This window comes from Melospiza melodia, chromosome 1, assembly GCF_035770615.1.
Source record: "Melospiza melodia melodia isolate bMelMel2 chromosome 1, bMelMel2.pri, whole genome shotgun sequence".
Taxonomy (NCBI): Eukaryota; Metazoa; Chordata; class Aves; order Passeriformes; family Passerellidae; genus Melospiza; species Melospiza melodia.
The window spans coordinates 42655252-42727340 of NC_086194.1; positions in this window are offsets into that span (position 1 = coordinate 42655252).

Here is a 72089-nt window from a genome sequence, read left to right on the forward strand (position 1 = left end):
CAAAAGAAAACCGGCAGATTTTAATGGGAGTAGAATTGAACTAGCAAGTACCAGGACTTGTTTGTTTTTGGATTACAAGTATGCTGATAATCCCATTACCATTCAACCTCTGCACCCCTCAAACAGGCTATTTGTTGCCCAGCTGGACACCAATCTCCTGGCACACAGACAGCAAGAAGATGCTCCCAGGTTCCCTGTACCTGGTGCACCCACAACTCCTGATGAGTCCCCTGCAGCACCTGGGTGACCCACCAGATCCCTTTTCTGACATATGCTGCATCTTCCCCCCCAGAGAACTCACCTCCCACCAGCTTTCCCTGAAAGAAATCCTAATCCTTCCAACCTTTCTGAATACAAGTCCTTCCAGTCTTTATTTTCTTAAATAATCCCTATCTCCATTTGTGGCCAGGCACACTTATTTTTTCCACTTTCCATTCTTCACGCAGAGTTCAACCCTCTGTGCAAGGTTGAAAAATTGTTGCTGTAGGTCTTTGGCAGTCTTTACCTCTCTCCCAACCTCCTTTACCTCCTCTGAAATTACTTTTAGTTAAAAAAGCCTGCAAGCTGTTTCTCGACCATACCCAATCCTCCCATCACTTTGTCAGGAGCGCTGGACTGTCTTTTACAGTCAGAGACAGTGATGATAAATGACAGCCTCCATAATCCAGCAAGTGCTGCTGTCCAGGGGCAAAAGTCACAGGCAGATGTGGAGCCTTCCCACTGAGAACACCGCAGAGGGAGGAGAGCACATCACTCACAGCAGTAAATCCCATCCTCGCTCTGGCTGCTCAGCTCCCAGCAGTGTCAAAGCCCCCTTTGCCAGCAAGAGAGCACACTGTGCTTCCGAGTCTTCTCCTGCCAGAAGACTTTGTTTTCACTTAAAACACAAAGCAAGGAAAAAAGCATCTTCTGTTATCCAAAAGAAGACTGCATGCAACCCCGTACACTCCCCACTGCAGCAGCTCTGATATTGACAGCCAGCTGGATAATGCATTCAAGCACTCCGGGGATCAAACCCTTTATCCAGGAAATCTGTCCCTGTTTGCTAAAGGAGCCCCTGGTGAGTAGGAGGAGTGGAGATTCAAACCATGCTTCCCACCTCACTCCTAACCAAAGTGGGTTAGAAGCAGCAGCGCTGGCCAGAAGCAGACTGCCCTTCTTCCCAAAGAACCACAAACATCTTTACAAATATTAGACCTCACAGCATGCTTGGAAGACGTCGATAAACATCATTTCTGCCACCTCACCCAAGTCTTTGCTGAAAAAGCAATGCTAGAGGGGAGCTTATCTGTGTGTCCAAGATCAGGTTTGGCATCTGTGACAGATTGAGCCATCTTAAGTCCCTGCAGACCCAGCCTTCAATCCTAAGAATTAGACACCAGGCAATGCCTTTGACTTTTAAAGAAGCATTGAAGGAAAAGAAAATACTTTTACAACCTAGCTGGAATCCCACTGGAAGACCTGAAGAGGTTTTACTTCTGAAATCAGCTGTAACACCATCCTCCCTTTTGCGAGCAAGCTTTTCCCTGCCAGTAACCAGCTCCAAGATCCTCAGGCTGTGCCCATCCTCAGTAGCTCCCAGAACTGGTAACATACCAGACTGGGATGGGGGGAAAGCAGGGCACAACCCACACCAGGAGTGTGGGGTTTTGTCCAGTGTTCTGTCTGGTCTTTCCTTGGCTCCCTTGGACCTGCTCATCAGCCAAGAGCAGAGATGTCAAGGTACAGCCACCAGTGTCTTCACCAATACCATATGTACCACAGCATGCCAAAAGCATTTCCAATGGACCTGCAAGCCCTTCGTGGTGACTTGCAAGCAGAGCTAGTGCCAAAGCACTGGTACCTGTTCTGGCACAGCAAGGCCAATGATCACCTTTGACACGTGTGGCATCAGGCACCGAGGGCTAGATTTTTCTTTCTTTAGGCTAGACTGCCCTGCTCTGGTAAGCTGGCTAACCCTGAGTTGGAAAGCAGGTGGTGAGAGACTCTTTCCCGGTGCCTTTTGCAGACCCTCCTCTCTGTGAGCACGCTGTGCCGGGGGAAGGGGACGCACAGCCACGATCTGGCCACCAGCAGGGCACGCCTCAGCTCAACTGCAGTCCATGGCACCATTCCCCCAGCAGTGCTTTTGGTCCCTGCCTTGCTAATATTTGCTTTAAGAGGTCTTGATGAGTCAAGGATGAAAGTCCACAGCCTGCCAGCAACGGGAGTGAGAGTACAGAGCCTGTGCTAACAGAGGATGCCAGGAGTGCAAGGTGCACCTCAGCTGAGCTGGTGGGACCATGAGCCAGCAGCGATGACTTGGGGCAGAGCTCACTGCTGTGAGCCCAGCCAAGGAAAACGAAGGCAGCCATTTTCCTGCAGCGTGCTCCAAAACTGTCTGCGGCATCCTTGCCTTGATAGTTAACCAAAATAATAATTTGCAATCTTTTTTCCCCCCAGTTGTAGTCTAAATCTAGACTAGATCTGTTTTCAGAAGCAGTCTAATTTAGGCTCACACTTTAGTAAATCCTTAAAATTAATCATTTCTTATCTGTCAGCCTCCAAGACAAACATAGGTTTTCAGCAGAACGAAGAACAGCGAAAAACTCAGCCAAAGCTATCCCTCCCAGGTGAGGTCCACAGCGGGAAGTGTGACCCATCAGGACACCAAGGAACTCGAGTCCAGCTTTGCAACCTCCTGCACATAAAGCCTGCATGTTCCTTCACGACTTACATCCTTCACATAAGTAAGACAGAGAAATTAAATCTATTCTGCAGGGAAAGCAGCCTTTTGCAAAGAGAAAATCCAAATTTTTTCCTCATCTCTACCTCCCTGCTCAGATTTGTCTCTTTGATGCATCAAGAAAAATTAAATTCCAAATCTGCAAGAATTAATAGCATATTGCTGCATTACAGAGGACCACAGTCAGTACAGAGGATGAACAGCACGAGTCCACAAGGGCAGCTGTGGCTTTATATCAGCTAAAGCGGTCACCATTTATTTTTCTTTATCTTGAAATTGATGGGTTTGCTTTTAAAGTTCAAAAGTATTAAAATGGGATCAGACCCTTCAGTGGAAATAAAACAACAAAATCCAAGTATCTTGGTTTGTTTAGAAAGGCCAACCTTCTTCCAAAAACACTCCTAATTTTAATTGATTTATATGCTAGACAAACAGTTAAAAAGAAAAAGGAACAGACTCCCAGCCATTTTTGCACCCAGTAAGACCCACTGGACAAACAAACTCGTATTCATTATTTACCTTGGGGCAGGACCCCGACTCCTTAACCAGGTTAAGGGCCCCATTGTGTTAATCTTTACATTAGTCCAGCACAACGTGCCTCATAATTAAACAAAGTGATGTCAATCCCTCTTTAGTAAGGGGGCTGGGACAAATGCCACCAACCCCCTCCTCCCCAGGCAGGCACCGTGGTACAATCTGCCACCTCCCATAAATGCTGCCATTCGTCTTTTCTTTAGATGCATTGCAGGAGTATTTCCATATAAGCCTTATTATAATAAAAACGACAGTGTGACAAACAGCTTTGCAAATAGGTCTGCTGCTCCAACAAAGCACAGACACAACACGCTGATTTGCAGCAATACCCCGCAAAATTCACAAGTGCTACTAGTTGATTTGAAATCCAGTAAATTTAGGTGGTTGCTTTATCTTCTTCATCACGACACCTATTTCCTTGACAAAGCTGAAGAAGTAGAACATGTGCTCAGTGCCTGCAACTGTTCCCCCAATCCTTTCCTTCTCCTCCCCTCCAATTTACATTGATTACAGGTTTCAAAGTCTTAGAGATTCATTTTTAAGTTCTGTTTAAAATGCTGATTTTTACTTGTTTTCTTTTCATCTAGATCAATAATGCTCAGATGATAAATATGTACCATTTACCATTTATACTTTTTCATCTTATTGAATATTCTACAGCAAGCCTAAGAAAAATCAGTTCCTGGATAGCACTTACATTTCTCCTCTCCAGCCTATTCCCTGTTTTATCTATAACACAATACATGAGCCTGAGCGTGTTCTATTAACGCAGACACCCGTTATAACGTTCAGACATTAAGTGCAGCAGAAAGGAACTGCATCTTAAAACGTTCACTGCTCATTAAAAAGTTTGTCTAATTTTATGATGACAGTTCAGCGCATACATTATTCTCTGCGAAACAGTGCCCCGGTGTTAAGACATCACCACATCAGTTTTCTATTCAGTCTTCACCGAGAGATGAAGAAGCCACCATTTTCTTTTTGATACATGCAAATTAAATTGTTTGTCTCTACAGAAAGTGTAAACCACGGAGAATTCTGCTTTTCAGTAGCGATACTGTCACCTAGCATTAAAAACAAGTATTAATTTGTAAATCATCCTCAATCGTGTTCAAAGGAAGTAATTAAGCATTTAATGTACTAACAAACCAGCACAAATATTAGTTCTGTTTCCAAGGTATCTCGCAACCATATAAAATTCCCCTCACGCTGATGATCTGCATCAGAACAGACTCTTCTACACCATTTTCAATAGATGCAGGCTTACCAGGGTCTTGCACAAGCTATGCAATTTATACTGTTTCAAATTTAGCAACACATAAATAACTGCTTACACATATCTGGGACTATTAGACTTGATTTTACATTCTAGAGCATTAAAAAACAACAGCGTCTTGTCAGTATCCTGCTTACGAAATGCTACAAATTATTTAATAGTCATGCAGCATTTTCAGCATTTTTAAAAAAAGCTCAAAATCATTTTTCTAGCAAGAGCATTTAGGAAAGCCTTACCTCATTAAAATAAAGTTTTAAACAATGTCTACATTTAACTTACATAATGCACTGGGTTTGCTGTAATTATCTAGCAATTCCAACTATTCAGTAATACAGGAGACTTAAAGCACAGCTTAGGAACAGGAAGATTTGTATTTTCCAGCAGCCCTGTGAAACTCTGGTGAAGTTAGTTCGTTGCACTGACAAGAAAAGAAACCTCAAAACCAGTCAGGCAAAGTAGTTTAGCAGCTGTATACAGGGCTTTCTTTCGCTCGAGGCTTTAGTAATTGCAACAGGCACAATTTCACAAATCATCTTTCAAACTCTGAATAGCCGTGCTGCGATAAGAACCAAAGCCGCCAGAGTCGTGGCTCTCCAGTAATGCACTAAAATCCCGATATACAGGGTGGCGACTGAAAGATACATTCATTAACTTTGTTTTCCTGGTTTTAAAAAGGTCAAGTGGGATGCTGACTGCCAGTCAACCACTTTGTTTCAGGCATTTTTATTAGACAAAAGGCTTACAGTTAGCACTGCATTGTGCCCCACCCAGCTGGCTGAGAATTGTCATCTTCTCACTCCATTAGGCTCTAGGGCTGTATCACAATTTCCTAATTAAGCATTCCCTCCGATACATGTGTCTACCTTATAAACACACTCTGTTCTTTCCCTCCCCTCCTAAATAATCTTTTGGCAGGTCAGACACGAGGAGGAAAAAAAACCAAAAAAAACCCCAAACCCATGAATGAAACAATGAAGGAACTGGATAGTACTGACCTTTTCTTGTAATAACGTCTTGCATCTCTCCCTCCCTTGCTGGTTTCTTAAACTAGGAAACCACTTATTTAAAAATTAATTACCGGAAGGAAAAAACCCAACCCTTCTTCAAAGCACCCACTCCTCCCCAAAACCAGGCAAGCCTATATTGGTCAATTTCTTATTCTAAATATATTTCAAGAACGAGGATTTTTCCATGCACACATCCTGCATCAACCTCACTCTATCTGCAATTGACATATCAAATGCAATGGGTGCAATAAGATGAAGTAAATAACACTATTTTCTCTCTTTGCACCATGCATACATATTGACACCACGCAAATGCACAGTATGTGAAAAGAATGTTAAAAACTTAATGCTTGTGAAATTATGAGATTTTCAATAAACACATGAATTTAACCATTCATGAGAACAGTAAATGACAAGTTTATCATGAAAGAATGTCACATTTACGTAACCCTATTTATGTGATTTGAGGCAGCCATACCTTTTCATGAAATAACCAAGAACACACTGTGAGAGAATATTGAAGACACTGCTAGAGTACAGACAACAATTTCTGTTTTTAAAACAATTTAAAGTAATAGAACATTTTCCCAGGTTTATGTACTCTCAATTTAACTAAACCCCTCATCTATCTTTTAAAATGCAAACCTCTCTAACAATGGCCAAAAACAATATTATGCTAATACAAGTCAAAATGGAGCATCTCCTACCTTGATGGATTACAGGGGAAATAGTTAGGTAGGACACCGTTTTCATGAGAAGGCCCAATTCTTCCCTTCCTTCTATTTTTAAAACTGATCTTATGAGCACCCATTATTTTTCCTCTCCACAGCATCTTTTAAAAACCACTCTCACATAGCCAGGCAACCATCATGCCTATATGCAGCAGCAAGAATTTTCAGAAATGTGAATTTTTTTACCTTCATTTCAAGGTAAAATGCAGGCATATTGTGAAGAAACCTTACTTCTTGAACTAATATTCTTCAGGATGTATTTGACAGAGTCCTATGAACCCACAATGACTTAACCTGTGGTGAAATGCGGCCAACTCTTCCCTTCTGAACGCGCATTTACTATGTCGATGTTTCATGCTGGTAAGACAGTTTTCATTCTTTTTACATTAAAAAGACTATTCTCACATTAAATAAGTTGAATTTGTTTCCATACCTTACTTTTGCTTTTCAGTTTTCATCTGTTCCTTGACTGTTGAGTGGTATAAATGGAATCCTTGGGGTACCTACCTTCCAATGTTTTAATGGTTCAAGCAAGGCCATAACACTGTCACAAATTATTTGAAATACATCTCGTTCTTTAACAGGGGATAGGTGCTGGTAATGCAAGCACTGGAAACACAGGTAAATTCTTTCCTAGTTACCTTTTTTTTTTTTTTTTTGGTATGAAAAGCAGAGCCTTTCAGATATTACCCATGATGCCCCAGAACCAAAAACATCTGCAATATGCTACGTTCCCCGTTTGTCGCAATCAACCCACCTATTTAAAGCGGGGGGAAGAAACCATTAATCGACTAAAATACACACACAAACACAAAATTCATGGAAAGATCTCTTGTACTTACACGTTGCACGGAGCCGCATGCAGGAAGGCAGCTGTGTCAGGGCCAGCCATGTTGAAGACCTGCAAGACCCAGGTATTTGTGAAGATGTTATTTGATGGCTTTGTGACTTTCAGCCGTAAAATATCCCCTTCTTCCCCAGAGCCACCTACAATTTTCCTAATGATGTTCTAATTTTAAACGTGGTGTGTGAGAGACGGGGGAAGGAGAAACGTTCTAGGTATTTTAACCTCTTGATGCTACAGCTGTAATGTAAGAATGTTTAAGAAACACCTTAAATGTCCCTTCATGAGTAACTATTTCTCTCCTGCTGAAGCAGAAAGGGGGCCAGGGATGGGGTGGGGTCGGATGGGGGGAAGCAAGCCCTTGAGCCAAGCAGTTCACACCTGCAGAGGTAACGACCCTGCTTGGTTAGGACAAGCGGTAGGACACTCAAGGTGATGTTTAAAATCAAGGTCTCCTTCTCAAACACTTTTTTCCCTCTTCTCCCTCCAAGTAGGTCACCCCTCTCAGCTGATTTTGTGTAATTGGTCTAGTTTGTTCAAAAGCAAAAAGAACCCATCCTGCAGCACATGCTACCAGGAGAGCTAGTGCCCTACTGCAGAGGGAGAGGGCTTGCTAAAAGCCATTATTGCTACAGGGGAGCATCAGCCACTATGACCATTTCAGATTTCTTCCAGGTTGTGGCAACTTGGATTTCTCAAAAACCCGTCAGGAGAAGCAGCACAGCACAGGCGTTTCCCGGTGGCTCCCTGCTAATGACTGCACCGAGCTCCAGCCTGGCCACCAAACCACGACTGCACGAGGGCAGCCGAGCTCTCCTCATCCCGAACTCCAGCTCTCAGGCTGCACCTTGGCATCATCCCCCCTCCCGGGTGACAGCGAGACGCGCTGTGTCGGTGCGGAAGCCTCATTGCTCATTCCCCTCGCGCAGTCCCTAGGGAGAGCTGGGCGCTCTGGGATGCTCCCTTGCCCGGGGAACAGGCGGCACCGCCGTTCTGGAACCTTCCTGCGCATGCCAGCCCTGTGCCTGCATCCCAAAATCTGCCTGGCAAAAGCGCGCTCCTGGAAAGCGGCTGCTCTTCCCGACACACCAGCAATCAGAAGAGAGCTTTTTCATACACTGTATTTCCCAACGAAACCTTAAAGTAATTAATTGTGCTTTTGCTTGCTCCTTATGGGGTACATAGTGACTAGAATGCGATGCTCCCTAAGTTTGGAGGAATTTTAACTAAAAAAAAACCCGACAAAACCCAAAACCCAACCGAGACCAGAAACACACACCCCGACAACGGAGGTACAGCAGTGCCCTTTCCCCGCAGCTGCTCTCAGGGACGCGTGTCCTGCAAGCCCTGGGCGTACAGCCCCGGCTGCGCCGCGCCCGCAGCAGGCTCCGCATGGCCCCGCACCGCAGCTGGCCGAGGCGGTGCGGGAAGGGCAGCTCGCCAAGGCGAGCATCCTCACCGGGCGGCGGCAGCCCGGCCCCGGGATCGGGGTTTTGTTAATGCCACTTCCCATCTTACGGAGTTCTAGAAACTTTCCGGGAAGCGCCCGGGGCGAGCCAGGACTGCGCCCCCGGGCTACCGTAGTGCAGGTGCCCGGCCCCGGCCGAGCATCCGCCCGCACGGGCACCGCGACCCCGGGGCGGGCGGGACGAGCGCTCCGCTCCGCATCTCGGCCGGCCGGACCGCCGGGGGTCCGCGGGCCCCCAGGAAATCCGCACCGCCGCCCACGCCCCCGGCCCCCCGAGCCCGCAACAGGTACGCCCCGGGCGAACCCCCGCGGCCGCCGCCCCCGGCACCTTCCCACGGCGGCGGCAGCGGCGCCGCTCCCCGCCCCCCACGGGGAGGGGAGGGGATGGGGTGGGATGGGGTGGGATGGGATGGGATGGGGGGGCCGGAGCCCCGCGCCCGCCGCCCGCGCACTCACCCCGCAGCAGCCCCGGCTCGGTACGGCTCGCCCACCTGCCGGGGCCCGGCCCGGCCCGGCGCGGCACGGCACGGCACGGCACGGCACGGCACGGCACGGCACGGCACGGCACGGCACGGCACGGCGGCGGCGGCGGCTCGCAGCCTCCCGTACTGCAGGAGGCAGGCAGGGGCGGGGGCGGCGGGGCCGTATATACCAGGCACCCCCGCCCCCGTTCGCGGGGAGGGGGGGACGCTCGGTGCGGGGGGCGGTGCGGTGAGCGCGCGCGCGCGGCGACGGCGACGATCAGGTGACGGGGCAGCCCCCGACACTGCGGAGCCGGGCGGGACCCGCCGGGCGGCGGCCGGGGGGCGGCGGCGGGAGCACCGCGCCTCGCCGTGCCGTGCCGGGCCGTGCCGTGCCGCGCCGTGCCGTGCCGTGCCGCGCCGTGCCGTGCCGGGCCGTGCCGTGCCGCGCCGTGCCGTGCCGTGCCGGGCCGTGCCGTGCCGTGCGGCGCCGCGGGCGGGACGTGCGGGGCTCCGGAATGCCGCGGGAAGGGAGCGGGGGCGGATCGGGAGCGGCTCCGTTCTGGAGCGCCGGGTCCCCGGCACCCCTTCCCCACGCCCGCCCATCCCGGCCGGCCGGGAACCCCGTGCGGGATCGGCCGGCCCGCACCGTCGGAGGTGCCGCTCCCGCGGGCCCTGCCCTGCCCTGGCTCCCCCGGGGTCGGTACCGATCGCTGGGCAGCGCCGCCGCAGTGAGCTCCCCGGTGGCGAAGGTAGCGGGAGAGCGGGGGAACGGAACGGGAGCAGCGTGGCCAGGCCGCTCCGAAGTGGGCAGAGGGCTGTGCGGGGGGGCGCGGCGGGAGGAGCCGCCTGTGTCCCCGCACCGCGCTCTGCTGGCCTGGGGACAGTGCCTGCACTCCACGCCTGTGGTGGGATGAGTTTCATTAAACACACTGACCCCGGGGTTTTCTGTTGAAAAAGCAGGATCGAGAAGGCTGCACGTTCTCATTGAAAGGGGCTGTCAGCTTGCGGTAAGGGCGAGCTGACAGCTCGCTTTTACAGCGTAGTGCTGGTGAACCTGCGCTTCTGAAGATGAGTGTTTGGTGCAGCCTTCTGCGGGGGAACACCCGCCCTGCCAGAGTCCTTGTCTCCTGCCTGCTGCCCACGCCGAGAGCTGGAGAAGCAGCAGCCTCGGCTGGCACTGCTCCCCACCTCTGAAATCCGGTGCCTGGGAACACCGAGTTACTTAATTCAGGCTCCTGACCCCTCTTCTGGGCAACGGGGCTGCTGCTCCCCAGTGTGGCATCTCACCACCCCCACCCCTCTGGAGAACACACCCGCACATTTCACCTTGCTGTGTCTGTGCCTGCGTCCCGATTTTGTGTCAAACGAGACTTTCAGACAAACGAGAGCTGGGACGAACTTCTGGGAGCACTCAGCTGCATCAGCGGGCACTGAAGCACATACCAGGGCTCAGCAAGCAGCTGCGGGCTGAGCGACACGTTCACAGCCCTCTGCTTCCAGGGGAAATTTTGTACGTAAAGCAGGAAAAAACCCCATGGCTCCCAAACTGCACTCCCCCCTCCAAAAAACCCCAATCACCAAACCCATCCAAACGCTCTGTTTACTCCTGTTTGCCAGACCAGGCAGTAGATGCCCCTGCCCTGCTGACACCTTGTCCTAGGATTTTTTAGGGGTTCACTGATGCGGGGGGGCAGGGTACAAGTCCTGAATGAAGCCCCAGCTGTGCATTTACCTGTTCCATACCCAGTGTTGCGGAGCAGCGCCCACCCTGCTTCCCTGGTTCCTCTTGCCTGTCTGCACTACACGGCAGGGCTGGTGGGCAGCCCCCCGCCCTGGGCAGGTGCACCCCAGCCCCTCTGCTGCCATTTCCATGTCTCTGCAATCACTGTTAGCTGTAGAGCTTTATGTGCTCCCCATCTTTGCAGGCTTTGATTGCCATGTGGCTCCTCCCTGCAAATGGCACGTTTTTAGGTGGTTCTCCTGGAGGGAAGTGCTCTGGTGCAGAGCTGCCACTCCTGTGTAGGATTAAATCCTCCTTGGGATCGGGACCCTTTTGGTGGCATGAAATACGTCTAGACTGATGTGTATTCTTCAGCTCAAATCCTTAGATCGAAATGTGTCTATTTCCATGGATGTTTTAAGTTTTTGTGCAAATATTTTTATAATGTTTATATTTTATTAATTTAATTGCTGCAACCTTTACTCATTTGTGTAGTCTCTGACAGAGAGGAAGCAGAGGTGTGTGCTGGGTTGCACCTTTTTTCCCTGATGGAATAGGTACCCTTTACATTAGTGCATTAGCATCTTTTTCTCCCAGAAAACTCTTGAAGCTTTAACCTTGCAGCTTCCTGCCATGTAATCAAAAAGCTGTGTTTTTCCTGCTAGAAATTTCTCATAGGAACTTGTCTCTCTGACATGATCCACTTACTGTTTTTTCCTTGTCAAGTGCAGGCTTGTTTTTCAATAAAAATAAAAGCAAAGAGCTAATTCTGAAATCCTTAGTCAGACAAAGCTTGCACTGAAATCAAGGGGAGTCTTGTCTTGGTGTAAAGATTGCAGGTTGAGGATCAAAATCATTATAATAAAACATTGTCGCAGGAGCAACATCTCCCACTTCAAAAATAAACATCTTTGCTCCAGTTAGCTATTTATGTAGCTGCAGGAGACTATTGATTTAGGAAAGCTTTCTGGTGCACAGATGCTCTAAACCCTTAGCACTACTAAAAAGCAGCAAAGCTCGGGAGGAGAAGGTTACAAAAGAAATATAATATAAAACTCTGCTTTGTTCTGCTCCTAGCAGTACTCAGGTTAAGCCTCTGGCTCACCTTCACCTGAAACACCCCTTTGCCACATCTTTGCCTCATCCCAGGCTCAGATGTTCCCAGCCAGGCTGCACAAATTAAACATTTGCCCATGTTGGGGACACGGGGCTTCAGAGCTCAGCAAAGGCAGTGAAGAGCAAGGGCTGTGTCCCTGCTGGAGTATGAGACACCTGTAGCTTCTCCCTCCTTGCCTGAGACCCTTACAAGAGGGACCACAGAAGCTTTGGTAATTGTTCCAAAATAAGAACCAATCTACGAATCCCTCCCTAGCACAGATCAAGAGGGGGGGCAGGCAGGGAGAGAGGGGGAAAACATGCACAAGCAGCCTTAGTCAAACAGAGAATTTGTCATCATATTTGTATAAATTTCCCAAATTTCCGTAGTAATGTAATCATCCCATTATACTTACGGTAGAAGAATACTTTCAGAGTCACTTTTGAATACATTAGGTTACATTACACAAAACAGAAAATTGAAAGTCTTTAAACAGTGCTATGAAGTGTTTCCAAAGAGTCTGCCTCTAATGCCAATGAATAGTAAAGCTGCAAATAGCAGAAGGAGTTGATTACATTTGAGTCTTGCAACTTACAATGTATAAAATTGATTTTAAGGTACATCTCTAGCAATTAGGCTGGTGACTTAAGTGGGAAAAGAGTTGGGCTGAAAACCAGCTAAAATTATTTTTAGGGAGAAGATGGAGCCTCTCTCACTGGTTCTGCCATAGACTGTTCCTCACCAGGTGTGCAAAGAATTAAGTGCTTTGTTGAGTAATGGCCACCAGGAACCAGCCTGTTTGCCCAACCCCAGTAGCCATTGCTACTCTAACAAGAAGGAGATAAACTTGAGTCCACAAGCAAGTTTTTTTCTCAAGGGAAGGCAAGAATGGTATTTCCGGACTAATGCAAACAGATGTTAACATAAAAGAAGCTGAAACAACAAATCACTCAGAGAAAATCTAAGTTGCTCAGCCTTTAATCTGTTTAACATAAATAACTTCCATAACTACAGTGAATAGGGCAGTTGATCAGAAGTGCTAGTATGGAGGCTTGGAAGTCATGGTATGAAATCTATTCATCTTACATCCCACGTCTCAAAAAATGGCAATATCCGTGTCTGATGCTCTGAGAAATGCCAATACCACGTAACTCCATTTTAGTGGCCTGTTTACACAGATCCCAGCTCTCTGGTGGAGTGAAAATGCTGTTTTGGCATAGTTGGAGGATACAAAAGTAAGTTGCATACTCTGGATCTGTATGTCATCATTTGGCATCCTTTTAGGGACAGGCAGATGTGGCAGTTCAGCCATCAGGCAACTCTCACAACATGTTCAGAGCTGCCTTCTGATTACCCAGACACTTCAATTCCTCTCCAAAAAGCAGCAGGTGAACTCTGATTTATTTGCAGTACATCAGAACAGGGTAGGTGCTGTATTAGCCCTGTCAGGAGCTGGCAAACCCCATTTACCCATTACAGTCCTGTGGGCTCTTCTCTCTGAGCAGCAGAGCTTGTCTTGAAAAGCCTTACAAAGACAAAGGGTGAGCTTGTGGTTGTGTTGGGGGCACACTTGGTAGATCTGGTGTTATTCTTGCCCTGAGCTGTGGGTACCATTGCCTTGCTCTCCTGCCAGCTGCCAGCCCTTTTCCCTGCAATAGAGAGATAATATTTCCTTGCTCTGCCATGTTTAGGACCTAGACACCAGTGACCCCAAAATAATCATACACAAAATGGGTGCCTGAACTCAGCTGAGAGATCAAGGCCCAGCAAAAATGATTTGCCCAAATAGAACCCACATGGGGCCACACTTGAAGTAATGGGAGTGCTAAAAGCAGCAGACTGCAGCTCAGACCTTCAGAGGCTTGCCAGTTTCCCATGGAGCTTGGGGAAGAGACAGCTTCCTTCTCTGCTTCCCTCCCTCTACTCCAGAAAGGACCTTGTTTTGGACCCTTCTGCAGCACATGTGGGTCTGGCAGCCCTCTATGGGACAGGACCTAGGGAACCCTGGAGGAGATTCCACACACTCCACAAAGCTGCAGAGTGGCCCAGGGGACATCCCTTGTCATGTCCTTAGTCCTCTATAAGGGAATCATGGAGCTGGGCCACAGCAGGAGGCCTAAAAAATTAATTTATTACTGAAGGATGTCTGAGTTGAATTGACTGAATCTGGGGGGTCAATGCTCATAATTTTCAATGGGGCTGCCAAATTCATATAATAGTAGAAAATGACTGAGGAGTGTCACAATTGCCACCATCACCTTGTAACCTTTCAATCTTGTAAAACTTTGGTTTAACAGATAGATTGCTTCTTGTGCTTTCCCATACACCCTTTGTAAGAAAGTCCTTTCTATGCCACCTGCCCTCCAAAATGCAAATGCCCCACTTAAGATGAGAGCAGTGGGCAGCCTGCAGACTACAGGTGACATAAACCGGAGTTCAGGAGCTCATGATGTCATAAAATGGAACACAAGCTGCAATGTTTGCATTTAAATTGAGCTCTCTGAACAAATGCTTTGGAATTGTTCATAAACAAGGGGTTCCAGTAAAAATGTGACTAATGCCGTTAGTCATCAGAAGGGGACCTTCCACATTGCCACAGCCACCAGTGGCAGAGCTCCCCTTACCTTCAGCAGGAGCAGGTTATGTTTCTGGGAGATTTACTGCCCTTACCTAGCACGTCAAAACCCTCAAGGTCCACAGTATGTGAAATGAAATGCTTGATAGCAGAAGAAAAGACTGCTTTGGAATACGAGGAAACTGATGTGAAAGGGGCAATAAAAGAGTGCATTAAATGATGATGCCTCTTTTGAAAGGAAATAGGAAATTCACAGGCATCTGGGGCCATTACCTTTCATATTCCAGCAATCAGGAAATTAACCTTTAACCCTTCTCTGTTGACCTACTCTCCTTTCTCTTTTTCTGTCATTCATTCTTTTTTCCTAATGACTGGAGAAAATAGATACTGTCTATGATTTATGCTTCCAAAGGCCACAATCTGCCTCCTTCCTGTACCTTCCCAAGCACTTCAATGTCTGTGTTCACTCAACTCTAGAAACAGTCAAAGCTTCACTCAGATTTACTTCCATGTCATACTTACCAACACCTGAATTGTTTATGCTTCATTTATTCCAAACCCCGTGGTACCTAATTACCCCTGACCTAGGAATAAATCTCACTCCCATCTTTGCTGTCACCTGGAGGCAGGCAAAGCACTGAAAGTGTTGGGAGCCCTCTGCTTCAAGGAAAAGTGGGACCCTTTGGACTTGCACAGGGTGATGCTGCGCAGGGAGAGCATAGAGATACACCATGACCCTGTTACAAAACCAAAATCAGGAGTAGGAGTCGCCTCTAACATCTCATCCCGAGGGAGAGGAATGATGGAATGAATGTCTGTGTCACCCTCTGATCCCAGGGAGACCTGGCAGATACAGCAATCAGATAATAGGTTTCAGAAAAAGTGTGACATCACTTTTAAGAACAGAAACGGTGACTATAAAGCCAACAAATAATGGTTACAGCACTTCAGGGCTATGATGACTGCATGCAAAATCTCTGAAATGCTGTGAGTTAGCAATATCAGCTTTATCAGGAAAAGAGCTAGGAGAGTGAGACATGGCCTCTTGTCATGGAAAATGGAAATTCTGTCTGAGTAAGTTCAGAGCAGCCTTTGCTTGCAGAGCAACTGAAAGTCCTGAGTCATCACACTGAATTGTAAGCTGCTGGCTGCAAATCCAGCACGGAATTCCCACCTATGTTCATTGCATGTATTGGAAAACAAATTTTGCTGACATAGCTGCACTTCACTGCATGCCAAAATGTGAGTATCTCCTATGTTTTTGTTCTCCTTGGAGGTTTCCCCTCCTTGCCTTGTGTCCTGCCTCTTACTGAGAGCTAAGTCTGGCATAACTAGTCCACAGCATAACTTGTGCTCAGACACAAGTGGTGACTTGGTCCTTGGCTACACACCTGGTTTTTCAACTTTTTTACCTGAAGAAACCAAAGGTGCTTCCCTTTAAGCCTTACTAAGGTCACACTGGTACTGCTCAGCATCACTGGAGTCACCCTGGAGTTGTGTGCCGGTTTAGCTTTTCCTCCAGAACCATCTAAGTCCTTGCCCAGAGAAATGATGACTGTGTGGGCACCGCCTGCACTTCCTGATGGCTGGCCCAGCTTTGCAGGGAAGATATATTGGGAAGAGGGGATTTTTTCAGGTTACTGGATAGCATGATGGAGGGTAGGAGTCTGCTTCCCTCCCAGAGCTGCACCATCACTGCTTGTCCCCTGCTCTTGTGCAGACCCTGCCAGCTCACAAGGCACCATTCAGTTTATTTCCTCAGGGCCCTGTCAGAGGATTTGCTGCTGTTTGCAGAGAGCTGCTCTGAAGCTTCTGGGGAGGTGTATTTTCAGTGGGAGTGTTTGCCAGCCACACGAGGTTACTGTCTCCTCCCCGGGCGGTGGCAGCCCCAGCACGCTTTGCTTTTTGGTGGGTGCTCCCATCCCTGCAGGAACTGCAGCAGTGGCACACGTGTGGGACAAAGGGGAGGCTCCTGCACTGTCTGGGACCAGGAGTGCTCGAGGGAGAGCATGTCAAGAAGCTGGTAATTGAAATAAATGAAGGCGAACCCCCCCTCCTATTGTCCATGGAGGCTATTTTTGGTGCAACTATTTTAAGGGTTGTTCTCCTGGCATTCCACATCCTGACATTTCAGCACCCTTGCCTCACCTGCTCTCTGCATTACTGGGTTTTCAGCTACAGATCATCCCTATCAAGCCACTGCAGTGATTTTTTTATGCCCTATCTGTGTTGTGCACACAGTGTCATCAGCACCTTATGTTTGTGAAACAATAACTCCAGGAATAAAAGGGGCGTATCCTCTCTCCCCCTGCACCCAGCACTTAAGGGCCTCAGCATCATTTTAATATTCAATGTACTATGCCTTAGTTGAGCAAAAACACACTTTGTGCAGGAGCTGCTTAATAAAATGAAAACATGCTCCAAAGTGACCCACATGGCAGGGGTAATTTAGTATGCTGCTCTTTGTGCTTTCTCTCTTACTTTTGCTGTTTACAGATTTTTTTTCTCATCTGTTTGCACAGGGAATAGATGCTGACATTGTCCTTTTCATGAATAAATCTCTTTTTAGCATGTTGGCCAGCACAATAAAAAAATTATCAAACAAATTAGAGCCTGAACCTGCAACCTTTTCTGATGAAAAGAAAACCTGTTTGTGGGCCAGCTCCCTGGCTTACAAGGGCCCTTTTTTTCTGGAGGAAGAGCTGCTCACGTGAGCTACACGTACAAGGTCTCAGAATTTTTGTGCTGCAGAGCTTGACTGTCAGCCAAAGCTGGAGGCGGCTCAGCAAAGGGAATGAAGGTGGTTGTCAGAGACGAGTCTCAATTTCCTCTTCCTCTGCCACCTGCTGCGTTGGAAGGACCAAAGGTTGCTGTAATTTATACCACAGCTTAAAGTCTTGGTGGAATGGTTTGCCTCCAAAGCAAGAGTTATGTCTGTGGTAGCTTTTGCAGCAGCAGAAATTTTTAATGGTGCCTCCAAAATGACATGGATTGCAAAGCAGATTGATGGGAAGAGGTCCCCACAAAGGCTGTTAAATCTGAAGGCAGCAGCTGAGCCTCAGATGCCCTCTGAGCTGTCGGTGTCTGGCAGCTGAGTGTCTAAAGGAGAGGCACTTCCCTACATTGCTCTTCTGCCATTAGCTGTGGGGACCTTCCTGTGACCTGTTGTGTCTGTCCTTGTGCTCAGAGCCAACACCAGCAATTCCCAGCTCCAAGTCACAGTATTTTAATTTGGCTAGATCCCAGAAAGCAAAGGACATGGCATATATTGCCCCAAGTGCCATACATTAAGCTTCCCTCTTCCTCCTGCCTTCTGTGGGAGAGGACTTGTACCCATCCTTGTGCAGGTGTTGAGGGACCAACACAATGCAAATGCTTATGACCTGCATCCTCACCAGCTCAGCTGGAAGTGGATGCCCTGGCTGGAGCAGTTTGCCTGGCTCAGAAATGCCACCCAGCTTCAGCCAGGGCATTGTGTGCATAGATCAGGAGGTTGTACAGGACAACATCTGAGAAACAGCAGAGCTCTGCAGCCAGAGTTGTCCCCAACATATGTCAGCTGCCCAGGCAGTGCAAGGGTCCCCAGGTGAGCTTGCAGGATGAGCAAAGCATCTCCTTCTGTGCAAGAGAGATGCCTTCTCAGGGGTTTTATCCCAGAGAGCATCCGTGGATTGTCTGCTGCCTTGGGCTCCCCACCTTGGCACACCTTTTCCCAGGCTCCTTCTCTGCATGATGAGGAACAGCTTCAGCTTTCTCAGCCTTTCAAAAGAGGGAAACTGTTTTCCTATAGATGATTCCCAGTTCACAGTGTTGTGGACACTAACTGCCCAAAGGTGGAAATAACAGGATGGGAAGTGTGTGTACAAAGAACTATTTTTATCAATGGATGAATTGTAGTAGGTGCAATAATAAAAAATTAAAAACTGGTATGACTAACCCAGTCTCTCAGCAGTCCTGGCTCCCACTGTGCTGAAAATGGTATCAGCTAAAGTCTTTTATGAGCTGAAGACTATCAGGTAAGCAAAACTCTGCTTGGTATCTTCCCTTGGCTCCAGCAAGAATAGTCAATAAGGCCTTTGTGTAGTGCCTGGCAAGGAAATGACAAAAATAACTGCATCTTCAGCCAAGAAAATCCCTGCAAGGGTAAAGATGATAGGATTTCAACTAAGCAGCAGAAATACACTTTGGTATGAATAACTCTATAGGCTAATATGCCAATGCATGCAGGAAATGTGGTTCTGCCAGCTAGTGTTGGTTGAGTGTATCCAGCAGCAGCCTGTGGACACCAGTTTTGACACATGTTGGGTGATTAGGAGAGTTTTAAAGAGAAACCCAGAAAATGCCAGCAAAATCCTATGAAACAATGCTAGTTTTACAGAACCAGATATGCAAGATGGATTATTTAGTAGGGAAAAAAAAAGGAAATAAAATCCAGAAGGCAATAATTCAATCAGTGACAGCTGACTGGACATATGTCAGAAGAGAAGGCTAATTGATGAGACATTTCTGCAAATACCAAGATGCAAACAAAACCAATATTCTCCTGCCTTGTGCAGGGCTCCCAAAGGTCTTCAGGCACAGAAGTCCAGGAGCAGAGTCATCAGAGCCCCCCTGTATAAGAAATAAACAGGCCCCCAGATCTGACCACTGCCACCCAGAAAAACCTGTATTTCTCCTCTGAAAGGGCATCAGGGCCTCTAAGAGCATGAAGGAGGTTGGTCATGGTGGTTGTGTCCAAGGCCAGAAGGCTACTCATTTCTTCTTGCTTCCTCTGCCCCTCGGTGTAATACATTTAATCTCTGTATGAAGCACAGGATGTTCATGTTTGCCTCCAGCACATATTTCAGAAGGACTTTAATAATTCATTGAAATAATTAAGGGTGAGGAAATCCATAACTTTCTGTGGCAGTTTGCTCCCACTGCCCATCAACCCTAGTGCTAAAATGGTGTGCCATATTTCTGATTAAACAGGTCTGATCTCACCATCCAGTCTTTGATGTTTGCAGTCCTTTTCCTCCACGAGGTTAGAAGCACTCCTATATGCCCAATATTTTTCCTCCCTTATAGTGGAAAAAGCTGCTGCCTATCAAATCATTCCTCAGTCATCTTTCTGATGAGCTAGACAGATTGAACCCCCAGACTTCCTCCAGAGAATCATTCCCTGGTTCTCCAGTTGATTTGGAGCTCACTTCTTTACATCTTTGCTGACTTTTTCCAAAGACTTCTGGTAACATGGATGTCAGAAATACACTCAATAGTCCCAGGTTAGTTTTATCAGTGCTGCATACAGATGTGGGTTTTTTTGTTGTTTGGTTGGTTGGTTTTTTGTTGTTTGTGGGGTTTTTTTGTTTGTTTGGGTTTTTTTTATATATAAATAGCTGTTTCATCCTGGCTCACCCATTCTTTGCATTCTTTGCTGGGAGTCCTATTCAGTCAGTTGTCCTGGCACTTGCTTAATCTTGGCCCTTTATTTTTTAGTGTCTGTTACACTGTGAGAGCAAAGGGATGCTAGGGGCATAGATTAACAGCTTTTATTGATTCCCTTTCTCATGCACACAAGACTAACCAGCAGACATGACGTGCAGGAATAGCCAGAGAGAAATTGAGCACAGAGAGCATTGCACCATGTCCACATCACCCGGGGAAGGATCTCTTTGAACAAACAAGATTTCCCAGAAATCTAGAGGGACTTTGCAGGACTTGTGAAATCAGAGACAGTTTAGGTCTTTGGGTCTCTGGGGAAAAAAATGGGAGTGTGGTTTGGGATCAGAGCTGGGAAGCACAGCTCTTTTCAAGAAAAGAGGAATAGTTTGCTTTGTGGGTAACCACAAGAGATGATGAGGGAACAAGTTGTGAGAAATTTTGTGCTGAAAGTCTTTTGAATTTCAGCAATTTACACCAAGACATTTCTTCCAGCATGCAGGAGACAATTTGTGTGAATGCATTTGTGATTCCATGATCAGTGAAGGCTGTACATGAAGCAAAATCTTTGCCAATGTTGTTAGAGATAATGGCATTAGGGAGAAATCCCAAGCAGGGATAATTACTCAGTGTTTAGTAGGCCTGGTTATGCAAGCAGCCAAAAAAGCAGTGAATGCGAATACCTCCAAGGAAGGACTTTTCTTAATGATGATTTTTGTTTTATCACCATGAGGCATTTGTTTGCTTGCAAAGGTGGGGTGTGTGTTTATTTCCCTCCACTGATGTACAAAAGGAATAAATAAAGCTTGGCGAGCTGAAGTGAGGAAAGATGGGCAAGTCAATAAATCACAAAGTCATTAAGAGCGGGGAGCAGGTTTTTTATTGCATTGTGAAATGCACAGGAAGCACACAGGCATGAGTCCAGTCACATGCATATTAAGAGATGAGCCATTGCATTTTGAAGATTAATATTTAGTGAGCAGGCATCATAAAAGAAGACTTTACAGGAGTCAGAATGAGAGGCTGTGAAGAGGTAATTGCTTGCTGTGACCACAGACTTCACAGTGGAGCTAGTTTCCACATGCAGTGCAGTTTGTTATCTCTTTCATTGTTGGGCCATGGTGCTGTGGAGCTGTGGAGGAGCAGGACAGCACTGCAGGGCAGTCTTGGTCACTTCACTTGCTTTGGCTGAGTGAGACAAGGTGATGGAGAAGAGACAAGAGGAGTCTTCATCCCTACCTCCAAAAAAAGGAGTCCTTCACTCCCCAGGTTCATACCAGATGGATTAGAGTAGGGCAGGTAAACAAGAAACAGTCTTCTCCCTTCTTCCCCAGCCCCTTGCCAAGGACTACAGGCACAGCAGAGCAAAGGAGGAAGGCTGGTGGGAAGGGGAAGTGCCCATCCTCAGACTGTTCAGCAGATAGGTGGGTTTCCATGTGTGCTCGAGGTGTCCACCAGGTGCAGCAGCAATGCAGCCTGCAGAGCAGCTGGGTGCCCAAAAGGAGCTGGTGATGTGCAGATTGTTAGAAGGGAGCTAGAAGCACCAGCCAGGAGGGTAAAATGCTTGCAGGTTATCTCTAAAGGCACCTTAGTACCCAGGTACAGTAAAGATATTTCCAGTTATCAGAAAATGTTTTAAAAGGAAATTAAAACAGGCAGAAGGCAAGCAGCTGGATAGACTCTCAAAGATGTGTCCTTAAGAAGCATAGGTTATGTCCACACCAAGGAAAGCAGAAGGGAAAGCAAACAGGTGGAAACCCATTGTAAAAGTAGCCAAAATGGATTTTTGTGGAATAATTTCATTGTTGGGCATAAACCCAACAACAAAACCATTTTCAGCTGCATCAGGCAGAGGCTACTTGCCAGCCAACACACAGGGCCTAGAGAGGACTGTGGGTAATGGGAGCACTTAAAGATGACAGGACCATAAGAGCAAAAGCAGACAAGATCTCTGTGCTGGTGTTTGCTGGAGAGGAGCCTCAGGAGACCTCCCATGCCACAGCTTTTTCCAGCTGGACATGAGCAAGAAACAGCCTCAGATTGAACTGTCAGAAGAGGAGGTTTTAGAACAAGTTGATGAAATGAGTAGCAACAAATCACCAGGTCCAGCTGGGGTTCAGTCTGGGCTCCCGAGGAGACTCAATTACAAGGCTGCCAAACTGCTGAGTACAGTGTGTAACCCCTGCCTTCCATCAGTCATGTGCCAGGAAATGGAGGTGGTGAATAGGATACTCTCTTTAAAAAAAAAGGAGCTTTGGGAAACCACAGTCTTGTCTGTCTGCCTTCCCTTCCAAGCAAATTGTCAGGCAGTGTGATGAAAAAAAGACCAGACAGACAGGTTGAATTGATACCAAAGATCTGTTACAGCCCTTCAGAAGAACTGGTAGCTCTGTGGGTGAGGATGACTCCCTGGTCACAGTTTATTTGGCTTCCCCAAAAGGTGATGACAGGTCTGTCACCCAGGTGTCTGCTTATCTTTTAGGAAGGCACACAGATGTGTCTCTATAGTGGTGGTGTCGCTGATATGCACTGAGTTTTGCTCTCAGCCTTGTGTGTGAGCTGGACTGAGCTCTGTAGGGCCTGAGGAAGAGGAGAGCCACCTGCCCTGTAGCTCATGCCCCACTTGGACAAACCTCACTAAGTATTGAAGCTCCTACTGGGGATGTGGAGTCAGTAAATATCATCATCATCATCATCATCATCATCATCATCATCATCATCATCATCATCATCATCATCATCATCATCATCATCTTCATCACTGACAGAGTGCCTTAGCTAAACATAGTGTTTTGTGAATAATAGTGAATAATAGTGAAAAAACTGGGTTCTTTCCCATAAATATTGTAGATACAATACACACAGTGGATGCTTAGAAACAATGTCCAAGACTGGATTTGATTCTTCTGTGAGGGATGGTTTCATGTCTCAGCAGTTCCAGAGCACACCACCAGGACTAATGTTTGGGTCAAAAAACCCTTTCAAGCCCACAGCCTCCCCTGCAGCACTGCTGCATGACCACCCTTTTGCTTGTACAGTGCATTATTCCTATCTTGTTATTCTGTTTATTGGGTTACATCTGCTGATAGAGAAAAGATCCCAGGTTTTCCAAGCTGGTTTTGAATGCTAATCTCAACCTGCAGCCTGCTCGTAAACATATTTAGTTTGATCTTATCTGCAAGTAAAACAAATATCTAAGCTATTCAAAGAAATCTGAGAATTTCCCATTTTGGAGCTGACAGCCTGGTTCCTGTGCCCTGATTGGGGTGTACTGGAAGAGAAACCTGGAAGTTTCCTCTTTTTTGGGCTTTGTTTGGTCCTGTTTTACTAATTAGAGAGAAAGATCATTGCTTGAGGTTATAGAATCAGCTGATAAACTTGTTTGTGGGGTTTAAAAGATTAAATCAAACAAAGGATGTGCATTTAAAAATACATTTCTGGTTTTGCCTTTGAACAGAAGTGGTATATAATGTGATGATTAAAATGGAGGATGAGGAAATCTGTTGCTTTGAATGATTTAATCAGTTATTTCCATAGGAGCATGTCAGGGAATCGAGGACACTTGATTTCTCTTCCTTGTTCTCCATAACTGAATATATTTAGGTCATTATATCTGAATAAGCAAAATAACATTCTTAAAAACAACAACAAAAAGAAGAATTGTGATAGAAGCAGCAGGTTAAGCGTGGAAAATCAGATTTAACAATTTTCAGAGTCCTTTTTTCCCACTGATGAACTGGGGATTTACATGACTAATGTCTATTAAAACACTTAAATACCCTTTGCCTCAATGGGAGCTGACAATGGGAAAATAAATCCTGCCTGCAGCCTATTCTGTCACATGAATCGAGCCCATGTGTTGTACGGTTCCTTGGTGGGGTATTGGCTGGGCTGGAAAGCACAGCCAATGTTCATATAATAGGTTTTCCCCTCTGAAGGCAAATGTCAACATCATTTACCTCTGGGGTAAGTGAGACCTCCTGAGGGATCTCAGCCCTGTGTGGAGGGGTCAGAGCAGGAATCCAATCCCCACATTTTAGCAGATGTGAGATCAGGCTGGCGGCCACAAAGGGAAAGGCTGAAGAATGTTGTGAGAGCGGGATATGGTCCAAATCAGGGTATTTTTTGAATGTGTAAGAAGGAGGACCGGTGATCAGAAATCAATTTTTCTGTCCTGAGCACCAGGGGACAGTTGTAAATAAGTTTCAGTAGCTGTTTTCTCTGTTAATAAAACAAAACATGTAAACACATCCTAGACGGCCATCCATCAGAGACATTTTGCATCACATAGGTTTTATGAATATTAGATAATGGAGGAATGTAACAAATAGCCATTTTTGTCTCCCTCTTGAATACCAAATAACGGTTATTAGTATCTGTCAAATAAATAATGTGAATAATTTAACAAGACATCACTATTGTGCAAGAAATGATACCCCATTCTATTAAGCTTTGGAGTCAGTTATTGTGCAAAGATAATAAATACATGCAGTAGCTACAGCAATTATGCCCTAGAAATCTACTTCGAGTGCTGCACTGCTTTAAGAAAAGGAAACCATTCGCACACCACGCAAATTATGTGCCAAGTCTTCTGTTCCTGTCAACTGGCGTGGCTCCAGCTGTTCCAGCTGTGCTCTGTATACAGTGCCCTTCTGTGACCATGTATGCACACACCTTCCTAACTCCAGCTCCTTCATAAAAATGCTCGTGACCTTATCAATTTGCCCTCTCTGCTTAACTTTTGAACCTTTCCCAGCAAAATCTGCCGGAGGTTTTGCAGGTAGATTCCACAAACGTGCATGAAAGAAGGGGACCAGGGAGGGAAGACAGATCATGTCAATGAAGCCAGTATCTGTCCATGCCATGCATCTACAGGAAATCTATCCTAATGGTGTTGGTCAGAGAGCCACGGGCATAAAGAGAGGTGTAACATGAAATATTAGATTAACAGAATTTCAGTGGCCACTTGGAGGTGATGCTCCTGGAAGGCAGTGGCCTCCCCCTCCCAAAAAGGGCCACACTCACCTGCCCACAGTCTCAGGACTGCATATCAAACAGATTACAACTATTTCAGTGATCTTTCTGGATTCCTGCTTGTTGCTAGTTATTTAATCAATCAAAAGCCTTGGAAAATATTATTATTTAAAATTACTATTCAGGAGTGTGGAAGCTATTCTGCTTGCAGAAGATATTGGGGCCATTACCTTTGGCTGGTATTTTATGTGATAAAACATTCCTTTCTGTACATAGAAAAGTATTTGCATTACTTTATTACTGCATATTTGCATATTGTTTTCTGTGCTGGATGTTAAGTGCTCGTTATTTTTTTCTCAGAAAGAAACTGAGGAAAAACATACATCTCTCTGCTGAATTTTGAAAGCTTCATGACGAGGGCTGACAATTTTTTGTAGCCAAGCCCTTGGGTCAGGACATGCTTTTTGCCATTCTCCATCCCAGACTTGCTTAAAGCACAAGGATATGAAAAATCCTCTCTATTGTGGGATGCATCTGCTTATTAAATACTTATCCTGCTGACAACATGGATGTTATCTGATGCTAAATCATGGGATTAATTTTTTAATGTCTTTCTCAGAAAAAGGAGGCAGAAGACTGCATGAAAAAGTAACTGTGTTAAATCTAATAAAGGAAACAACAAAAATTGGAAGCTGCCAAAGCTAAGACAGGCTGGACCACTGTCATTTTGTTGTGGTACATCTACAGTATCCTAGGGCAAAACTGAGGTCTCTAAAGGACAACTGGAGTGCAACAAATCAGCACTGTGTACACCAAGAGTCTGCTTCTGGAATTGATCAGAGCTGCAAAACCAGCTGAGTGGTTCTGTGCATCTCATTTCTCACAGCAGCAGAACATGGGTTGCACACAGCGATGCTCTGTGGGCAGACGAGGGCCTGTTCTATGGCACAGCTGAATCCTCACCTGGAATCTCAGCCTAGCCTTGTTTTCTGCCACAGAATCCCTTTGTGATGGTGGAAAGGCTGAACCAAGCCATTCAGAGATGGCAATTTGCACGTTGTGGTACCCAGCTCGAAATCTCAGGATTGGTCTTGCAGGAGTACTTGGCATGCACAGTTGCATCTGAAATCAATAGAAGCTGTTTTCTGAGCCTATAAAGTGCTGTAGAAAATATGATGTACTATGAAATGATAAGCCTTGGGCATTTCAAACCCTCCATCCTGACTTAGTGGGTAGTTTGGAGTGTTTGCTCAGTGTGTCTTGGCTCTTTATGCATAACCATCTCCACTGATAATTCATCTCACCAGAAGCACTGTGAGAGTCAGTTCAATGTTTGGGAAATGCTGCTTTCAGAGCAGGGTGTGAAAAGTGTGCAATAAATAAGGCAGTCATGCACTGATGATAAGGACAGGCAGGATTTTGAGGAGCAATTAGTGAGGGAGGGGTCAAGTGGGAAAAAACCTCAGTCATATAGTGAAGTAATTAAAGATGTTTTGTAACCCATGTGCCCATAGGAAGTGGTAACAATTGCTCAGACAACCATGCAAAATTAAACATTCATTTAGGAGTTCTTGTATAATACCATGCACCAGTTGCTTTGGTGTTTGCAGAAGTGAGGTCTGAGCACATCCCCTTGGTCTAAGAAAATATGATTGCATCCATATTGATATTTTTATACCATATTTATATTTTTAAAACTTGTGTTTCGAAGAGCATCAAGGCACAAATACCATCTCTGCTGGCAATGTTAGATGGCCTCCAGCAACTGCTATTTCATATGAATTTTAGTGATGTGGAAATGGGGAAAACCCAAAAACACACTGTAAGAAAAAACCTCACCAAAACTCTGTGGAAGGATGTTGCTGCGCTATAGAGATGCTGTCTGCCTTCAGATTATTTCATTGTTCAGCACCTTTTCTTTTCCTCTAACAACCTGGACTTTCATTAAATGAAAGAGACAAAAAGGAAAGAAAAAAATGGAAAAATAAAGAGAAAAAGAACAAAAAGGAGCACTGTGTGGATGTCTTTACTGAGATATGGTGGGGCTGAGAAGCTTTCCTTCACAGAAAGAGTTTCTGGTGGGTTTGCCCACTCTTTTGGGAACATGAAAAATAAGGCACATTTACAAGCCCCATCCAAATGAACATTTTCAGTTCAGTTTTCAGGGGATTAAAGTTGTTGCCAGATAAAGTTCTGCTTACACTAAGATATTTATTCCATCTAGTAAAGGAGGATACAACCTTGGTAAGGCTGCTGAGACTGCTGATTTCCATTGTTGTATCAGCTCTTGCCCCAAGTGGTGGCACGTTGCAAAAATGTTATTTGAGAAAATTACAATAATGTTTTCTGATATCTGCTCCAAATACACAAAATGCAAATTGTTTTGAAAGAGATGAATAGTGTGTGGCGATGCACCATGCAATTAAATAATTGGTTGTGAACATCTTTTCTCATTAAAATGAAGCAATTGTAAATAACAGAATGATATTTAAATGAAACAGTATGTAAGGCCAGTAAGAAAGATTTGCAAGAAACATTTGTAATTGCATTATCTCTAAGTAGAAAATTTATAAATTATAATGAATTATACAAATGTATCCTGACATGAAAGGGAAATGTTCGATCAAGAGGCTGAATATGTAAGGATTACGTTCTTTTTATTGAGGAAGTTTCTCCTGGCTGTATGCAATATTCATAAAATGTGTTACAAGTTTATAAACAGAATAGATATTTGTTAAAATACGAATTTAGTATATGGAAGGTATATTTTTAATATTTAATGAAACAATTATGCTGTATTAACACTATGTTCTTTATTTCTTGGATTAAAAATTCACAGGGATTTTTATCCCTTGCATCTTTATTTGTCATAGACTTTATTAGAATTATTCTCCATACATTTTCTGAATCAGCTGAGTACTAATAGTTTTTACATACCTTTTAGAATAGCTGTGCTTTGTTCTTCAAATGTATTATAATATATCAGAAAGTGGGCTCCAAGCCTGTCTCACTGCAGATCCCCAGTGTGCCTTTGAGGCTGTTAATTGAGCTTTGCTTTTGCAAATGGGGGGTGGGATGAAGACTCGATCCCAAATATCTTCCCTGGCTGAATTTCCAGGTGCTGCCCAAGCTGAATCAGTTGTGGGACGATCCTGAAGATAAGTTTCTCACCACAGAAGCCACCCAGGAAGCCACTGTACCTCTCTGCAGCACAGACACTGCTTGAAGCAAAGGGCACTACCACCAGGTCCTGCACCCTCTTAACCAGCTAACTGGATTCCAGGTGAACCAGCAAGTGAAGAACAGCAATCCACACTCAGGCATAGAGGTGCAATCATGAAACAGAAAAGGAATGGTCACAAACTCCTGGCTGTTCACAGCTTGGAGAATGAAGTGCTGTTCTGGCTGCTAATGGCTGCTGATCAGAGCTGAAGCACCTCTGCTACAAAGAGAGTTGCTGTTGCTCAGCATGGAGAAGAGAAAGCTCCAAGGAGACCTTAGAGCATCTTCCAGCACCTAAAGGGGCTGCAGGAGAGCTGTAGAGGAATTCCTTACAAGGGCATGTAGCAACAGGACGAGGGGTAATAGCTTCAAACTCAGAGAGGGTAGAGTTAGATCATTAGGAAGAAATTCTTCTCTGCAAGTTTAGGGAGGCACTGGCATAGGGAGCCCATAAAAGCTGCGGATGCCCCATCCCTGGAAGTGCTCAAGGCCAGATTGGATGGGGCTCTGAGCAACCTGGTCTACTGGGAGATGTCCCTGACCATGGCAAAGGAACTGGAACTAGGTGGTCATTAAGATTGCTTCCAACCCAAATCATTCTATGATTTTATGACCTCTTTTAACTTGTAGAAAGTTAAGTTGGAGGCTAAAGAAGAACAAGGATTGAAATTAACAGGCCTAGCATCACAGCAATGCTATCAAGGAAGTTAGAAACTCAGAACTGCAGTGACATACTTGCAAAGAAGCTTCTAGGGAAGGATTTAACACAACATCAGCCAGGGCAAGAATTACTGGCAAACTTCATGTAGGATTTATCCAAAGGTGGTTAAAACATCCTGTGAAACAGAGACAGAACTCAGTGTTCCAAGGTCAAATTTACTGATAACTGCACAAAGGTGTTCCTACATTTTGCTTTGCCCAAGATATCAGTGTAATACTTGCAAGGAAACTGTTTTGGAAAATGGCTCTCTGGAGTGCTACTATGCTGCTCTGTGCTCTGGAGTGTAACAAGGCAGAACTCACATCTCATTTCAGGCAGTGTTTTTCTCATAAGAGAACTGATCCCAGATTAGCTCGGAAGACAACAAAATGCTACCTGTAGCCATTTTATTTTTATATGCTGTGGAATAAAAAGAAGATAAACTAAATGGTTTAATTGATGCAAGACCCACTGCTCAAGCAGCAGGTTTTATTGCATGATCAATTTAAATACAAAGGAAGACAATGCTGCTGTAGCAGACCCTAACCTGGGTACAGAGAGAGCACTGTCAGCATTTGCAGTAAAGGCCTCTGCGTCTGACAACTGAATTTATTAGAAAGAAGGATCTGGGCTCCAATGGATTCAGTCTTAATGAAAAATTCATGGATTTTTACATCTCCTTTGAGCTTTTTGAAACATTAGAACCTATTTTTATTTGCATTCCCTTGATTTTAGTGATTGTTCTCTTATTTGTGAACTGTGCACAAATACTGACCTTGCCAGATGTCTGCTCCCTCCACTGCTGGAAGGACCCTGGCAGCTCCCTGTGCTCTGCATCCTCTGCTGGGCTCAGGAAGGGTGTCTAGCTGATGTGGCTGTATTTTTGCTCCATTCATACAAATAGTTTAAGAATATATTTATAGAATAATTATCAAAAACGTAGTGTAACTTGATGGAGGAGTGCTTTCTAAAATCAGATGAGCTGAGCAAGAAGTGTCATTTGTGCTAATCTGTCTGAAGCTGGGTAAGTGTGAAATGTGCTGTAGGGAGGAATTATCTCTTCTACAACATTATAGGCCAAGAAAAAAATCTGTTTATTACACAAAATATAATGTATTTATAACAAAATTTTAACTTATTTTCACTCATGTCTAAGTTAATGCGTTATTAATTGTGCATTTTTGGATATAATTTGAGGGGGGTAGGATAAATTATCTCTAGCACTGCAGCCACTTAACGGTAACAATCACATTTTCTTTTTAATAGAGTAAGTTAATTTTTAAAGTGATCTACAGAGGAACAGATGGGGGAACGAATTCTCTGTGGGTATCTCCTGCTACACCAACACTCAGAGCACAGAGCACTGCCTAGTGCCAGGCACGTCTACCTTGCAGCTCTTCCTTCCCTTGTTCTCCTGTTATCTTGTGTCAGATGACCAGAAACGGAAAAGCAGCCTCTGAAGGTAAAAATTCCTCTGGTGTTTGAGCAATCTGCTTCACAAACAAATTCCTTGCTGGGCTGCAGCATCCAGCAGCAGGGTCCCATCTCAGGGGTTTGTCTGCCTGTCTGTGAGCGTGACAGGACTCCAGCAGCAAGGGAGAAACGTGGCTGCAAAAGGGAAGATGGGAAGGGAGTCCAGTGGAAAACACAAGGATAATCTTCCTCATCTTCTATTTTGTCTCCCTCTGACCTGTGGACTCCTGCTATGCAGGAAGCAAAAACCTCCCTGGCTTCAGTTAAACTGGGATTTCGCTCCAGAGTTCACCATGCTATTTTCCCAGAAATTATTGCTCCACTAATTTATTTGTAGAAAAAGAGAGCAGCAACACATCAGCCATAAAGCAGAGTTGCACTGTGGGTTTTCCATGTCCTGTGATTTATGAAGGAGGTCTTGGACAAGGGGGACTCGGAGGCTGGAGATTGCTCTAGTGTGTGGTCTGAGCAGCTCCCCATGCTCCTGCAGTGTGCCCGGTCCTCTCTTCCCCATGCACACACCCTGATGCCAGAAAAGGGGCTGGATAATAACACCTGATAGTTTTAATACAAAATTTTAAGCAGAAAGTGTGCCTCAGGTTACCAGCAGGAGCATGGTGTCTGTCAGTTCAGGCACCTGGTTCAGAGCTGGGAATAACAATCCCAGTACTGCAGGAGCCATGGTGGCTCAGGCTCCTTCAGGGTGCCAGATCTGTGCTAGATAAGAAAGAAGAATACTACAACATGTAGTTTAAAAGTCTTTAATAACAGTAATTACAGCAGAGCAAGTAGGACAGAAACTGATAAAACCCTTACCCTTCTTATTGACTTACATTCTTCCTTAAAAATGTTGCCTACATCTGCTACCGACCTCTGAGCCTCAGAGAGAGTGCAAAGCTGAGCATTGGTGTGTGAGAGAAATGCACCCCAGCCCACACAGCACAATGGTGTGAAGCATTTTTAACCCTTCTATTAAAGTGATTTACATAACAGGTAGAGCTGATTTTTGAGAGGTCTGTATTTAGACATGTAAGAGATTGAGAGGGGAAAAAAATCATCTCAGTAAAAGCTGGTGCCTTTTCATTTTCAAGGAGTGAAATTACTGTCTATTGTGTTCTTACTAATGACAATAATGTTGTGTTTATATGACAAATTTAGTTCCAGGCCTTCAAAACAAGCAGTGAGGTGCCCCAGAACTGTGCTGTAATAGCACTGGATCTGCCTGAGCTCAGACAAGGACAGGGAGTGCTGGGAATCACCAGCACACCCAAGAAGGAGGTGTCTGCTGCCTGGAGAAATGGCTCCTGTGATACCTGGAGAACACATGGACACACATCATGCCCCTGCTTCTGGACGGGGGTTTGCAACATGTAGCTCCCAGATGAGAGATGGAAGGGTGCTGTGGGGCATCAGTGACATTTCTGGGAAGATGTCTCAGGAGACAAGAATTGGTGTGACAGCTACTGCTGTGCCCCACCCCTGCCACTGGTGATGCCCAGTGACACAGGTGCCCTGCAGGGCACCTCCTGGCCAGGATGCCAGCCATGCTCCTGGCTCCCTGGGCTCCCACAGCAGCTTTGCCACAAGCTGCAGCATTTCTCCATGTGATCAGGCCCATGCAGGCCACTGAGAGCCACTGCTCCACAATGAGGTGTGCAAGCTAATAGGGTATGTTTACATGTCTGGGCCTGTAGGACTGAAATTTGGGGACGACTTGAAGCCTCAGCTATTAGATGCTCCAAAGGCGCCTGTTTCTGTAGGGCTTGATTGAAATGTGCTTTCTTCCCTCTAGTGAAAAAAGTTCCATAATGTCTGTTTTGACTCTGAAACCACAAAGTCTAAGCAACAATAAAACACCCTCTCTGGAAAAAATGCAGTTATCTGAGCATTTTGGAGTTGTGATAAGAATTTTAGACTCGTGCTGGGAGTCTTCCAATTTCAATTGAATCTACTCCCTCCTGACTATCACCCTCCATCCTAAACGGACACCTATGCCCTCATGCAAGTTTGATTTTGTAGAATCACAGAATATCCTAAACAGGAAGGAACTCTCAAGGATCATCTTTTCCAGCTGTGCGGGATAACCTGCACGGAATCACAGCACGCGCCCAAGAGCATTGTCCAAACACTTCTTGAACACTTCTTGAACTCTGTTGGGCTTGGTGCTGTGGCCACTTCCCTGGGGAGCCTGTTCCAGGGCCCAGGCACTCTCTGGGGGAAGCACCTTTTCCTAATATCCAATCTAAACCTTCCCTGACTCAGCTTCATGCCATTCCCACAGGCTGAACAAACCAAGAGACCTCAGCCACTGCTGATGTGGCACCCCCACCTCAGTTGTTCCTTGTGTGGCTTCCCCAGAATGTTCTTTCACAGCGTGTTATCCACCTGGATGGCCCAGAAATGGTTGGGCCAGACCTCCAAGTACTTGAGATGAGCTCACCTCAAAAAAATAGGATTGTATTTGAGGATATGGAGATTTTGAAGCCTAGGTTTACTTCTAGCTGTTTCTGGGCTCCCTGGGCCTCCAGCAGAGCTGGTTTGCCTTTTGGCCAAGCTGAGGAGCACTCTTAAAGGCAAAACACTCTAAGTGGCCTGTGTCTGTGTGGATTAGAAATGAATCACTCTGTCAGAAAAGGATCTTTTAAAACAATTGCAAATTGCTTAGGTGGGCATTGCATTAGATTGTGCTTTATATGTGACCAATCAATATGTTTGTGTATATTAGTATGTAAAGCTGCATCAGTTCCTAGCAAATGCAATATTCATGTAGGTGTGGTGTCATGGGCATCTCTTCCCACTTCACAACAGCCAGAGAAAAGTCTGCAGTAAGTGCAGGACTGGCAATCTCATATCTTGGCTGCTCAACAGCAAGGATCCAAGAACAGCACAGGAAAAGACTGATACATTCAAATTCTGATGGCTTTGCAGAAAAAGGAAAAAAAAGATATCTATCCCAACTACAGTAGTGGTCTGGCTCTTACATGAGAGCTTTCTCCAGGTTTGCTAGTGGTGTCTTTTTGCAATGGCAAAAGGAGGCTTCTCAAGGAAGGGTTAAACTCTCAGAGGCAATCCAGGATAACTGTGGACAAGTTGGGCTTAGTCATTGACTTTACCTCCCTTTTGCCCCAAAACTATTAGTTCTTCCACCACGAGTTAAGGAATGTCAATTTACACCCCAAGACTTATGTGCACAGAGGTAAATAAGAAATAATATGCACCCCATCAGGATTTTTCCCTCCATAAATCCAATTTCTGGTACTGTCATGTCATGTATCTCATGACATGAAGGAAGGTCTAGGGGTTTTTTCACCACCTTGGACCACTTCTCCAATGTATCATGAAATCATTTTTAAAATGCAATTTAGTTGGCCTACTTCCCAACAGAAAAATAACCTAATTCCAGCCCCCACCAGTTGCATCTTACATATCCTTCAGGAACCAGCCAAGGGGCTTAAAGAGCCAACCCATGTTATGGGTGCCAAATCTCTTAGTTTATCATTAAGTTGATAATACACTTCAATCTCATTATTATTCTATCATTAGGATCTGAGTGGTTTGAGTGTTTGACTAAGTGGTTTTTTTCCTCCTCAGAGGTATGTGAAATGCTGCCTCTCAGCAAGGTGTCCTGAAAACCTTTTCTTAATGAACAAGTGATTAAAAGGCTTAAGTGCAAGCAAGCATCCAAAACACAAGCTGCATTATCACAGAATGAGCCAGAAACAGGCTCATTCAGCGCTGAGCATGAGAGCACTGAGGTCCTTCACTCAGACGCTCTCCACACTCTCTTGCTCTCTCTCAGTGGTAGGTGCTGGGCACTGTCCCACGGGCAGGCTGTGCTGTGGTCCAGATCTACCATGGATGTCTGCCTTTGCCTCTGCCCTGCACAGCACAGCCACCCCAGGGCAGAGTGGCTTTTCCCTTGTTCCCATGCATGTCCCTGTTTCTGGTCCCAGGCAGCTCAGGAATATCCGTGAGCATCCTGCTCCTACCCAGGCTGCACCTCCTTTGAGCTGGCTGCCAGGACTAGCACAGACAGGGAGTGAAAGAGAGACAGAATTCTCAGTAGTTTGTACTCCTGTGCTATTTTTCACATCAGATGTTAGTGTTCTTTTTATTTAGTGTTTCATGTGGAGGTACAGTGCAACAACAGCTGGACTTCAGCATCCCTACTCAAGGTGTGGAGATGATTGTCAAAGCAACATGGATGCAAGGAGTGTCAGCCAAGGAAATGCAACTTTCCCAGAGTGGAACCCTGGTCCTTCAGAAATCAGGGGAAGTTAGGCAATAGTTACAGCAGAGACCAAATCATTTTCTTCACTTCTTCACTAGATGTGAGTGTTGTGCAGGCATACCAAGGGTGCTGCTCCTCTGAGGGATCCCTGGGTGCTGCCAAGGCAGCCTGTGCTTGGCATCTGCTTGCTCCCCAGTTAGGTATGAGGAGGAGGAAGGCTCTGGGAAAGCAATGGTGGGTGTTTAACACACCATGCCAAGACCTCTAGGACCTCAGCATAGAACTAGGCCAAGGCTGTGTATCTGGACAGGGTCTTTCTGGTGGCACAGGCTGCTTATTATCTGAACGAGGAAAGGTGGAGAGATAAAAATAAAACATTCTCCCTGACCTTTGTTAGAAATTTCTCTTCCATTTGTTTCTATTTCTGCCCTCTTCTCATTTTTCCCAGTAACTGAAAGAGCAGCACGAGCTGACACTATCTGTCATTACCCACATCATTTTCTGTGACACTGGTTCAATTAACTGCCCTCACAGATGTCTTCATGTTCCTGAGGAAAAAAGTTCAATTTCCCCAGCCCCGGAGAACCTGTCTGTAGGGATGTGGCCAACTTTACTGCGTTTGCTGCCCCAAGGAGTTGTCTGGCTGTTGTGTTCTGTGGTGGCTTCATTATTTTCTATTTCTTGCTGACCCCAGAAGATGTGGGTCCCAGGTGCCTGCACCATCCTCAGTATCATGTCTGAATTTCACCACCACCAAGCAAATTAAGCCTCTGACCTGGCCTTCCCAGCACCCACTGGGTAACAACCAGCCAGTAGAACAGCCCTGTGGCTCTCTTACTCTTGTTAAGCAGTTGTGATAAGCCCAGAAATGGCTTTAAAGGATCCTCTCTGACGGCTGGGTCTGCCCAGGGCAGGCACAGTGGCTGAGAGCTGAGGAAGAACATTCTGCTCTCTGTACCACAACTGGAGAAGAGGTGCTCAGTGTGCCTGTTTCTCTGCTGGCCAGTCTATTCTGGATCATCTTTCTTTTTGCAATTCTTTGTAGTAACTTGAAAGTAGCACCGCTGGCTCTGATTTAGCTTGTGGTTTCTATATAGATAGCATCTAGGCACTTACAGCTTCCTCGTAGGTTGTCATTAAGGACTGTGTATTCATTTCCAGCACTGCCTTTTTTCTTCCTGAGGCATCTCTTCTCCTTCCAGTCATTTGAGATACTGGCAGAAAAGGAACATTTTGCAATTGCAGACACGGGGTTATGACCTTGCTTCAATTGAAGAAGACTTTTGACAGAGAAGTTAGTACAATCCAGGTTGTAATAGACTTATCTGGTTCCAGACCTTGGTTAACATCTCATTCCTCTTCTCCTGAAGAGAAAAAGCAGTACAACTCATCTAATATACCTTGCCCAGGGCTGTGAGCAGAGTGCTGATTCATTGGAGAGCAGGGAATCCAGGAGAAATCCTTTATTGACTTCTCACGCTGCTGGGAGTCAAGGTGGAGGGGGGAGTGAAATGGAGGCTTAGAATTAAAAGTCTGATAATTTGCCAGGGAGATGATGACAAAAATCAAAAGGGAAAGCACATTTTATTTGCAAAGTTCAAGAAGGGTATTACAATCAAGAAGAGGAAAGCAAATTGAAGCATTAAAAATAAAGCACTTGATAGAAGTTCTTTGAAAGGGTGGCTAAAAAGTGTTCCACTCAAACTCTCTCATGACACCACCACATTTCCTTGTTCTCTCCATTTCCCCCCCAGGTCACATTCATTAATTGGATTACAGCTGTTTGTGACACCAGCCTGTCTGCAGCCATTGTGTGGCTAAGCTCAAGCAGTTTCAGGCTGAGCAGGAAGGAGCTGCTCTGGATAACTCTGACCTCTGATCCCCAAAACCAGCTTTGCAGTCCCTGATCTTGTGCTGGGCTGAGTGTTGCCATGAGGTTTATATCACAAGACAGGATGGTTAAGTCACTAGGGAAGTCCCATTGAATATTGAATTTTAATGCCCTGATCTGTAAGGATTTGAGAACTTTGTCTCCTTCCTTGTCTTACAGGATGGGTTGACCCAAACCAGCAGTGATGAGCAGGAACTAGTCAGACTCTCTGCTTAGTCTGGCAAGATGATGGGGAGTTGGCAGAGAAAAGTATAACTTTAGCTAAAGCCTGGCTTTCATACTCACTGTTGTTCACTTGTGCATGCAGGGAGCCCAGGGATGCTCTGCCAGAGGCTGGGAGAGAGCAGAGCTGCTGCTACTGCTGCCACCATCAGTGCCACCATTCCCCTTCTTCTCCTTCCCAGCCAAGGGTCTTCTCTGAAAGCTTTGACTGGTGACATTGCAGGGGTTTCTGCTTAAAACCTGAAAACTATTTTATCAGCTTCAAAGGAAAGGGTGAGTGCCCTGTGAGAAAGGTGGGCTCTCTCTAGCATGAATCATACATTACCCTTTGAAGAAGATTGCAGTACACACATTATATATATATATATTTCTTTCCAATCCACTAGGCTGCTTCTTAGGTACCACTTCTCTGTGCAGCTGTCATGACAGTACCAACACAAGGCAGAAGTGAACTGCGTGGTACAGTTTTACTTAAATAGTATTCCAGCCTCATCTGTGATTTAGTTGCTGAACCTGAAAGACTCAAGGACACGGATGCCAGGCCAGGCCAGCTTTTGTTTAGCTTGATCTTGGAGTGGAGAACAGGAGAAGCTGTAGGAAAGAGGTGGGAACAGGGTGTGTGCCACTGCTGCTCTTCCATGGCCACAAACCCACCTACACACTTCACCATCAGACACTTTCCACGGAGATTGCCATCTCCCTGAAACTCATCCTTTTCCACAGCAGGAAGTCAAAGAAAAGCCAGGACATTAAATAATCAGAAAAAACCTCAGCCAGACCAGTTCTTAAATGTAAGCTGCTTTTCTTCAAAAGCATAGCATAAATATTTCAGCAATTCTTCTGATATTAGAATTACCCAGATGGGCTGAGAAAAAAAAATCTCAATCAAACACAATGCGTCAAATTGCATTGTATCAAATCGCCTCCGCTTGCGGAGTATGCACCAGAACTGCAGGAATGGCAGGTGGGATTGCATGGGTGGGTCAAGTTCTTGCGCTGTGCTAAACATTCCCATTGATTTCAAAGGCCTATTAATTGTTTTAGTTATGCAAAGAGAGCTGTTGACTTAATTCCCTAGTAGTGTGGGAAATGCAAAAGCTGGGAGCAGGGAAAATGGCACCAGTTGTGGTTGGAAGAGGAGGTCGGGTGCTCCCCTTTGGGGTCTTCAGCCTTGTGGGATGGGAGTCTGGGACATATCTGGTAGGGGAATGACACTTCTCTCAGCCTGCCACCAAAACAAACACCTGAAGAAAAAAAGGCATTCCTGAACTTCTCGCACAACAGAAGAAAATGTGTGAGGAAAGCAAAGCCTGTGCCCAGCAGATACACTTCCATGGAAGCATGGTCACACTGTCCTGCTGTGCAGGCTCCTGTCCTTGCCACAATGCTGGTATGCCAGGGCTTTGCTGAAGTGAAGGTAAATACAGTGCATGGGATTTGGGAGAGAACTGGCACAGGAAACTAACAGCAAAGCAAGGGGAAGGATCTGGTACAGGGTGAGATAAAATGAAGAATGGAAGGGCTGTGGGGTGGCAGCAGCCTTATCGTGTTTTTAAGCCTCAATCTAATTAAAAGAGATACATAATTAAAATGAAGTAATTAACCATTTTGTAATTAAATACAAAAATAATTAAGCTGAAATTGAGCACGATAACATCCAATTGACAGGACAGGATTTATTAGTACTTTAATCTGATGAATTATTTTCATTGTTCTACTGATTGCGTTCCTGTGGAAAGAAATCGGTCGTTTCTGTACAAAGGGACACAAGTTGTTTTTTTCATGTCCTTTGGGCTTCCTGAAACCTGAACAATGATACAATGAGTATGTAAACCATGATTCCATGTTTCCACAGAAAGGGCTGCATTTTTGTTTGTGCCCCAAGAATTTCGTATTATAATCTACATTTTCCATCATACTTGTCTGCAGCTATTTGGTTTGTGTAAAATGTAAAGCACTTGGCCTAAAAACTTACTTTATTGCTGCATAAATGTTGATGTTCTGTATGGAATTTCAGATCAGAAGAAATACATATATAGACATGGAGTACATTACAGGGTAGCAAGTGAAGGAAAAAAATTACAATCAACTTGCTTCTGTTTGTCTGTGCTCATGCTTAAGGTGTTTATGTGCTTTGCTAGATAAGGGCAACAAAAAGTGGGGTTACAAATGCCCAGAGTAAGTATAGGCCACTTACTCAGATGCCTTTGAACAGATTTGACTACATGACTTTAGACTTCCCACCTTGAGCAGAGGATCAAAAAAGCCTTTTTTTCTTCCTCTGTGCCAAGTGACAACTCAGTATCACTCGTCTCAGAACAAGGGCATGTCTTGGTGCCTTGCTTGTCTTCTGTGGAGCTGCAGTGATTTATGAAATAACTGAAGTCATCTGGGCAAAACACAATGAAGAACAGTTAGAAATACTGTAAGGATGGAGATCCATCTTTCATGTGGACATTTTCAGCTGACAAATTTCTTACTGGTGTGGGGATTTAGGACATTGGTAGTGTCCTTCATTGCTCTTTACTTGAAGCATATTGCTATTTGTGTAGCTTTTGGTCTTCTGTGCTACAAGTCCTGTGCCTGCAACAGTGATGGAGTGAGCCTTGTCCTGTGTGAATATATATTAGAAAGTTGCTGGACTCTTCCAGACTAAGCATCTATTTCAAGCTATTACAGCTGCCTGTAACTGAGGAGAATGGTGACCTGTGGACCTTTTTGCAGTCTCAGTTCTGCACTTGGAAAAAAAATAATAGAAGTGTGTATTTATCAGTGAAAAGAGTCATCTCAGTTAAGATCACAGGAACTGCCAAATTGTTCAGCCTTGTTGGAGATGGGATACTAGGCAAGGCTGGCTTTAGTCACCTCAAAGAAAGGCTTCAAGATAAGCAGATGTCTAATAATCTTCTCCTCACATATTTCTCTAATATTTAGACTGCTGTAATGCACAAAAACACAAGTTAGGACTTGTTCCAAAACCTGTTGTCCAATTTAAGGAGTGAAGTCAGTGGTGGTGGGTAATTAATGGGAAATTTGTACTGCAAAGAGAAACCCAGCTGTGATAAGTGATATAAAAAGTATGCTAGTGGTGAGTTGTACAGCCTAGAAAACCTTATAGTAAATGTCATTTGATTGTTCAAGAAAATTATGGTCCTTCCCCACCAGGCTGAAAATATAATGCTAAATTCCTTTCTAGATGCCTCAGTAATACTGGAAAGATGGCAGAGAGGGAAAAACTCTTAAATGAGAAACAGAGAAAGTTGAACAAGCTGATTTATGGGGAAAGATTAAAGTAACTAAACGCACATCACTCAGATAAATGACATCTCAGGGGAACGTAATTGTCGGCTCCAAGGACTTGAAGGATTGGGCACCTAGGAATGAGAAGATTCCCCAGGGCCCCACAAGGCTGGGAGCTCTATAATGGGGAGAAATGGGTGAAACTGCACAAATGAAAATTCAGGTGGAGGCATGAGAAATGGTTCCTTATGGAGACATTTCATGAACTATGAAATCCTCTCCTAAGGGGACCAGTAAAATCTTGGGTTATTTAGCACTAGGCTAGAAAAGCACTCGAAAATGTACTAAAAGGCACAAATCTGCATCTGCAGTGGGTTCACTGGGTAAGTTATAACCCTTTTCTATATCTCTGTACTGTTTGTTTGTTTGTTTGTTTGTTTGTTTGTTTGTTTGTTTGTTTGTTTGTTTGTAACAAAGCTGGGCTATCTGTTCCTCTTCTATGGCATCTGCCTGCAAGTCTTTGTTCCTCTGCACTCAGCATCTTTGGTGGCCCAAGCCTGTTGAGCCCCATGTTCTGATGCAGCAGATCCTCTGAGCTGAGTCATGCCTCGAGGGGAGCCGACGCCACACCGTGAGGAGACTTCTCTGCTTTGTACCCTGCCAGAAGGATTGTCACTTGCTAATTGCATAGCTCCTCTTGACTTCCACGTAGCTCTGCTGGCAGAGCAGCAGCAGCAGGGGCAGAGGTCTGCTGGCACGCACTGGTGGAGCCAGCCCTGGGTCACAGCCAGTCACACATATGCAGCAGCAGGAACAAAACTCCTGACCTTCACTTCCAAAGACATGGACCTCTGTGGAAGGACCCTCCCAGCTAGCTGGTCCACAGTGCTTTGGGGAGTTAATGCATGCAATTCAGTAATGGATAGCAGAGCGAATAAATAAGTTTTATTACCTGTGACACCAGATTGCAGAGTCATTTTAGGTACATTGTAATACTCAGAACACAAATTGATCCAGGACATAAAGTTTTCCAAGAGGCAATGGATTAAAAATATTTCAAAGTAAAAACAGAACAAGGATATCAAGACTGCCTTTTGCATGACAGAACAAATACAGGGGCCCAGACTTTACCCCATTATTCATCTGCTTCTTTGATGGCAGCTAAGCAGAGCTCAACTGGTCATCCTTCTCCCAAGCAGGCTGAGATGGTGCAGAGCCAGCTTCACATCTGATACCTAAGGAACAGCCAGTTCCCAAGCTCACCACACATTCCACTAGCTGGGGGCAGGAGCTGGGGAAGGGGTTATTCTGACAAGTTGCACTGTGCCCACACAGAGAGCCATCCCAGCTCTCCCTCTGGGGCTGTGCTTTCTGGTACAGGTCAGGCCAGCCCCTATTTTGTGCTGGTGACAAAGGATAGGGACAAGATGTGCCATCAGACTAAGCAGAGGCAGCTCACTGCTCTAACTGTTCTGTGGGTAGAAATTGTTCATTGCCTTAATCTGTGCTAGGCAATGAAGAACAGCCAGACAGAGATTTTTTACCTCTTTGCCCTTTCTGTCTGGTTTTCCTGCTTCTCAAATTTTTACATGAAAAAGAGGAGGTGGGGCAGAATGGAAACAGTGTCAGCATCAAAAGGATGATAGTCTCTGCACGGATGTCCACATTTTTCATTCTTACAGGGTGGTGCTTGCAGCAGTCGGTGCTTGCAATGCCCAGGAGCGCCTGTTACCAGCAGCCAGGATCCTCTTGACTGGCTGGGAAGAAAGCAGCAGTATAAACGTGTCAATAGAGCACCAGCAATTTGTCAAGCAGTTATAATGCACTAATCAGGGGGGTGGAGGGGAGAAAACCCTGCCAAGACTCAGCCAGATCAAAGGGAGCTGCTGCTTGTGCACAGTGCTGGGGCTCCTTCCTTTGTGGGCAAGGCCAGTAACTTCCCAGGAGCTGATCAGTCCTGGGAATGAGGAGGTAGCCTTGGCTGCCCTGGCTTCCCAGGCTTGTTCATGGCTTTTCTGCCTCCCTGGTCCCCACACAGCTGACCTGTGCTGATGAGCAATGCCATGACCCCTGGGTGCCCCAACAGCAGGAGGTGGTGGCACTGAGCATCAGGACAGATCTCTAAGCTGCACACAGTTGTCCTCTGCCTGTCTGGGATCAGGTCAGAGACAAAACACTGTCACCTCCTTGAAGGTCAAGAGTTGGCCTATTTAGAGACAAGTTATTTGCCATGAAGTACCACTTAACACCTGATTTAATGAGCTTGCCAGACATAAGAAAAAACATTCCAGTCCTTATGTGGTACTCTCCTTATTTTTTTGTTAATGCAGCAGATTTCAATCAAAAAAGTATTTGAACAGCACTGTCAGGCACAAATAAAAATACAATCATGCAGACAGGTAGCAAGGGAAGAAGTGCTGCAGTCTTGTGGAAAACTGGGGGATATTTCTTCAAACCAGCCTCCATGGTCCTTAAAGATGCTTAACCCTTCCCTGGGATTGCAAAGAAACCTTTGGAAAAAGAGATCTCCCCTACATCCAGCATTGTCTACATTCCTCTCCTCCGCGGTCAGAGCAGATAGGCGTAGTATTGATTCATTGCTTCAGGATTTTTGTGGGTGGAGAGGAGGCTGTATTGCGTATTCCCCATGCTGTCTTATCATTAATGCATTAAGGAGCTGAACAAGCAATAAGGGCAAATGGACTTCAAAACACAGGGAACTGTCTCCACAAGGCTCAGGCTGATTTACAGCAATTACATCTTGGCAGCATGGCCAGAGCCCATTAAGCCCCGCACCTGCCTGTAACTTGAACATCCCCGGATCCGAGGGGGCACTCGCCATTAGTCACCCTGGCACTGCCACGAACCCTCCTCGTCCCTGATGCAAGGCAAGATGTAAAACAATGTGGGGAGGATTAACAAAAAGTTAATAGGCTGCAGAGCGCAAATTGATCTGAACTTCAGCGTTGGATACTGTTTCAGATACCGGGATGCTCTGCTGGCCTTCTTCCAAGGTCTGAGGGGAAGGGATTGGAGACAGAGCCTGGAGCCATTGCATTTGACTCAGGTTTTCCTTGTCTCTCCACTCTTTGTTTCATTACCAGAGGTGGACTGGCTGCTCAACAATTAATTTTTTTTCCCTATTTTTGATTTTTTTAATTGCTTTTAAAAGGGAGTCTCTTTGTGACACGGTTACTTTGCAGGGCAGCTCTGTACAAATCACCAAGTGAAAGTGTAGCATTGCTGGAACCAAAGGGACAGCTTGTACAAACCCCACTGAGGGACGATGCTGCTTGCTCTGAGGCCTGGGGTGTAGGAAAGCTGGGTTTGCCATGTGCCTGATGCTTGCACCATGGAATAGCGGGGAATATCCCACCAAAAATACAAAAGGGGGGGATACTTCTGAGCATTGGTGCACCGAGGATGCATAAGAAGTCTCACAGCAGATCCCAGTGCTCAAAGAGATGAGGATGGATGAGGTTTGGGGGGTAAAGGCAGAGAAATATTTCATTCCAGATACCACCAGCACAAAAGACCTTCAGAGGAGTTAAAATTTACTCAGTGATCCAGAAGTGTTTATGGCCCACGTAAAATTTACCAGAAAAATGTCAGATGTCAGTGGATTGTATTAAATGTAAATATTACACAACTCGCAGCCTCCGTTTCTTATTGCAGCTTGGCACGTAGCTCTCGTGGATCTCCTGTTTGAAGGGGAGTCTCTGGAGGTGCTTCTGCTTGGCAGCAGGTCTGGAAAGGTTTCAGCATGAGCTGTGCTAGCCTGTACCTCCCCTTGTCCCTATGAGACACTGCCAGGCCGACTGACTGGCAGCTCTTATAGTGGCAAACGTGCCTGGTTCATCAGAGAAGCCCACCCTGATGTGTCCGTGACAGACAGTGCTGTGACACTGATGTCCAGCACCCCCCAAAATGGGTGTGCACTCTGGCAGCACTCTGGCAGAGGGAGGAGAGGGCAGCAGAGGATGCTCTCCTGGGTACACTGTTTCTGCCTCCAGCACCAGGAGGGACTGAGGTGGGCATTGGCTCTGGGCAGCGTCTCCTACACGTGATTCAGGAAGAGAGAGAGAGCATATTGGCATTGCTCCCTGTTTGGAAGACGCTCAAGAGCATGGTGGCAGTGGGATCATGCAATTGTTAAATGCACTTGTATTTGAAAAAGGGGAAGACCCTTTTTTGAAGCTGTCCTTGGCCTTGGGCAAGTCCCACCAAGGCTGAGTGCGGGCACAATGCAGCTTGCTCCAACAGCTTGTCTCCATCAAGTCTGAGAGATATCTGGCTTGCTTTCAGTACTGCTGGACCTCTATTCTGTTTTACTGGCTATTTCATTAATTTAACTAATCACATTTTTGGCCTGGCCTGTGGGTCTCAGATGATGTGTGCAGGATGTGACTCAGGGCTCGGGGCATCCTTTCTGTGTTGAGTGAGACCTCTTGAGCAGTTGTGATGCTAAGTCACATCAAGTGTTTCTGCAGCCAGGCCAAGCTGAGGGAAATGAGTCAGTGTGGGGCATAGCAGCTCATAGCCACAGAAGCTGGGAAAGGACTTCATGCCCTGGAAATGCTGTTTTGTGTTGCCCTGTTTCTCACTGTACATGTTACTGTCATGGTACTCTTACCACAAAAAAAAAAAAAAAAAACAACCAAAAAACCCCCAAAAGACCAAAAACCACACAGAAGGGTTTTTTTGTTCTTTGGTGTTTTTTCGTTTGTTTGTTTTTTGGTTTCTTTTTTTTTTTGTGTGTTCATGTGGTTTTTTTGTTTTGTTTTGTTTTGTTGCTTTCTCCTCAGAATGTGTGAAGGAAAAAAATAACAAACCTAAACACTTGTGTTACAACTTATGCCATTTAAAGCTGCAGTGGATTTCAGTGTACTTTTCCCCCTAAAGGATTAACTTTGACAATATTGTTCCTGAAAATCCCTCTCCTGCAGTCTCTGGGAGGCTCACTGACACAGCATACATACACAAAACACAGGAGCCTGCAAGATAAAGGAGGTTCAGAGTCATATTTCTACTATAATAAACACAAATACAACAGGCTTTAGGAGGATCTCATGACAACTTAAGAAAAGTTTCTGGTATCTGTTTTATAGATAAAAGATTTTTACCCTGTACTTTAAGCAGTGAGTTGGCTATTTTTAAGTCAGGAGAATGTACACTAGTATTATCTGGAAATAGTTTCTGGAAAGCAATTTCAGTTCCTGCAGGCATGTAAACAGGGATGATCCCCAAATGCAATTTATATCATGTTTTTCTAACACAAGAGCCAAGACCTATTAACAGTTCATTCATGTGTTTTTCAGGAAGCTGAGGAATCCTGTTGATATTTGGAGGAGGGAGAAATTTCCTGAATGAGCAAAATCTTTCTCTCCAGTCATTACTGCAGAGCCACGTTGCAGATTTGGCTTTGAGAACAGATCCTTCTTGTGCAGACCAAAGAAACAAACTCGCTAAAACCGTAAAATGAGATAAGCACGTGCAATTTCTGCTGATATTCATAACAAGCCGAGTCACCATGTGCTTATCGGAGACCTTGGCCTTCCTGAGAACAGCAGAATGTTTAGTCATCTCCACACTGCTGAGGAGCTGAAAGATGCCCCAGCAGCTCACTGCTCCTCCTGGCAGGCTTAGGCTCAAGCACAGGCTGCAGTCCTGCACTTTGACTTCCAGAAGAGTATTCGGAAAAAAAATGCAGATGTTTCCTGCTTAAGAATCACAACTCAGGCAAAAGTCATTAAAATAATTTGAGGCATTATTCAGGTATTTTGACCTGGTTGTGTTTAAGTGTGATTGCTTCTCCCCCAGTAAAGACATCTGGGCATGCACAGGAAAATTTCATACAGGGCTTTCAGTCTTAGAGTTATGAGAAATATGCTGGGAGTCCCCATGGACACTTTCACTTTCCTGACAGAGAAAGAGCATGTTTTTTCCTGTCTTATTTGACATATGCACTAAGAACACTTTGTTTTCAATCTGTTAAAGCAAGCAATTGCTGCAGAGGTGAGAAGATCTCCTTGAATGGGCACAGTTGAAAGGTTAGCAGTGTTTATTGATTTAATAACTCTCATTCTTTCTCAACAGATTATCTTTCCAGAGACATCAGCAGAGGTAGAGCCCAGAAGTGCAGAGGAGCATTTCTGATATGTTAGGAAGGCAAAGGACAGAGGGGAAAGGTGATGAATTGCTCTGGTCCTGACCTATTAAGCCCCAGACACAGACTGGAAGACAGAATAGGGGGAAATCCATGTACATATTTTCTAAAGGGAGCTTTTATAAGGATGGTGCTTATGTTGACCTTTCACACTGAGGGTATCCACCACTTCTTGTTACATGCTGGGTAGTTGATCACTGGTGCACAGAGCAAGTAGGGAGAGATCTTGGCTCAGAACTTCCTTCCCCTGTGAGCTGATGAGCTCATGGTGACCAGGGAGGAACCTGAGTCATGGTAAAGTGCTTTTCTAGAGGCAGAAGTGTGGTATTGAAGCCCCAGAGTGTGCTGGTCCTGAGCAGTAGTAACAATCAGATGCCTGCAGAGGTACTGTGGACTTCACCAAACCAAGCTCATTCAGTGCACTGCAGGGATGAACAGCCCAGCTCTACTACCCTGCTTTCCACTGCCATCTGGTTACCATTTTTGCTCATTTTGAGAGCATCAGAGGAAATGAATGACAGCCCTTCATGTTCCCTTTGGCTCCTTCCAGCAAAAAAAGGGGTGGAAATACCATACACCTGGGAGCTGAACAGCCTTGTTTGGAGCAGGCTGAATGTCCACACGAGAAGTATATCCCACCTCTCAGGCAGAGCCTGGGACCTTGTATTCTCACCACTGAGATCAGTCCAAATTGATGTGCTGTTCCTGTGATCCCACTGTGTGTACTGAAAACTCCTTTTCTGAACATTCAACCCCTCCTCTTGATGTAGGTTTGTTGTTCTGCACAACAGACTGTATCCTGTGGGTCTCCTGCACGAATTTTAGAGTCAAAGTGAACCAGCTCCCGAGTTGCACTCTGTACCCCCACAGACATGGGCATGCTGGGACCTTTAATGGGTTGCTAATTGCTCTGATTACAAGTCAAGACCGAAGAGGAATTGTTGGATGATGAGCTCCCTGGCAGAAAAGAAGATACCAGTGGAACATTTTTGATGAATAATTCAGTAAGCAGGAATGGGAAATGAACAAGTCTTCTGTCTGCTAAAGGGAAGAAAAAAAGACCAAAGAAAAAAAGAAGAAAAGACATCCTGCCTGAGCAAGGCAGACCCCTCTGAGCCTGGGTTTCAGCTCAGGAAGGGCAGCACAGCCTGGCTTTGTAGGTGGTGGCCGAGCCTTTGCAGGATTGCACTACAGCCAGTTACAAAACCCTTTGCATAGTGGAATCCAGCCCACCTCCCTGCAGTGATTGCTGCAACCAAGGGCGAGCTCTCAGGATCAGGTTCTCATGTGGTGTAAATCCCCCAAAGTCTATTCAGCTGAAGGAACATACACTAGTCACAAGATGGCAAGTCATGGAAGCCAGAATGGAGTTTTTACTTTGGGGGAGGGCATAACAGGCTTTTTGCAGGTGTTTTTAGCTTTCTGTTAGTAACATTGGAAGGTCTGAGCACAAATTTATTTTTGCAATATGGAGAGGAGCTTTCTTCAAGTGTGGATCTTGTTTCCAGACCAGAGGACAATGTGTACATATAAGCCTTAGTGCAGGACAGGAGCATTCACAGTGAGGGCTGCTTTTATTTTATGCATCTAATTTAACGTGACAATAGCGTGTGACAATAACAGTGCAGCACTTTCTCCCCATTTGTGATGCTGGAATTGTGATTTCTTTTTTTCTCTCTTTATAGTTTCCAATTACTCCTCTCACTTGCATTCTGCAGATACAAACTAACTCAATCTCTTTGCTATCGAAGATCTGCTCTCTTAATCCAATGGTGGCAACAGCAGCAAGCATTTCAATTAAAACTGTGTTCCACAAAATAGATGTATTCATTATATTGTCTCCCTTCCTTTAGAGAAGAACTAATTGGGAACAGACATGTGAAGGACTTGCATCCAGAAGTCTGCAAATAGAAATACACTGGTTACACTTCCAGTGAGGAGAGACAAAGGCTTGAGCTATCAAAGCAAACAGTCAGGGTGGAAAGAAGAGGAAGGGAAACCAGCGTGCCAGGAGTAAAAAGCTGCTGCCCAGTTTCCATCCCTGGACCCATCCCAGGTAATTTCTCCACCCTTCTGGGAGGTTACAGTGCTCCAGAATGTGGAAGAGATTATTCACTGGGTTGGTACAAAGTTGTCCTGGGTAGGTGTGTCTATAAGGACCATCCTGGATCCTTGCTTTGGCACCCTCAGGTCACTTTCCATGGTCTGCTGCCAGAGGATGCCATAAGTGGGAGCAAGGAAGAAACTTCTGGGTTAAGTTCCATTTTTTTTACTTGTTCGTGTGCATAACTTAGGCATCATCTGCAGTTTGCTTCCTCCCTTGGAGTCAAATTCAGGTACAGGTTCATTTGTATTAAACCAATATGATCTCATTTGAGACTTGAGTTATTAAACCCAGGACGCATGACTTTTGCATCCAACTATCATTTTTTTCTTGGCAAAAGTAGCTCATGTGAGGGGATTATCCTAAACTCCATGCAGTTCTTCTCATAAGCAAGTGCAAAAATAATTCCTCAGCTTCATCCACAGCTATATGCAGAGAAGTCAAAAGCTTGCCAAGATGAAGACCAGACACCTCCCTCCCCAGCACAGAAAGACTCATTTTATTTGGAAGTCTATTGAATCAGTGAATCAGACTATGAAGTTTTTTGTACTGAAAATCAGACATGTTTGCCTTGGACTACTTTCTTACCAGAAAACAAATGAATGGCTGCAGCAGGATGTGTTCAGTCATTCTTCTTGAGCAGATCCCCACCCATGTGCCTTGCAGCAGTGTAAACCATGAACACAGGCATAGCTTGCAATGTGCAGTCATGACATTTTCTTTCTCTGCTCCCCTTATCCAGAGGCAGATAGGCATCACAAACACCCTGAAAGGCTGTGGCTCAATCTACCTTCTCTTTTCAGTTAGTTTTAAGCAGGCTTTTTTAAGATGGTGATGGATTATCTGGCAAATGTGTGCAGCTCTTGGTAGAGCTCACCTCTGATTATGTCTGGTGGGACCTAAGAAGCAACAATAAGGAGAGAATTAAAGTCCAAAGTTTCAGTGTCCACCTGCAGTAACCCAGCGTTATTAGGTGATGAAGGACTCTTACATCTGCCTTTCACCTCACCAAGCACTTTGACTGTCACCTGCTTTCCCTCTTGCACACTTCTTTCCTCAGTAATTTGCCATTCAAGCTGCTGTGCTGTACTCAAAGGCTCTCCTGCTCCCAGTCCCCACAGCTTGAGCCCTGTGTGCTTAGCAATTTGTCCATCATGGAAGAATATGACACTTATGAGGGCAAACTTTGCAGCATGGAGGTCTTGGATGCACATCCTTGGCCACTCTGGTATTATTCAGGAACCTCATTCTGCTGATGCAACCTGAGAAGGATGGAATCAGCGAAATGTTGCAGTGTGGACTTGAAATCTCTCAGATTCTTCTTCATCTCCACACTCACAGACTCCATAACACTTTATTTTTTGCCAAATTTAATTCCAACCTCTTAAACAGGAAATACTGCCGGTTTTTTTTCAGCGGAAACAATAGAGACCACCCCCCTCCTTCAAATGAGGTGGGACTGAAGTTTCAGGTCCTAGTTTTCCTGGTTTAAGAAAGTTTTGTATAGAAGTTCCCTCATTAATAGACCCTGCAGGATATGGCTCTAGGGCCATATAGTCAGTCACAGACCCTGACTTCAGACCCTAAAACATACAACCTTTCTTTACTGTAGCTCCATCATCTTTTACTAGTTCTGAATTCAGTCTCTTTGAAAAGCGTGTCTGTGAGTAAGGGAGCACACAGATGATTGTAAAGTAACAAAATATTAAGGAGGAGGCTTATGTAAAATCTGGGAGATGCCAAAGTATTCATAATGCAAATGAGCTTGCAAACACAACCCATCTGCTCCACTTCAATACTTTCCTGATAATTCAGTGTGGTATTTATTTTGTTAAATAATTTTCTGACCTTCCTTTTGCCCTCCTTCCCTAAGGAAATAACCCTGACCTTCTTTCTTTGCTGGGAAATCCTTAAGAGTGGCTTCTAAATTGGAAGAGTGGCTCTCATTGGAATAAGAGCAAACACCAAACATGCTATGAATGAAAGCAATTCTATATCAAGAGGTGCCAAAGTCTTGCTAAGTATGACAAAGAGCACTTCTGCTCCTTAGAGAAAAGGGAGACTTTGTTCTTGCAGGTGATGCAAACAGTAACAGGCTGTGCTGGTTTTGGTTGGGTATAGCTGATTTTCTTCACAATAGGTGCTATGGGGCTCTGTTTTGGATGTGTGCTGAGCACAGAGGGGATAATTCAGGGATGTTTTTGTTATTGCTGAGCAGTGCTTGCACAGAGTCAAGGCCTTTCTGTTTCTCACACCAGTGAGTGGGCTGGAAGTACATAAGAAGCTGGGAGGGAGCACAGCTGGGATAGCTGACCCACACTGACCAAAAGGATATTCCATACCATATGGAGTAATGCTCAGCATATAAAGGATGGGAAGAAGAAGGAAAGGGAGCATGTTTGGAATGATGGCATTAGTCTCCCCAACTCACTGTCAGATGTGATGGAAACCTGTTTTCCTGGAGGTGGCTGAACACCTGCCTGCCCATGGGAAGCAGTGAACTAGTTCTTTGTTTTGCTTTACTTTTTCTTTACCTATTAAACTGGCTTTATCTCAGCTCACAAGGTTTTCCTTTTCTTTCCAATTCTTTGCCCAACCCTGCTGGTAGGGAGTGAATGCCTGTGTGGTGCTCAGCTGCTGGCCGGGGGTAAACCATAACCCAGTGGTAAATAATATGTGGTTTCAGGCAATTTCCCCCAAATCTCTGACAGGAGTTTTGTGCTAAATCCACCCAGCCACAGCAGAAATGATCCCTGAGTTGCACTAGGTAGCAGGGTAACTGCTCTGTGCCCCAATTTAGGCACATCCCCATGGCTGGAAGCACCAAGAACTGCGAGCAGTGGGGCCACATGTGCCCTCTGTGCAAGGCAAGGGACAGCCATGACAATGCTTGGCTTTCACAATGGAAGTGAGGGAAGACTTCACCACTCGAGCAGAAACATTTTCAGAATCAAGAGTATAAAAATAAAAGGGAAAAAAAAACCCCAACCAAACTTTTAGAAGTCTCACAGCTGCTATTGCCGATCATGTGTGTGACTCAGAGGGTAGACTGTATGCTATAAATGGAAATGGGTTACTTATAATTTGACTGATAATGTCTTAGTTTTTGTAAGAAAAATGTCTTTTGAAGAAATACTATAGTGGGGTGGCAAGCTGTACCATATGTTCTTTGCTGCAGCTGACTTTATAATACATCTCAGCTACACTTTAAACTGTATAGCACTGATTGCATTGTAACTCCTATGTCCTCTGCAGATAAAGTTATGGAAATATAATGACTGTGCTTCAGATACATGCCAGTGCTGTCTATACTATTTCAAATCAGCAGACAAGAGAAGGACACCTGCTTGCTTAGGCTTTCCCCGCTTGTTTACCGCCTTCTGTACCACAGTGAGGGAGGCTTGCAGGTCCCCTGGGGAGAGTAAGCACCAAAAATAAAAATTCATGCTTGCAGCAGCCATGCTTTGACTATGTAGTTCTTCATGGCAAAGCATGGATGCCTTGTGCCCTCACATAGGGAAAAATTAGTAACTGCAGATATCTGAGCCTTCAGAGGACTAAGTGGGGAGTGGACAGCTGGGAGAAAACCTGAAGGTTTCCCTCCTTGACCCTGAAAGAAAATAGGTCTGGAAATCATGATCATTGCCTCCCAAATTCATCTCAAAATGTCATGTCTGTTGGGAAATTCCTTGGACAATCTTCTGCTGTACATCCGGGAAATGCTGATGCCGTTTGCCAGCGCTGTGGTCTGGCCAGTCCCCTGTGATTATTGGGTTATTAAATTCTGATAACACGGGAAGGCTGAAGCCACCCAAGATGCTGTGGTGTGGCCTCCTGGCACTGCCTGGCTGGGTCAGACCTAGCAGAGCCCTGCCTTTCTCTGCAAGATGTCTATCTGCACTTGCAGCCTGGCTGTGTGTAGACATTTGCAGGGAAAACAATTTGTTACTGTAAAGTGTCTGTGTGAGGGGAGCTGAAGAAAACAGTTGAAAAGAAACTTTCTCTCTGATGAGTTTGATGCAATGTCTTTAGTCATGATTTTACCAGCAGGCCACCCTCACCACTGCCTTACTTAAGATATTTTAATGAAAGGCTGGGCCAAATAGGGGTCATGCCAAAAAATCTGCCTGCACCACACAGCTGGTATCAGTCCTGGGCTGTCCAGTTGTCTTCTAGGGCTTTGCCATGCCTTATGGCAGGGAAATGGGATAAAGTCACGGGGGAGCAGCAGGCATCACCCCATAAGGAGTCCCTAAGTCCCCATGCCTTACCCTTTGCACACTCCTATTGCCCCCATTGATGCTGCTCTACCACATTTAATGGTCCAGATCTTGACAGCCCTTCCCCTGGCTGCCTCCACCCCATTTCCCTGCCTTCATGCAATACTATTTTATTTTTCATAACTCTGCAGCTTAGGGTCTGAGCTAACCTAAGCCAGTCAGAAGTACCCAAAGTCCCAGGCAAGGTAAGTGCTCAGGCTATGTTTTTCCAGCAGTAGACAAGGCAGGTTTTCCTAATTCCCCATGTGCCTCCAGCCAGGTACTAGAGTAATGTCCTCTGCACGATTGGGTGTAGTGGCATTAGGCACATATTACTTCAGGAATTCAAAAAGGGACCATTACAAGGCAGAGGGCTTGATCTTTCTGCACCTTCTCAGCAAGGTTGCCTTGAAAGGTTATAATTTAACCCACATGGTGATTGCAAATCATTTTATATAAGGCCACCGGTGAAAAAAGCAGGAAAAAATGCAGTGAGACATGGCAAGAGGTGATGGTTTATGCATTGCAACATTGCACCCCTCCTTCATATACATACATACATACATATATATATATATATATATAAAAATATATATATCTGCCTGAATGCACGAATGCACTGTATCTACTGAATGCTTTATGGAATAAGGAATGCACTGGCTAAAGGTTGAAAGGAAAATTTAATATCAGATTTAAATGGTGACTCAGTGACTTGCAGAGAAATTCTCAGTATCTGGATGGGTCAGTACTGGAGTGGGAGTGAGTGTGACTCAGAGGTGTGGGGAAGGGTGGTGAGGTGCAGGGAAGGGGCCAAGGCTGGGAGAGAGAGGCTTTGAGGGCAGCAGGGTGGGAGGAGCCCTTGGAAAGCTCTGTGGGCCTGAAGGATACTGTGGGAAGGAGTTGAAGGGTAGGTGAATGCCAGCAGCCGTGGCAGTGGGTGATGAGCAGATACCTTCTGTCCTCAGTTGGTATAAGCTCTCATGAGATCCTAAAATTCAGGAGAATGACTTTAGGAGCCGAGCAGGAATGAAGTGTGTGTGGGAAGAGTGCCTGCCTGTGGAAGGAGACTCAAAAAAATATTCCCCAACAAAAGGTATAGTGGCTTGGTTGCATCAGCATAATGTATGGGTGGAAATGCCACATGGTGGGAGAAGCAGGACAGGAACAAGAGCACCAGAGCCATGCATGCCTGCAGCCTCACAGTGGGGCATCTCTTGAGCAGTGGAATGGCACCACTGCAGCTCACTGCCTTGCCAGCAGTTTGCAGCATCAGTGATTTGGGGTGGGGAAGGTTTTGCCCTTCCAGGGTTGGACCTCTGTGGACCACAGTGTCCTGAGCACTGTCTGGGTGCTGTCATAAAATGTCACATCAGGAATAAGAAAAAAGGAAGGCAGGAGAGAGTCCAGATCTTGAAATGCCCTTACATATCCTGTGAAGTCAGTGCCTGATCTCGAAATAAAAATTTCAGTGAAGCTGACCTAGAGATGGGAGTCTGTCAGCAGGCAAGAAGTGAGAGGCTGATTGGTCCCAAACACTGCTAAAAGATGGTGCCTTACCCAGTTCAGCACTCAAGGTTTCCCCAGAAGGCAGATGGGAGACAGCCAGGAGATGATCCACGCAGTGACAACCCTGAGGGGATATCTACACTGCTATCAACCATGAGGAGAGATGGACTCAGGGGAATCAATGAAGGAAAATGCCCCTATAGAATGGAAAGAGATCTGGAAGGAAAGTGAACAACCATCCCTCAAATGCTCACATGGTCCTTGCATGGCATGGAAAGGAGCGAGCAGGTGGAAATGACACTGAGGCGGATCCTTCTGCTGTGGGAACACAGGAAACACGAGTGCTAAGAGGAGCCAGGCCCCTCAGCAGTGGCCAGGAGTGAGCTGTGGGGCTGCTTTTTGAGGAGAGCTTCAGTCTGCAATGTAGCTTGGTGAATATTTAACAATTGCTCTGCCTCCCAGCAAGAAGATAGGACATGGGATCTGAAGGAATGAGCAGCTGCTGGCTGCTGAAGAGAAGACAAGTCAGGGATCTGTTTATTGGAGATGTCAGTCCTTTCTGTTTCCTGTGAAGCTATTAGCTCTGATCCACTCCTGGCTTACAGTTGGCACAATATTATTGCCATTTGCAAGTAATTAATGCCCATTGCTCATTGTTTAAGCAATTAGGTGAACACATTTGCTTTAATATACCTCAGATGAAGTGCAGTAGGGGAGAATAGTCCTTACATCAGTATTCACCAAATTTCATTAGCATACTTGTACTTGTATCCTAATTTCTTTGTCAGGCACAGAGGAGTTAGACTGGGAAAAGAAATGTCACATGACTATCAGGCCAGATGCTAATGCTTTTCCAGACTGCCATTATTACCCAAATACAATTTTTCTCTTTCAGCTTGGTGCCAGCACTGGTGCTGATGGAGCAGCCTATGGAAAGGACTGGTTCAGGTCAGCAGAGAGGTTTGCAAACATGCTGGCAGAGATGTTTTCCCTCCTCCTCATGCACAAAACCAGAGCTGAGTCTGTAATTGACTCTTTTTATTGTGAGCATCATCTTATAGCTACCCAGGAAAGCCAGGTAGAAGCCCCCATTCATGGCTCCCCTGGCCTATGAACTCATCCCTTGCAAGTCCTGCTGTCCTGCTCCGTCAGAGCAACAGGCATGTTTGTTCCCTTCTCTCCCACCACTGAGATATCATTTACTATTGAGACAGAGAGGACCAGAGACCTCAAAAGCAGCAAGGGAAGATTTACAGCACAGTGGCTGTCAGTTGCTTTGGTCTAATTAAATGGTTCCTGCCTCCTTGACTCGGTTCCAGCGCCGCAGAGCTTGACTTGTTAAGCGTTAGGGAAGTGTCCTGGCTGCTCACTGTTACTAGTGCCTCAGCTCCAGAGTGTGGCTGTTTGGCTGAAATAAGCTATAAAATCCTGTCACTGCCTTCCCATCCCTCTTTGCAGGCAGCTGGATGTCCCTGCAGGTGGGTGCCTGCCCCTGGGGCAGCAGCAGCAGAGCACATGGAGTATGGGGCACCACAAACGGGCAGCTGGACAAGGGCCACGGAACCACTGCTGCCCTTGAGCCCTCTTTGAGCTCTGCTTGCTGTTCTCTGAACCCCTCCTGTTCTCTGCTTGCTTTTCAGAGGGGCAGTGGGGAGCTGGGAGTAAAGAGCACTCTGGAGGTGAGGACCAACCTCAGTGGGGTCCCATGAGGTCCTCTCCATATGACCCCAAGACTCTCAGGCAGGTGCTCTTCCCCTCCTTGCCCAGAGTCACCCTGCCTCTCCTGGGGCACTTCCCAGCCATTCTCCAAATTTCTAAATATCTGGAAACTGAGCTGAGTCCTTCACTCAATACCCTCAGCCCATTCTTTTCATGCCAATGAAGTAAAGAACAGGTCACGGTCCAAGTAAGTGTGTTTATTCACCTCAGTCACTTTGAATTATTTTTGATTACAGATTATTATTTGTGTCTCGTTAACAAATTGGCTGGTGTTAATCATCTGAGCACATGCTACCCAATTGGCTCTCCACATCATACGTTTCTCCCTCCCTTCTCTGATTGGATGAATCAAATTTTATTAAACAGCAGACTTCTTTCTCCCTTGCTTGCAGATGATGCATGAGCATTTGTAGCTACTTGGCAATTCTGTTGTGAGACAATAAAAGAGCTTTTCAGAATGCCAGGAGAGGAAATACAGTGTGAATACTCTTGCAAATATTTACTTGTACTCTTATTTGCAATATTTTATTGTGTAATGGATTTAATGATGCTATTTATCAAATAATGATGATTGCTGTCTTTAATGAATTCAAATTTAGCTAAGCAATTTCCAGAAATATCTGACAAAATTAAGAGAAAATTCCAGTGCACTAAATGCAAGAGATGGGGGGAACCAATAGAAATAATTGCAGCTGTATGATGCTTAGATATTGCACAAATGTGCGTTTCACAAGCACCTTAAAGGCAAAACGAGCAGAGAGTTACCTCAGATGCAACCCCAAATTAGCAAATGCTATATCTCCACCTCTTCAATTTGGCAGCACTCAGTCAGGACAGAGTGGACTGGCCTTGTCACTGCAAGCAGGGCAGAGCAAAGACAACCACATCCAAAGGTCTGTCGCTTCAAGATAGAGCTCTGATAGAAGCTGTAGTTTAGAAACCTGGGATGTTTTCAGGCTTTGGGGTGGTTTCACAAGCAGGGCTGCCTCATTCCAGCACCCTTCCCAGCTATGCTCTAGCCCCAGTGCCACACCTTTCTGCCTCATGGGGAAAGAGGAAAGGGGTTCCAGCAGTAACAGGGATGACTAAGAGTCCCTCAGGCTTAGTGCATTGGCCAGTCAATGGTCTTGGAGCTGTGGCTGATGTTTATTCTGTCCAGACCAAGGAATTAAATGTGGAGACATTATTTCCCTACTTCTTTCCTGCTGTGCACTATATTTCTGAAGCTTCCAGCACCTACACAGATAATTTCTTGCCATCTGACATAGCTTTATTGGAAAAAAAGAACTACAGAAAACATTGAATTTCAGAATGATTAAAGAAAACACAGAAGAATGTAGTGAGACCTTCCTAAGATGGGCATCAGCTGTGCTTTTCATGCTTTTCTTTGAAGGATCTTCAAGTATATGTTCCTAAAACACTGAAGACAAGGTCAATCTCCAAGTCCAGTCCCTTTTACTGGAAGCTGAGGGCTGGACATCTTCCTGTGACAAAGACTTGAAAGGCTCTATCCATATGTCTATCGAGTCATTAAGCTGAAAGTAGCGAGGTGCGAAAGTCCCTCAAAACCTATGGGATCTAGCCTAGGCATATGAAAAAGAAGCAACAAGGACACATTCTTAGCCCAGTCTGAGGGAACTTCTAGTGAGTGTCAGAGAATGGAACCATCTCCAAAATGCCCAAGTTTCACTGAAATCAAGCACACTGTTTTCTCATCTGATTAAAATGAAGGCACTGCCTTTTTTCACATTGCTATTTTGACTTGTTTGAATATGCAACAGCAGCTTCTATTTCCAAGAAATGTAAAGTAAATGCAGATTCTTGGAGAGCCAAGATCCTCTTTACTAGTTTTGAAGCACCCAAATCTTCAAAGCAAGAAATATTTCCTCCAGCTGTCCATGCATGAAGTTGATTTATAACAAGTTTTCTGTTCAAACCACTGTAATTTTGTGAAATGATAGCAGTATTGATTCCAGCAAGAGTTTCACTTTGCTGAAACTACCAGGCCAGAGGGACTAAATGGAGCCTTGGAGTGAATAATACAGCTTTCCACTTTATCAATTTCATCTGTTTTGCTCTCCACCTTCACTTAACAACCTACATCTCTTCTTTCCTTCCTTCTTTTCCCTTTAAGGCACTGGTCTTTTGCTCTGGTTCACAGCTATAAATGATTGAATGTATTTTCTTACCTGGGAACTCTGAGCAGCATCAAAATACAATCTGAGCAATGAATAGACTGCTTGACATCTCCAAGTGGTTCACGTTGCTGTGTGGGAAGCTGAATTCTGGCTCCAAAATACACTGGATTCTGGAGGTGAAAGAAGAAAATTGTTTTTCAATATTTTTCAGTGGAAGAAAATATTTCTAGTTCAGTTTTTATTAAAATAAAAAAGAATAAAATATTTAGGAGAAAAATGAAATTCCTCAGTCTGGGCTAGATTCTCTTGTCAGATATGTTGAGATGAGTGAAGATAAACTTTACTGAAGACAATGAAAATACCTTGGTTTAAAACTGGTCTGAAGACCAGTTCCACAGTAAGACAAATCCTCACCTCTGTAGGACAGAAAAAGGGGAGTTGATGATATTTCTGGATCTGCAACCTCAACAAAGGTCTAATTTAGAGAATAAGGAAGAATTGCAGATGAATTCCATATATATTCCATCCACACTCCCTGTGTGGAGGTGTGGCTGTGCTTCCATTTCTAATGTCAGAGTGAAAAAACCCAGAAAATACAAATGCTTCGGCGGCACTATTAATTCAGCCATAGGCACAGCGTATATGTCAGCATAAATCTTCAGTAGCCTTGCCAGCTCCTGAAACTGCTGCTTCTGCATTTGCTTTCTCTGTACTCACTGACTTAAAGAAAGAAATTTCAGAAAACCAGAGGGCTTTAAAGGTGTTAGGAACAAACGCCACTTAGAAAAACTAAGAAACAGATAAATGTTCTATTTTTCTTGGCATGCATACAACATAGATTTATTTTTGCAAATGGACCATCCAAGGCTCTGTAAGTTTGAAGATTTTTGAGGCAATTATTCAGGAAAAACCCCCAGAAAATAATGTAAACAGGTTCTAGCATGATCAAATAACCCTTTGGATTCTATCACAGGAAACCTGGTTTAAAGCAAAGCTGAGGCATGCTGCATTTCCCCTGACATTTTACACAGTGGTGTGGCTCCAGCACAGGGATGTCACCAGTCAGCACAAGGGGTCAGGTTTGGAGGTGGAAGTGGGTTGCTGCCTCCATACTGGTGCTAAACAGCCACATGGCATAAAAACCTTCTGTTGCAGCCCATCCCCATGGCCCCAGGGAGAGGAAAGGGCTCAGCAGCTCCTGATGTGGAGAAAAAAATGCAGAAGGGAGAATGCTCCTGCTCAAGAACCAAGCCAAGCATGAAATTAATATTTCCTTTATCATTAAAAAACAAAAAAAAAAAAAAAACAAAAAAGAAAAAAAAAGAAAAGAAAAAAGAAAGCTTGTAACATAGGAATAATTGTAAACTTGAAAGCCTGGGGACTGGCTTTGAATCTCCTTGTGGGAAGGGGAATGCTTTGGCTGGTTCACTTCTCTCCCTGTTGAGCAACATGCAGCTGAAGAGATCTAGGATGTGCCACACAGTTAGACTGTGATACCCAACCTGATGCCTGGGTGAAATCCCTGTAGGTCTTGCATTCTCAGTCCCCTTGGGAAAACTTCCCCCATGAGGCACAGGTAGGGCCTGTGCAAGACCTCAAACCTCCAGGAATGGATTAGGAGTGGAGCCTTGCTGGATCGACATCTGACAAAAAACATGCAGAAAGCTGGTGGGGCTTCAGAGGGGTTCTCCCCTGGAGAAAATGAAAAACTGTCTTGTGCAGGCTTGTGCATCAATGGTTATTTTTGCTTCCATGGTGCGATTTCATTAAATGCATTGCATTTTTTCATCTCTCCACTTCCTTTAAGGAACTGCACCAAAAGGTCTCATATTTGGAACCATTGGCACCGAGACTGACTTGAAATGGGGTGTAAAACTAAAGCCTGGACAACCCAAGAGGTATGGGATTTAATCAAAACTGCACCAAATTTTCCCAGAAAAAAATTGCTCAGGATTTTTTTTAAATTTATGTTTTTGCTCACATTCCTTTCTGTTTGGACAACCACATCTCAGCACTGCCTTACCCTTCCCTCCTGTCCAGGGATTCCTGAGGAGGAGCTCTGCATACCCTGAGCCCAGCACAGAGTGGCTGGTGTATTTCTCCTGGCTGGCTTGGCACAGAACTCTGAAGATTTTCGGGCAGGGCAAACTCTCAGTGTTGCTGTCACCACCACGTGCTTGAAGCAAAGCAAATGGGCCGTGGCAAATACCCTGGCTGGCAAGCAGAAGCACAGCCTTCCCCTGTGATGAAGAGCCACATCCACCTGGAATGGGCACATTTTGGAGGGTGCTGGGTGGGTGGTGGCCAGGTTAATACCCAGTATGTCATGCACTTACTGCCTTTACTCCCTGAAAGGTGTGAGATGAAGGAGGAGAGATGGCTGTTATGCATTGAAAACAAATGACCCAATCTTGCCCATTCTGGGCACAACACACAACTGCCTAAAATGAGTCTGTGATGAGGTGAATGTCAGTCTCTTCTCTCAGGTAACAAGGGACAGAACAAGAGGAAATGGCCTCAAGTTGCACCACAGGAGGTTTACACTCAACGTGAGGAAAAATTTCTTCACCAGAAGAGTTGTCAAGTCTTGGAACAGGCTGCCCAGGGAGGTGGCTGAGTCACCATCCCTGGATGTATTTAAAAGCTGTGCAGATGTGGCACTTAGGGACATGGATTAGTGACAGACTTGGCAATGTCTGGTTAAGAGTTGGACTCAGTGGTCCTGAACACCTCTTCCAACCTAAAGAATTCTATGAAAAAGAGCAAAATTATGGAAAAGGTAGCAAACTTTGCAGTACAAACTAAACGGCTAAATAAATTCCTACGGCTTTTCTGGTTTCAAAAAGCCTGTCTTTGGGAAATCTTGAAATGAGGCTTTACCTGCTCCTTTCTCCTGCTTTGGCTGGCTTGAGCTGTCACTGTTTCACAAGGTCTGACAAGCAGCAATGTTACTGCTCAGTGCATTGTCTTTTTTCCTGACATATGTCCAAGTTTTTGGTCACTTCAACATACTGAAGCACAGCTCTGCTTTGAAAAGCCACAATCTCCTCCTAAGTCATCAAGCTGCTCTTCCTCTCAGCTAGAAACCCAACACACCTTTTAAAAAAGCAAAATAATTGCCTTTTTCCCCCTGCAAATGCTGTTTCAGAGACAGCCTGGCCAGTGCAGCAGGAGATGGACTCTGGTGGCTCTGCAGTACCTACTTTCCCAAAGGAAAAGGGTCTGACAGGAGGAACAGCTGGGGTAAGGATCCACTTGGAGTGCTTGGGATCCCACCACTCTTTGGGCCTTTTCCCTGGCAGCCTGCTGCCCTCCTCCAGCCCTTGGTGCACCCACAGGCCTTTAAATTTCACGAAAGCTCTTTGGTTCTGGAGAAAATAATAATTAGAAAGAAAAAAAAAGAAAAAGCAGAGGGGAAAAAAAAACAACCCAACTCCTCCTTGATTGCTGAGGCGCTGATGGCAGGAGCCGTCCTTCCCTGCTGAAGCACTTAATCAGGCCGGCCCGGCAGCCGCGGGTGCCCACCGGGGCGGCCTCGGGAAATCTCCTCATCACCGGCAAATGGCCCTGATGATGGCTCAGCAGGGGCCCTGCAGGCCGGCTCTTAGCGTCAGAGCTCACAGGAGCTTCTCCGGCACTGCTGGAGCTCCCCATCCTTCTCCAGTGCTGGAAGCAGAGAGTCAGCTCCATGCCTTCCCTGGGCCTGGCTGCTGGATGCTCAGCCTTGAGTCCTGCCTGGCAGGGACAGCACAGCCCCGTGCTCTCAGCTTTGAGACAGAGGACTTTCAGCTCCTTGGGGAAAAATGGGATTTCTGAGGAAAGGCAGCATCAGGGGGACACCTGTGACACAGACTGGCTTGACTGACCACTCTCCTGGCATTGCACCTTTCTGCTTACAGCCACATGTCTGCAAGCCAGACAGGCACTCTCCGCTCATCCTCTGGGAAGTTGTGCCTTCATGTGTGGTGCACATATAGGGCTTTATTCCAAATCTGATCCAACCTGTCTGTATTATGAAAGAAAGCACAGTTTTGGTGTGACCTTAGTACTTTTCCCTTGGCTTCTGCGCCTACCATGAATGCCAATGTCTTCCTGTGACCCACAGCCCTGTGCCCTGGGCATTAGCAGTGTGATGTGGCTGCCCTACCAACTTCACTGGAGGTGACATGATTACAGCCCCTGTCTCCTCTGGATAAATGTCTTCAGTTGCTCAGCAACCTCCACACCAGGATTAAATTAACTTTGATTACAATTACAGACAGCACAAATCAGCCTGCACCATCAGAAGAAAGCAGAGCATGGGTTGTTTTTTTTTCTAGAGGATTTTCTTCTCAAATGCTGCTGTTGGTGGGGGGGAGGGTAGAATTGCATCTCACCTCTTTCCCTCCCTTGCTTTGTGTTGAGCATGGATGCATCCTGGTGCTTTAAATGCACTGTGGGACTGAGCACAAAAGAGTTCATTTACATGCTGAAAATATTTGCCTGCTTGGGAAAGAAAAGCAGAGAGGAGGCTGGAGGCAGGTGCTGAAGGCAGCTTTGCTCTTATGTCAAGGCCCCAAAACTTCCTCTGGTGAAACTGATAGGCTTAAATACAGCTACTCATCACCTCCATAAGGCCTTTGCTGTCACCTCCTCCAGGTGCTTGAGTTAATAATAGCAACGTGCAGTTATTATATGTGGCTTCACGGCTCCCTGGAGCAAACTTCCTGTCTGGGAGGTGCAGCTCCATAAAACCCCCAGGTGATGAGGATTGCAGGCAACCAGCCCCACAGGGATCAGACCTGTGGCACACAAAGGGGGAAGATTAATCACCTCTATCTGCTGCTCATGGTCTTCTGTGTCTGCACCTGGAGGAGACTTGCCAGGCTGGCAGGATGCTTTCAGGGTGCCCAGCATCTTGCTGTGTGGGCTGCAGTGGGGTGACCTGGACTGGCAGGAGAACCTTTGCCTGGGGTCTAGGAAACTGGATGTTGCTTGAAGCACTGCCCATGTACTCCTGGCCTTGGGAAGGTCAGACTGTTCTGCTCCCTGTTCTTACACCTCTTCTCTTCACCACCTCCTTTTAGCCAAAACCTTTCCATGGTTTCCCCACTTTCCCAATCTGTGGCTCTGGAGAGCTGAGTGCAGCTGGCCACCACCAGCCTGCAGGAGTCCTGCTGGCATTGCTCTGAAAGAACTACTGACCTGTGTTTCTTTGGGGAAAAACCTCCCTCAGGTAGATGGAGAGGAAAATGGTGCAGAGTGGTGAACTAGTGTGGGAACTGGGACTGGCAGCACCACTGAGAGTCACAGACAGCTTGGGCATAGACAAAATTAATGTTTACTTTTTAGATGCCTTAATAGAGGGGTATTGCTTCTTTTCTCTCTGGGCAAAGAGGAAGAGAAGAAGGAGAAGGCAGTGCAAGCAAGGCAGCAGCTTTTGCTCCTCTCTGTGGTTCTCTGGCCAGGAGACTTCAGCCAATGCAGTAGGTGAGGACATTGGCTGCTGCAGGAATTGGCCAGCAACAAATGACTGTTCCCATGTGGGAGTGGGGAAGGAAGTGTGGAGGCTCATTATATTTAATGTAATTACTCTGGACTTAGAGCAGGGTATGTGACAAAGGAATTTGGCCTTCTCTTTTCTTCTTGCCTCCCTCCCTGCCTCCCTCCCTCCCTCAATATTCAACGATATAAGAGTCTGGTCATTCCAGTTTGTGATCCAAAGAGGCTTTTTGCCATTTTCCTTAAACAGGGACCCTCCTGGCCTTGCACAGGTAGAAGTAACATGGCAGAACAATTTCTAAATAGGCCTAGAATTTGGCCAAGGCTTCTGCTGTGCAGAGGTCTGATGCAGGTGTTCTGCCCTGACATTCTTCACCTGCTGCCCTCCCTGCTCCTCCAGAGAAGAGTTGAAGCTGCTCCTTGCCCTTCTGCCCATTTCCTGCACAGGAGACATTGGCCAACAGTGAATTCCCTTTGCTTGGGACCCACCACTGCACCTGCACCACCTGCAAAACAGGTAGCTGGAGAAGCATTGGCCAGGATGGCCCAGAGGTGGGTGGGATTTGGGGCTTTGATCCACCCACTCCACCCTCCTCAGCTCTCATTTTTGCTTTCCTTCTTTAATGCTGAGGGAGATGGAGATGGCCCAAAAACTGTGGCAGTGCCACCCTGCTCCCTCAGGAATGCACCTCTCCTCACCTCACTGGGATTGCTTTCCTGTCCTGGCATGGAGCCCCTGGGTGCCAGGTACTGACCTTCCCCCTGGGGCTCCCAAGGCTTGTTCAAGCAAGCCAGGCTGGGGCCATCTCCTGCTGGATCCTCCATGGGTTACTCCGGCAGGTACCCAGGCTGTGGCAGGGGGTGGCTACCTGCACTCTGGGAAAGCACCTAATCATGGTCTGTCACTGCTCACAGCTGTTCTTCAGTGTCTGCTTTCTCTCTCTCATCAGTGTCCTGATGTTTCCTGACACTTTCACTTTCCTCTTCCTTGTGTGCACCCAGGGGAAAGTGTCTTTGACTCACGCTCCCGTTTCACCGTGATGCATTTCAGCCCTGCTGCAGCCTGCTCTGACCACTGCCAGAGCGCAGCACGTCAGACAGGCCAGAGGTAGCCAGGATTTGTCTTTCCAAACCGCATTTCTGATGAGGAACTTTTGCATTGACCAAGTCCAGCTTTCACAGACTTGGTCAAAAAGATCACTTTGATCTTGAGATCATCTCAGAGTGGCAGGTCCACGCTCACCTTTTCCTAGTCAGGCTGGAATTTCAAATGACCTAAATGTGGCACACATTTCTGTGTCTGTCCCTTGCTGTGAAAAGACAACTTGAGCTATTACTTTGGTATCTTCATCTCAAGGGCTTCTGTGGTACCCTCAAGTAATTGCTTCAGTAGTGGTGATGGAGGCATCCAAAACTAGATGCCCAGGTGTTGTCACAGCCCCTACCACTCCTCTCAACACTGTTCCTGGCCATGGAACTCCCCCATGGCAACCTACAGCCTCTGGCAAAGGTGCTCTCTGTCCTCCATTTCCCTTTCAGGAACAAGTGTCCACAGCATCCATTTCTCCCATGTAGATAAACCCAAGTTTCAGAATATGAAGAATTTAAAGTCCATTTAAATACTTATTTGCTAACACAAAAGCAAGTGCCCCCATAATTTAATATGCTTCTGGAAGTAATTGGATAGAAGTCCTTTGTTTCTTTTCCTCCTGTCATCTTGCATTTGTTTAATTTGGCTGTCGTGACATGAAGTGACAGATCCCATGCTCCGTTTTTACAGATAGCAAAACTCCGGGATTCTTCTTTCTGCACTGTTAGAAATTTATGTATTCTCCCCATTCACTCGTACATCACTGTTGTGTCAGATTACTGACCCCCTTAAGAATAAATGCATTTTAATACAGCTGACCCAGAAACCTCCCAAAGGGGAGATAAAGCCTGGTTCTGAGAACCAGCTGAATTTGCTGTAACTTAGAGAGGAATCAGAGAAGGGTCCAAAGTGGCTCAGTGCCATGGTTATTTCCCATTAACATGTCCACATTTCCTGCTGCTCGCAGCATTCTGGTCCCAGGGCTGCATCCGTTCCTCCGGCTGGGAAGGAGTTGCTCACACAGAGCTTTCAGCAATGTTTATCCAGAGAGAGGCACAGATTCAAGGGAAGATCAGGCTTTATCCCTGTGCAGAGAGGACAACAGGGTTGTCCCAGAGATGGGACAGGGAGCCCTGATGTCAGGCACAGCAGGCACCGAGAGCAGCAACATCCGAGGACAGGTATTAGTCAGGCACACACCCTGCAGGGGAGGGAGGGCAGGGGACACAGCTGCCTGCAGGGGCTGGGGAGGAGCACTACAAATAATGCCTCACAGTACACTTGCCTGGCTGGCAACGTTCCTGGCACTTCTCTTTAAAAATATTTATCAGAAGAAAGGAGAAACAGCAGGAAATTGCAGATTCAACCTTGTGTGTAAAGGCAAAGCTGCAGAGTGGAGGAGAGGAAAGTATCTTTCTCTTTCTAGAAGTTTTTATATGTTTTTTTTTTCTCAAATTTCATACTGTGAATCTTGCTCCCTGTCCATTTTAGGAAGTTTTTTTTAATAATTTCTGTAAAATACATTTAAAGCCTGAAGGATGTGCTCAGTTTGGAAGACCACAGGCTGCTTCCACTCCTCTTGCTTTGAGGTTTCTGAATTGAGTGTTTGGGTCCCTGTGGGGGTCTTCAGTTCAAAGGAAATGTCTTCAGATTATAGCCATGGCAAATTGTTGGGCTGAAATTTTTGTCACCTTGGATGACTCCAGTTACCCATCATATTATTCTAACACCTTCCTCAAGCACCACAGGCCTCAGGTGCTTAATGCCTGTGCCAGAACCTACCAGTGGGCAGATACAGACCTTTGTGGCAAAATTCCTTTTTATTTATGAGCTGCATGCTGCGTGTTATCCTCAAGCAGCTTACAAAGCCAGCAATGTGTTTTGTACCCTCCTTTGGAAGGACCAAATCCCCCATTTCCCCCAAACACTGAAGGAATGAGCCTTTATGCTCCTTTATTACCGATGTTCAGGAGTGCCAGGATGAATCAGAAAGTGGCTAAATTCATTTGCTTATTCTTTCAGGGTAGACTCTTCTAATCCTTGTTTCCCTTCACTGAGAGGAGTATAAAAGCCAGGAGGAGAAAACAGCTGAGGTTTCATATCTCAGGTTGATTTTGCAGCACAGACAAAAAAAGAAAGCGAGCTTCTCCTCTTGTTTGGAGCTGAAGAACATTTGCTCTGGAAGCCCGTGAAAGAAAATAAACACCGTGCAATATGGTGTTGTTTGTACAATTGGTTTTCTGTGAAAAACTTCACTTTAAATAGTTACAAAGATCTGGATAGTGGTGATCACGTATGTGAATTTAGGGAGTATGCAGTAGCCAGGGTAATATTTCTACAAATGCCTAATTAGAGAACACAGCAGGTGACACAGAAAGATGCATTTCTGAGAGCTGCTCTCCTTCTTTCCAATAGACTCACACACGTGCACATATATACATACATATATATATATATACAAACATACACACAAGAGTTTATTTAGAGCTAAGGCCCATTTAACAACCTGGCTTTAAGACTCATGATAAGATTAATTTGGTGTGGTAATTGTATGTGCTTGAAAACTTCTTAGCAATTATACTTGAAGTTACCAAGAAATTCTGTGATGAATTACCTTAGGATTTTCATTCTGAGAGAGGTAAGGACAAGGTTAACAGGGGTCTAGTTTGAAGAGAATTGAGCACCAGATAATTATCCTGCAGTGCTGTATATTTACAGTGTGTGCCATTGCCATGAATCTTGAGACCTGTTGCAACGTAATTATTTCTATTTTTCCATAATACAATATTAATTCTGCACCATGGGTTGGGATTCCCTTCTCAAACCTATGCATATTTTCTGTCTGTGGTCCAGAGAGGGGACCTGACTGTGCCTTAGGTCACTGCAGGTGACTTACCACACTCTCCTTTCCTTACACACCAAGGCATGGATTAAGGTGCCAGATGTCAGGCACCTATTTTGGAAATTTTTCTTGGAAATGGATTTTAAAAGTTTGTTTCCAGAAACCAAAGCACTTAAATTCTTAAAGAATACAGAGTAATGCCCTCCTCTGTGTGAGCTGCTCTGAGGGGAGGACGGAGGATTGGCACACAGAAGGACACATCTTCCATCTATAAACATCCATTCCGTGCATTAAAACCAGAGGAGCCATAAATTTCCTTTGCTCTCCTCAACCCCCTCAGGGCATACAAGGCTGTGGTCTGATAGGAGCTGGAAGGGGCAGGGGTCTCAGCCCTACAGGGAGCTGGGGGAGGGTTTCACAGCCAGGCTTGGCAGGCTGGGTCTGCAGTGTCTGAGTGGGTGTCCCCAGGTGAGCAGGCAGGCCAGGCACCCTCCTCACAGCAAATGACAAGCAGGGCTTGGCTTGTCCTCTGCAGTGTCACTGGGTCTTCAACCCAGCTGCCTGACTTGCACAGGCAAGGGGTTTCATCTCCAGTGCCCAGGCAGTTGGAGGGAGTGGAGGAGAGGTGAGGTCAAATGAAATCTCTGCAGCACTTAAGTTCACAAGTAAATATCTAATTAGAGAAATGTTTGACTTCAATAATAAATGAGCAGAATATCAAGAGACATGAATACTGGCAAAGTACATCTACGGCAAAGTCTTTACAATGGGGGCATTTTTTGGCCTGCCCTCCCAAGGTCCTCACGTAAGTGGAAAAACCATGTGTGCAGCTGCTAAGGGTAGGGCATGACTTTCCTTGCTCTTGCTCGAACAATTTGGAGGCACCCATCGGCAAACCCACCCTCATCAATTCTGCATCTTCCTGAAAATGTACTTTTAAGCACCTTAATTGCATTTCAGAGATAACCCTGCAGGCAAAGTGACAGGAAGAGAAACCATATGGAGCAGTTTGGCGGTCAGGCTCTTTGTTTTAAATCAATCAAACATCTGCGGCTAATGTAGCTTTGGGCTGCTCCTCAGGAAACATTAGCCCTATTAGTCTGGGCTGGCAGGAACACAAAATAATATATTTATGGACAAAGCACATGTGCATTACTGTTGGAGAGCGAGTGGAGGAGGAGGAGGAGAAGATCTGTGGTCAGCACTTTGCCTTCTCAGGAGGTCAGCTCCAACAAGGAAAGAGAGGGAGCAGGGGGTCCTGGCTCCTGGCTCCAGCCCCGTGCCACCCACCTCCCTGCCTGGGAGAAGCCTCGAGACCTGCTGCCACAATCCCAGATGGGAAAGACCACTAAAAAAAAAGCTGTGTGGTTTCTACATTAAGGGAATGTGAGGTGGGATGGTGGAGTGGGATGGGAGGGAAGCGCTGGAGGGTGGGGCTGGCCATGGGGCTGTCTGCCTCCCCACAACACCACATCCCCACAGAGCAGGTGGCAAACAGCAGGGACAGGATGGGTATCCCATCTCAGTCCCCACAAGGACTGTGTGCAAGGGAGCTGGATGTAACCAGGCTGAAACCACCATTTCACACCAAAGGCTACAACACACAGAGGTGGGCTGGTTCCCTGTCTAGCTTTCCCTTTTCTATCTAGACAGACAGTTCATCCCATTTTCATCTCAGATGGTGTCTCTGTGTGCTTAGGTAACAGAAGCAATCCCAAGGAGGAGGTGGGAGCTGGAAAGGGTAACAAGGCTTTTGCATTTACATTGTCATGCAGACAAATACAGATGCATTTGAAGGTGCATCAATAAATGAGAGGCTCGAGGACATGCATCCACCTGACAGCACCTCTCAAGTCTGTCCATCCATACCTCAGTTGCCTGGGAATGGTGAACCATGACTGAGGGTGTGAAGAGCAAGAACTTTGGGACTGCTTCATAGCCAGTCACTGCCCCTGTATGTCAAGGAATTTGCACTAGAGAAACCTTAAAAGGTGAGAAAATACTGTATATACCCTTAATCAACTCCCTAAACCCACTTTTAGGCTTCTTTGTTTCTTTTCACTGCAGGGAACACCAAAAACCTGCGGCATTGACAGGGGTAAGTTAGAGAAGCCGTATTCAGGGAAAAGTGCATCACTGACATGTTTTGATTCTGCCAAAACAAAACATTGTGAATCCTGAAAACACAAACAGTTGTTAAATTCAGGAGAAAACCCAAACTTATTCAGAATAAGGATTTGTATATTTGTGAGGCTGAGGCAAACCTTAATGACTGAGACCTGCTCCTTAGTGACACTGTGAAGTAATTGCACAACTATGACAGTTCAATTTAGTTTTCATTCCAGCACTAGATGAACCTGTCTTCTAAAATGCAGTCTAATTAATCCTCTTCTATTTTTTCTGATGCTAACACCACTGGGCAGAGCCAGGGATTTGGGGATATCTCAACTGTGACTTTCCAGATTTTTAGATGTTTTATTCCATATTTGCCCCTCTATAGACTACAATGGCAGGGGCTGTGGAGAGCAGGATAGCAGAATGTATGATTTGGATTTTTTTCTTAAATCATGCATCCATGTATGTATTTATTGTTAATGTGTATGTATCTGTTTGAGGAGCTTCCACTGGTACAGTGACTGTGAATTACAAAGAGAACACTTTTATATTCAGGAACTTAAATCTGGAGAATACCAGCTCTATTTCCATATCTGGGTTTTCATGAGCAGGTTCATTTGTAAGCTCTGGCTTTTCTGCAGGGATGCAGAGGAGCAAAGCTGGTTTTGTGAAGCAGAGCTGCTGAGGCAGGTAACTGCAAAGCCTGCAGACCTCCCTGCTGCCTCTGCAGCCCATGGCCCCTACGTGCTCCTCGTTGCCCTTCTGTCCACATCCTCTCCATATATCCCACAGCCCTTGTGCTTTGCCAAAATGTGTCAGCTCCCAGTGTTTTCAGCAGCACTAAGATCATTCCTGCCCCAGCAAACATCCCCACTTATGAGCAGATACCTACTTCCACCTTTCTCTTCTCTAAAGGGATGTATGAATTGTGCTAACTCATCAGCCCCATTCTCCCAGAAGGGAGCAACATCTCCTTTGGAATGGGACAACCCCTGGGACAGCCACTATTGCCTTTTCCTTTCCCAAAGAATGACAAAGTTTCAGTGATCAAAGGCGGGAGAAGGACTCACCTCACCTTTCTTTGAGAGCCCATGAAAGCCACACATGAGACACTTTGCCCCTAAGGGAAGGCTGGAGAAACATATATGCATTTCCTCCAGCATCTGCATGAGAAACACAAGTCTGAAAACTGCTGCTAAACTTGTCAAGAATGTATTTTACAGAGTACTTGTAACTCAGGCAGATTTTCCAATTTATTTGCAAATTATTTGAAAATCCACCTCTACTCAAAAGAATAAGTGCTGTAACTGTGCCAGGGACCCGCTGCATCCACACCAGTCACCACCTTCTCAGAGTGCCAAAAAACATCATAACTCTCAGTAGCAGCCCCATCATGCATAACATACCAGGTTGGTTTGAATTTTCCCAGTGTCACAAGCAAAATGTTTCCTTGAATTGTCCAGAGCTCAGGGACTTCAGGAGGAAACCAAGGGGTGGCTCAGAGAAACTGCCGCTGGTGGAGCTTCTCAGTGTGGCCAAGGTTCTTCTGGGAGGGTGGGCAGAATAAGTACCAACTGTTTCTGGGAGGGCAAAATGATAGAGGGGAGTTTGCTTTGAAAATATTGTGTACCTCCACTTGAAAGCAGCATATCATGGCAGGGGAAATACAGGAGGTAGCTGAGGTCTTGCAGCAGACTTCTGAGCATCGGCTGCCCCATGGTGCCCTCAGTGGCTCAGCAGAGCAGGAACCTGTGTTTTGTAGGTCACAGAGCAGGAAGGGGCCCCAGGCAGCACATGGGGTTCAAATGGACTGAATTTTCACAGCTTCTACAAAGGATATTACAATTAGGAGTCATCCTAGTCCACACAGTCCAAGGCAATCATCGTAATAATATATTTATAACCATCCGCTACAAGGGGAAAGTTTTCCTTTCTTGAGCCATACCTCATGGAAACTCCTTATTCGGGGAAAGGGTGTGGGAGTCTCTCATCAGAAATTACAGGAATTCAAAGAGAGGAGGACAGTCCTTCCCTATGCAACTGAAGGTCCCTTGTGACTCCAAAGAGGTGATACTGCAAAAATGGATTCAGAAAGGAGTCAGTCGAATTTCAAGTTTACTTTGTGCTGTCTGTCACCAGCTGCTTGAAAGACTTCAGTGCTGGACCAGTGTTGGGAGTTAAGGACATGGAAAGATAATGCAGCAGGGGAAAATGAAGATTTTGCTGTAAATGTGGCTGTGGGGAGATGGAGGCTCTGGCCACCCTTGTGAGGAGTGTCCCTCAAAATTAAGAGAGGTGAGAAACAATGTGGTGACCACATACGGATTTGAAGACGATCTGATAAAACACTGATTAGTGTCCAGGAACAGATACAAGGGAGGGATGTGACCTCGTGGGAGTTGTCCCACTGCCTTCACATCCTTTTGGATGAGATCTATGGAACCCTCACTCCCAAAGACAAAGGATGTGCAGGGCTGTAATAGAACCGTAGCAATCATAGAATGGTTTGGGTTGGACAGGACTATAAGAGATCATCTAATCCAAGGCCCCTGCAATAAGCTGGAACATCTTCAACTAGTTCATGTTGCTCAGAGCCCATTCCAGCCTGATTTTCAATCTTCCAGGGGTGGGGCATCCACAACCTCTCTGGCTAACCTGTCCCAGCATTTTACCACCCTTCCTGTGAAAACTTCTTCATATCTTATGTAAATCAACCCTCTTCTAGTTAAAAGCCATTCCACCTTGTCCTATCACTACAGCCCCTTGTAAAAAGTCCCTATCCAGCTCTCTTGTAAGATCCTTTTAGGTACTATAAGGCTGGAAGATGTCCCCAGAGCCTTCTCTTCCTCAGGCTG